Raw genomic sequence first — 72089 nt, forward strand, 5'->3', positions numbered from 1 at the left:
TTTTATTTTATTATTTTGTTAGTGATGTAATCAAAAATAACACTTGGAACAACAAAAAAACGATAATATACGATTGGTAAACACTCTGATTAACCAAAACACTTAAAAGAAAACTGGATGAATTATCTTTATCGTTGCTATTGTAGATAACTGTGGCAATTCTAGAGTTAATACATGTAAAAAAAATTATTCATTGATAACCCAAAAAAAACATTATCTACTTGAGGAGAGAATGTGTATATCTGTGTTTTAACTTTGTGTACACACTTACCGCCAATAATGGTAGTAGGTATGCGTTACTCATAAATTGTTTCTGCTTGGGGAGAAGTCTTGGTTTTGGGGAGAGTAATACTTAGGGTTTCCAACCTGCTCTACTTCTAGAAACAAAACAGTGAACAAAATGTGTATTTTAGCAGCTTTAGGGGCTACAGGCGTGTAGTTCACGAGTTTGATAAGAATCTATTATTTGGGAAACAGAAAATACTCTGTTACACTATAACCACTTGTAGGGCTGGGCGATATGGCCAAAAATGATATTGCGATAACGATATCGATAACAATATCGATGCTCGCAGCATCCGGCGCAGCCATGAGCAGTCGCATTTCTGAGAGCTCTCGCCATAGAACCAAAACAACAAGGTTTTGTGCACATTTTCTCCTCCTGCTAATATGGATTACGGACTCATACCTCAATTAATCAATGAATCAACAACAATCAGAAGTGGAGAGAAGTAAAAACGGAATAAACAAGACCCACAGTGACTTTACCTTCTCAATGGCTCGGAAAATAAACACCTAGCCATTGGAACTGTGTCTATACACGCATTACTAACAGAAAGCCCGGTACGTAAAAACTTACCCCCGTCTGGCAGATTGGACCGAAGGACCATGATCATCCTGGTCCTGCTACTTTCGGGAGACATTCAATTAAATTCAGGCCCGGTTTTGACCCGAACTCAAGCTAGAATACTTGGTCTGGCTACACAAGAAGCGATGGAGGTGTCCGTCGTGAACAACAACAACAACAACAACAACACACCCCAAGGCTACATCCACAGCGTGGACGGCGACTTTCCCCCAATGACGCCTCAGCAGACAAACACACGTGAGGCAGAGACAAGAGGAAGGGAACCGAGGGTCGCAATCACGGCGCTATAAAATTAGAACGTATTGATGATTTTTTTTTCTTTACGCCATTTTGAAGGGACGGTTTATGGTCTCAATTGACAATGAGAATGGACAGATAGCAATACTATAAAGTATAGATTTAGCTCTACAAACAGCCCCACGATATTTGCATATCGTATATGTCACAAATGTAACATATACCGTACCTGTATGTCATGTATGTCCCTATGTCATAAATGTCACTATCAGTGGCGGCCGGCCGATAGAGGGCGCTGGGGCGCCGCCCCCCCCTGGTGAAGAGAGAAGGAGACGAAGAAAATGTTTTTTTTATTTTATTTTAGACCCCTAAAAATAAACTAAACATGTTTAAAATGAATAATAATTACTAATTTTAAGTATAAAAGTACATTTTAAATGCACAATAACGTTAATATATCAAATATAAATCATTGTTTTGTGCGTGATTCACATGACGTCACTCTCTCTCCTGATAAAGAGTATACCTCCGAACCTGGGCACATAGACTTAACGCGCACACTGTATCGTCGCAGCCAATGTCAAGCAAATAACTTTCGCCTATCAGGGTCTTCAAATATGATGTCTCTGGGCGCGTTTTCTAGCGCTCGAAGCAAGCTCTGCGCCACTGTACTTGTCACGTCGTCAGACAGGTTAGCCAGGTTAATTTGCACCACCAAGCACTGCTTAAAAGCTAGCAGTGGGTCCAAAATATATCAGATTTCAAAGGTACCCAGCGTTCCATTAGGGTTTCACACACACATGCGGCGGGGGTTTGAAAGCTCGGCATTGCTAATAAACATTTTAAATATTTTTTTATAAACTGGTCTACACTGCTCAAAACGGCTGTATTTCCATATTTGGCTGCCTGGTGCGCATCATGCACCCAACGCCGGAAATAATGTGTAATGTGTAAAATGCAGTTGATAAAAATGATTTAAAATGTTTATTAGCAACGCCGAGCTTTCAAACCCCGCCCTGTGTGTGTGTGAAACCCTAATTTATTTTTTATTTATCCTTTATTTATCCAGGAATGTCCCATTGAGATACAAGATCTCTTCTTCCAGGGAGTCCTGACCAACACGGCACACAACAAGTTTCAACATAAAACAGGGCATTAAACAAAAAACATACAATTCAAATATAAATACAGAAGGTAATTTGTGCAGTGGAAAGGAGCATAATCACATCAACAATAGCATCAGGTAAAACAGTTACATGTTTCATGAAGGGCTAATCGTAGCATACCTTTAAAAGCATTTACAGTAGGAAGTGCCTCTAGACCAGGGGTCTCAAACTCGCGGCCCGTGGGCCAATTGCGGCCCGCGGGATGATATTTTGCGGCCCCCTACTTGACGTCAAAGTTCAGTGTTAGTGCGGCCCGCACACAACTTGTTGCTGAGTCGTTGCGCGAGTTAGAAGTTTTATTTATTTTATCACTTGTAGGCTATCATAGTGCAGGCTCATGACAGCAACGTTACGTTAGTGACTTGGTTGAAACGTGATTCCGGAGTGATATCAAGTAAAGTAGAAGGCAAATGCATCCTCGCTATCTTATTCTCCTCTGCGAGCAGTGCTCTGCATGTGCCACTGTCTGTCTGTGTACGGGTCTGGTCCAATCACATTCTGTTATGGTTTGTAAACAACCCCAACAGCACGGCACAGACAGGTAGTTCAGAGTTAGCCAAAAACCAGGGCGTATTTATTTCCAAAACAGAGAAGAGCAAAAACAACAAAAAGCATAAGGGGAGAATGTCCTTGGGCAGAGTAGGCTCTGCGGCTCTGCAGCTCGGCTCAGAGCAGAGACGGCACTGTGGCGTTGCGCCTCTGACTCTGCGGCTCTGCAGCTACTTGGACATCCACTCGGGAAGGAACAGATCCACTCGGGGAGGAACAGAGAGAGAGAGAATGTCAACAAACAAGCGTATGGAATACGAGGCAGTCCAGTATTATTAGCTGAGTCCAGTACTAACACAAGCGACACATCTTCAGTGTTTACCAAAACACACAAAAACAAAAAGGTCCCGAGTCCAGGAAAACGTTAACACGCACAATTGAGCCAAAAGTCACTCAATTAATGACAGATTTCATTGATAAATTGAGGGAAAACTTTGCAAGTCGATTTGATGAATTTGACATGTCCAGAGAATTGATGCATTTTGTGAGCAACCCATTTGCCAATGTAGCTGCTATTTCCACAAAAGGACAAGAGTTCCTTGCATCACTTCACATTGATGAAAGTCTCCTGCAACTTGAAATAATTGACATGCAAGCATCATCTGCTCTGAAGCAGGCACTTGAGAATGAATCCACCACAACATTTTGGATAAAGTGTATTCATGTCAAGACATTCCCCAAAATAAAAACGCTGGCAATATCTGTGCTAACAATGTTTGGCTCAACATACACCTGTGAATCCAGTTTCTCTCACATGAATGCCATTAAAACAAGCAACGTGCCTCCTTGACAAATGAGCATTTGCATCACAGCCCTCACTTCCTATGAACCCTCTTTCTCTGCCATTGCCCAGTCAAAGAAGTGCAATCACTCTCATTAGATGTGTGTATGTAGGCTAGGCCTGTCTGCCCCCCACCCCCCTGATGTTTGAGAGTTAAGAGTAGACAATAAGTGCTAATAAGATGCTGTGATTTGCTGTTGTTGCACAGACATGAAGCACTTTTTCATAAGCTCAGCTGCACTATAAATGTGTTTTTTTGTTCAAGTGTTGATGTTAGAATGTTCAGATGCACATCATGCACTTGTTTGTTTTTTATTTTATTTTTATATTGAAATGTTGAAGAGGAGATGTTGCAGTTGTTGCACAGTCATAAATGAAGCACTTTCTGCAGGAGATGTTGCAGATGTGGCACATAAATGAAGCACTTTTTTTGAAAAGTATACTACTTTTGCAATGTAGTTAAATAAAAGTTGTGAAAATGTGGTTGCGTGTTGTGTCAAGTGTACATATATTCATAGCACGGGGAGGCGCCGTGGCAGTCCGGCCCCTGGCCCCTTGGGTTTCTGACAATGTGGCCCCCTGAACAATTTAGTTGAATAGCCCTGCTATAGATATATCAGGATCTATCAGATCCTGAGACACACCTGTCGCTTCTGTCACATCGGCTCTAGGGATACTTCTCCTCCTATGTAAGTCAGGGAAGTCATCATTGGTCTGGTCTACAAGATACACTACACGACCAAGGTACCCATGTACATGTCAAAATACTTCCCAAAGGTCAGTGAATACCACGATCACAACACCAGAGGGAGCTCCACAAATCATGTAAAACCCAGATTCGGCTCAAACAAGGGACTAAACACGTTTCGCAATTATGCCACAACAATGTGGAACGCCCTACCCAAAGCTGTAAAGGAATGTAAATCACTACCCACCTTCAAAAGCACTCTCAAAGAACACCTACGGGAGACTGCAATTCAAAACTGGCCCCTACAAATGTCCTAACCCAGTTGTACAATAAAGACCAAGCATGGCTTTGTCAGTATTCCAATGTACAGCCCCACCCAACCCCACCCCACCTACCCAACCTCCTCCAATGTACAGTTTCCATGTCAAATGTATGTCAGTATTCCAATGTACAGTGTCCCCCCCCCACCTCCAATGTACAGCCCCACCCCACCTACCCAACCTCCCCCAATGCACAGTTTCTATGTCAAATGTATATACTCTTCTTCTGGATTTTTTTAGTATCACAAACAGTACTGTATTTGAAAATCTGGTATGTCATAAATGTATAGATGTAGCAGTACTGTCTATCTGTATGTCATGTGTGTCATATGATGAATTGAAAATGGGGGACCCTGATGGAAACAAGACGAAAGTCTTTCTCAGGTCTGCATCCTCTTAACAATTGTATGTATCGAGCTGTACTGTACTGTACCCATTCTGCAATCTGTTAATAAACTTTTCAATCAATCAATCAATCAATCATCAATCACAAGTGGATCCGTCTGTGTCTCTTGTGTCTGTGTCTCTTTTTGTGTCTCAGGCTTTGTGGCAAACCTCACTAGCCTATGTTTCATGACCTTCCTAGTGTCTGGGTAGTACACTAAATATGCAACTTGCAATGGGCCTGGTCTACAAGATACACTATACGACTAAGGTACCCATGTAAATGTCAAAATACTTTCCAAAGGTCAGTGAATACCACAACCACTACACCAGAGGAAGCTCAACAAATCATGTTAAACCCAGATTCGGCTCAAACAAGGGACTAAACACATTTCAATCAATCATCATCACATGCGTTGAATGTGCATTTCCTGTCAAATTAGCAGTCAATGTGTATATTTTCAGCATTTTCACGCGTTTACCAACGATTTTGTTATAGTGTACTATAAGATGAAGATATTTGAGTGCTTTTTCAATCTGTCACCATGGTGCAGTGGTACGATTCCCGTTTCGCAAACACTCACACTTTGCAAAAAGCTGGTTCGAATCTCCTTTCCCCTCCCCCCTTTTTTTTTTTTTTTTTTTTTTAATATTTTATAACGTGTTTTGGCTAAATACATTATTGTACATATACTGTATGTCGTTTTATTAATCTATTCCTCCCATGCTGTCCATCTGCGGACCACAAATTACATCACAAATCAGACAAAAGTATCGTTTTATTTTTCAAACGTATTCAAATTATACATCATAACCATGTCACAACAGCAGTTATAATGTATATTATCATCAATACGTTAGTTTACCAATAGGTCAAAGTGTTATTAGATAGATAGTTATTCCTTTTTCGAGAAATTCTCTCCGTGAAATTGCTGTTTGCTTTTAATTTGAAAAAAATTGCCACTTCCGCCTCTACCTCACTTTCGGTCACGCTGCTACTGTATGAATGCGAACATATTTTAATTCCTTATTAACGTTATGTTTTCAAAGAAAACAGATGGACTGCATGTGTCTTGTAATTAGCCATTTAGAACTCTTATTTCATTTTATAAATACTAAAAAAAAGAAAATAGACTGACGGGCATCAAACCCGCCCGCGTAAGAGGAAGGAGAACAAACCACTACACCACGGTGGTAGAGAATGCATTATATATCCATTATGGATAATATTTGGATTATGGACAAGAGAGCTGTACAGTACGTCGGCCGTCTAATGAAGTTAGATTTATACACTTTGACTGCTGAATTGACACGTTTAACTTATTCATTCTTTAATTCAGCAACATTAATTCATACAGTCTGTAGACATACAGTACTGTAGGACGTTGTAGCATCCTATGAATGAAGTCACCAACTGTAATCGAACTGAATGCGGGAGCTCCTCCAATGAATGAACAAAAAGCCGGCGCGTTGGGCCGTTGTATATCTATGGTTGTCACCAGCTGTATGAGAGCGCCCCCGCTGGTCATTGTTACCGTTAACGATGGCAGGCAAACCGTACCCAAACAGTGGTTCCAGGACTTTTTCTGGCTTCATATGCTATTGGAGGCATGGCCAAACAGCGTTCGAGACAGGGGAGGGTATAATTGGACGATACGAAATTGGGATGGGAGAAAAATTGAAAATGGGAGAAAAAGTAGATACAAAAAAAAAAATCTCGTACTGATTGATGCAGGGAGCTGGGCTCGAACCCAGCATCTCGTGCATTTGTGGTGATCGCCTTGCCCACTGCTCCACCTAGGGGCCCAAGTTATCTTGTTTTCATAATGGTATTTTGTTTACATTTTCAATCAGTATGAGATCAAGTGGGGGTGTTGAGTGTTTGATCTCATCGACACTCATCTGCATATTCACGTTCACGTCGTGTGACGTCATACGTCTCACGTTGTATATATTGAAGGAGCGCCAATAAACTTTTCTTGCCAGTGAGTGAACTGAAGTGAGCAGTCATGCGTCTTATTGATTACCGAAGACATTCATTCTATCTAGGCATGGCCAAACAGCGTTCGAGACAGGGGAGGGTATAATTGGACGATACGAAATTGGGATGGGAGAAAAATAGAAAATGGGAGAAAAAGTAGATACAAAAAAAAAACGTTCGTTGTTTGATGCAGGGAGCTGGGCTCGAACCCAGCATCTCCTGCATTTGTGGTGATAGCCTTGCCCACTGCTCCACCTAGGGGCCCTAGTTATCTTGTCTTCATAATGGTATTTTGTTTACATTTTCAATCAAATATACGACGTGTTTGCTGGCCATGCTAATTTGGTCTGCCAGACCTCCAACTAGGAACCTATAGCACCTTATGTGAATAGTAATACTGTATACTTTATCAGATTGATTGATTGATTGAAAACTTTATTAACAGATTGCAGAATGGGTACAATACAGTACAGCTCAATACACACAATTGTTAAGGGGATGCAGACCAGAGAAAGACTTTCGTCTTGTTTACATCAGGGTCCCCCATTTTCAATTCATCAGGACATATATGACATACATGACATACAGATAGTCAGTACGGCTACATAGATACATTTATGACATACCAGATTTGCAAATACAGTACTGTTTGTGATACAGAAGTCTTGTTGATATATCTTAAACAATATCTTAAACATATGTTTTTCATTGCACCTTTTGAACTGTATAAGCATGTAAATATTTGCATGTAATTGGCTTTGCAGCTGAATGTATTTGTAGATGATAACATGTCGGTACACCTGTTGGAGTTCGGAGTGAACTATAGGGTGACGTCACCCAGCTGTCAAAAGATATAGGCGATTCGCGCTACGGCAGCAGTTTTCGAGGAGGTAGTAGAATTCGGCAGAACACCGGCGCGTTGGGCCGTTGTATATCTATGGTTGTCACCAGCTGTATGAGAGCGCCCCCGCTGGTCATGGTTACCGTTAACGATGGCCAAACCGTACCCAAACAGTGGTTCCAGGACTTTTTCTGGCTTCATATGCTATTGGAGGCATGGCCAAACAGCGTTCGAGACAGGGGAGGGTATAATTGGACGATACGAAATTGGGATGGGAGAAAAATTGAAAATGGGAGAAAAAGTAGATACAAAAAAAACATCGCGTCAACTTTTATGCAGAGAGCTGGGCTCGAACCCAGCATCTCATGCATTTGTGGTGCTCGCCTTGCCCACTGGACCATCTAGGGGCCCTAGGTAAGTTATTTTCATAATGGTGTTTTGTTTACATTTTCAATTAAATATACGACGTGTTTGCTGGCCATGCTAATTTGGCCAGACCGCTTATTGCTTAATAACAGCGGAGCAGTGCTGCCGTTGCTTCCGCGTTTTCCCTGATTGGCTGCGACACGCGCATTATGTAACCGCCCTAATCCGCCATGATTTTCATTCGGCCCTCAGCTCACCTGGCAACGCAGCGGTCCTGCGGTCCGTTGTTGACAAGTTCGAATCCCATCCAAAAAAAAATTTTAACGTGATTTTTTTTTTTAACGTGTATTCTTTCGCCGGTTAAGGTTAGGCATGGTTAAGGTTATGGTTAAGGTTAGGCATTGTTTCGGAGTTGGTTAAGGTTAGAACGGTTAAGTTTAGGCGCTGTTAAGGAGCTGGTTAAGGTTAGAGTTTGTCTTAGAGAATGGCAATATTCTTTCTATGGTTAAGGTTAAGGTTAGGCATGGTTAAGGTTAAGGTTAGGCATTGTTTCGGAGTTGGTTAAGGTTAGAACGGTTAAGTTTAGGCGCTGTTAAGGAGCTGGTTAAGGTTAGAGTTTGTCTTAGAGAATGGCAATATTCTTTCTATGGTTAAGGTTAAGGTTAGGCATGGACCTCAGGCATGCGTTGTTCATGGGACGGGGTAGCACGGTGTGCCACCCCATGATAAGTACTCGCTATTTGCATATCAATAGCGCCGGTCGTCAGGTGTGTTATACGTTCTCAGACACATTCACACCTAACTTGTTGTGAAGACGTGTTACATTCCATTCGTAGAGGCAATTAGGCACTGTCTTTAGTCTGTGCCCTAGCGAGGGGACATTAAATGCGCATTCGCGGGAGCGCGCGCACGCGCCGGGAGCGCGCGCACGCGCCGGGAGCGCGCGTGCACGTGGTGCGTGTCACCCCAGATGATTTCAATAACGCACCACTGGGCATGGTTGGTTAAGGTTAAGGTTAGGCATTGTTTCGGAGTTGGTTAAGGTTAGAACGGTTAAGTTTAGGCGCTGTTAAGGAGCTTAGAGAATGGCAATAGACAGCCTATTTCCGCACTGCCGCTCTCCCGCGTTGCCGCGGTCACATGGTCAAATTGTCACATTCTTGCACTGCTCCGCTGTTAAAAAGTAACACGCGGCCAGACCTCCAACTAGGAACCTATAGCACCTTATGTGAATACTGTATACTTTATCAGATTGATTGATTGATTGATTGATTGATTGATTGATTGATTGATTGATTGATTGGAAACTTTATTAACAGATTGCAGAATGGGTACAATACAGTACAGCTCAATACACACAATTGTTAAGGGGATGCAGACCAGAGAAAGACTTTCGTCTTGTTTACATCAGGGTCCCCCATGGAATAGCTAAATAGCATTTAGCATTTATAGATGATATATTATATTATATTTGTTGGCGGTAGTGAAACCATACTTGGTATCTAGAATGAATGTCTTTGGTAATCAATAAGACGCATGACTGCTCACTTCAGTTCACTCACTGGCAAGAAAAGTTTATTGGCGCTCCTTCAATATATACAACGTGAGACGTATGACGTCACACGACGTGAACGTGAATATGCAGATGAGTGTCGATGAGATCAAACACTCAACACCCCCACTTGATCTCATACTGTATAACGCCGTAAAGAACAAGGTACTCAACATTAAACATCAACACAATATCGTAATGAACAAAAGGTACTTTGACGTGCATTTCTATTGATCACACACCCAACATGAATCGCATGAATCTCTCCATTTTGAACTTGGTCATTGGTTTGGTCATAACGTCAGCCACCATGTCTTCTGTAGGACAGTACTCAAATATGACTTTACCATCATTTATTACAGAACGAACAAAATGATATCTGATATCGATATGTTTGGACCTTTGTCGGCACACTGGATCTTTTGACAAAGCAATTGCACCTTGATTATCTCCAAATATTTTCACTGGTGCATATTGACCATTGTTTTCCATCCCATTCATTAATTGTATCAGGTATAAACTCTCTTGTGTGGTCGCGGCCAGCGCCATGTACTCTGCCTCGCAGGTTGACAAGGCTACTGTAGCTTGTTTCTTTGATCTCCAAGAAATCAGTGGGCCATCATCTGTTAGACTGAAGCAATAACCTGTCGTGCTTCGTCTGTCACTTAAGTCAGATGCCCAGTCCGAATCACTATATCCCACAAGTTTGAGATCTGTCTCACTCTTCCTGTAACATAGCTTGTGGTCTACTGTGGCCTTCAAATACCTCATCACATGTTTAGCAGTTACCCAGTGCTGTCCATCTGGTTCTGATAAATGCTGTGACAGCTTTCCCACAACCCAGCTCAAATCAGGCCTGGTACAGGTCATTAAATAAATTAGACTCCCCACAACCTCACGGTACCTTTTGGGATCCACTGGGTCAGCATCACTGTTGTTGTCTAATTTCTGTTCACATGGGGTGGATCTTGGTTTACAATCTGACATACCAAATCTTTCTAGTATCTTAGAAATGTATGTTTTCTGGCTCATCTTAACTGTTCCCGCATCATCCTGGTCAAAATCAATGCCTAGGAAATGTTTCAGTTTCCCAAGATCCTTCATTTTAAATTTCATAGCAAGTGTTTTCTTTACATCATTCAACAGATCATCATTGCTTGCTGCAATTATCAAATCATCAACCCATATGAGGATTATTGCCCTTTCTGTTCCTGTTTGTTTGCTGTATACACAGTGGTCTGCAGTATTTTGCACAAAATCATTTTCACACAAGTAATCACATAGCATCCTGTTCCAATTCCTGCCAGATTGTTTCAACCCATATAGTGATTTGTTTAGTTTGCAGACTAACTTTTCCCCTGTGTCTGATTTTAACTCAAACCCTTCTGGTTGTTCAATATATACCTCGTAATCGATAGGAGCATGTAGATACGCTGTCTTTACATCCATTTGGTGTAATTTAAGACCCTGTTGCGCTGCAATCTGCATAAGGGCACGTATTGACGTCAGATTTGCAGTGGGAGAAAATGTCTCCTTATAGTCTATCCCCTTCATTTGGTTATATCCTTTGGCTACATATCTAGCCTTGTAGGTGTCAGATTGATCTGCACTGGTTTTTACTGTGTAGACCCACCTGCCCCCCACTTCCCGTTTTCCTTCTGGTAGGGTGGTCAAAGTAAATGTGTCGTTCTCTTTAAGAGAATCCATTTCTTCATGCATGGCTTTAGTCCAGTTGTCTGCCTTGTCTGAGCTCATTGCTTCTCTGAAGGTTTGCGGTGTGTCACATACTCTGTAGCAACAATCTACATTGGTAACATAGTCAGAGAGGTACTGTGGGCCTCTCCTATCTCTCCTCGGGTAACGGGGCTCACCTCCCTCTATCTGAATATTGTCAGAATCATCAGAATCACCTCCCTCCATCTTAATATTGTCTGGTCTATCAGATACCAAATTGAACCCCCTTATGACACTTAATGAGTTGAACGGTGCGACAGTCAGGCCAGCTCACCGATCCGATCATTCTTGTGCACAGATCATGCCTTGAGATTCCTGAGCACAAGTAAATGTGATACTGTGTGCTTTGCTTTCGTCTATGTATCTATTCTAGATAGAAGCTATCTTAGTCGTCCCACATAGTGATCACAAATTAATTTCTTGAATTAGTCCCTGAACATTTTTACTTTTGACAAAATGCCATCTGAATCTGTTGTGCCAAGATTCCTACCAAACCTACTAAACTGAATTGCAGGCTACAGTACAACCCGCCTTTCTAAGTGGTGCACCAATATGAATGTCCATATGTGTTCCCACAGTCGATGGCGTTCCAAACCCCATTATGTGTTGTGGAAATGCTTAGAATTGATTAACAAGACATTTGAGCAGAACATTCTGAGTCCGAGACAAGATTTGAAATCCTTGTGGTTGACCCAAAAGTGTTCCACAAGGAGTTTCTGATCCAAAAGGTAATCTTACTTTATGACTATGTATTTTGTTATATTACATTATTAGCACACTATTAGCTATTCAGAGAAAACATTTCTTAATATCTAGTGTGGTAATAACATGCAACATGCAAACATAATGGCTCTAACAATATTCTCATTGTCTGTGGCCCACTTTAAAAGGGAATACCGTATGTCAGTTTGGTTGGTGACCAGTGATATGCTTCACAGGGCCACCTTTCACCTGTGACTTTTTCTTGGCAACTGTGACTAAATCCCTGCTTGTTGCTGATTTCCTAAGCTCTATTGGCCTTTTGGTGGACGTAAAAAAAAAACGTTTTGTCTCGTCTACGTGAAGGACTTTGACTCATTCCCCTGCACACTCTGCAGTTGTTCATAGAGGGCTCAAGGCCAACTGAAAGTTGACCCGTTTACTCAGAGTTCCCTGACCTGTAACCAAACCCACCTTTCCCACCAACAAAACCAAACATATCCACCACAGTAGGCCTGCCATGGATATTGATTGGTGTTTAAAGTAATCAATGAATGTGTAACAAATGAATGTGCTGAACAACTGAGCAACTGAATGTACAGTAACAACTGAATGTGCATTACGGTCAACCCATTAGATAGCAAGCTAACATTGAACATTTGTTCAATTTAGTTAACCCTTTCACAACCACACTACAGTTAAAGAGGCTGAGTGCTAGCTTAGTTACAAGGTGCTGTAAATGTCATTCTAGAAAGCATTTAATTGGAAGTAAAATTAGTATATGCCCCTGTGTGCAGGATGACTCATCAACATTATTTTGTTGTTTTCCAGGAAATTACTAACTCTAAGGGGGCTTTCTCACTCACCATTCGGGGTCGAATCAGAGCCTGATCGCACCCAAAAAGGGTGTGTCCGTCCTAGTGAGAACTAGGGGTGGGACAATACATCGATCCAGATCGATATATCGATCTATTATCAATAATCAAATAGGATCGACGCAACGTAAAAAGATCGATTCATATTGCGATACTCTTATTTTGAAAATCCCTGCGAGTCATATCCGCCGGCGCCCAGTATTGTGAAACTCCGTGTAGAAATTACAGCAGTGTTTGCGTCTGCTGTAAAGCACTACAGAGCGTCTATTTTGCGAGCCGATATAAGTCTGTGCAGTTTTTTCCCCGCAACGGGTCAAATGCATATAACAGGCGTTGCATCGTCGCCATTCCTTTATGCCAACGTCGCGTTAAATATCTAAATGAACGTCGCGTTGGCTGCTAAAAGCTAAGCAGCTAACCGTGAGAGAGAACAGGAGAGTGAAGAGGGGACTTGGAAGGAGGAGGGGTGGGGGCTGTGGGGGACTGTGTGTGTGTGTGTGTGTGTCTGTGTGTGTCTGTGTGTGTCTGTGTGTGTGTTAAAGCTCAATATATAAAAACAAAAGTGAACAGGAGGTCTATTTGTATTAAAAACAATAGATTGTTTTTCATTTAAATGTCTGGAAGAGCTCAAAAATAAATACATCAATTGATATTTCCGTAGCCTTTTTTTAGTTGATCTAAATGTGACTGATTGTGTTAAATGGGCACATAATATCGCCTCATATCGATCGCAGACACCTGAATTGAATCGTATCGTATCGTGGCAGACTTTGTGATATCGGCAAATATCGTATCGTTGTCCAAAGAATCGATATCGTATCGTGATGAAACTGATGATTCCCACCCCTAGTGAGAACGCTCCCCCCCATCACCGGGGACGCTGATTCGCTCCAAACCTGGACCGCTGAAATAGGTGGTTCCGGGTGCGCGCCAGTGGGAGCGGGGGGCGTGGTGTGCGAGCTTGTACCAAAACACGGGAGAGGCTTCTGTATCAACTTGCTGACACACACAACGTCATTACTGTAATGCGTTCATGCTTGCTTGAATTTTGGGCAGATAAAAACATACAGGTTTTAATTCCTTTGGGTACCAATCAGACATGGCAATAGAGAATATACAAGAATGTGCGACTTTGGACAAGTAGTGACTCTTGCTTGAGGTTCTCAGGAACTTCCGGGCGGGTGGTACGTCAGGAGACAGCGTCGGCCGAGAGTGACGGTCCTGGGCACAGGGCAAACAGAGGTTAGGACAAGGCAGGCAATACAGACAGAGCAGCAAGGTTGCAGTACGTCCTCGTACCTATATAGGATAACACTGAGACGATCAGGAGCAGGATCCGTAGGGTCAGTGGCAGCTCGTGAATTCTTCCCCGGGGGGGGGGGGGGGGGGGGGGGCGGAATTAATTAGTATCCCCCTCTATCTCTCCTTCTCTCTCTTTCTCTCTCTCTCTCTCACTCACACACAGCGCGACGTGGAATCGATTCGTTACACAATCAGACCTAGTAGTATGTGTAGTATATACCAAGAATAACTTCAGTATGAGTACAGGGCTGTACACATATTTTGCATATTGTTAAACGAGCCAAGGCTAGCTATTAAACTATCGATATGAATTGAAAATGGGGGACCCTGATGTAAATAAGACAAACGTCTTTCTCTGGTCTGCATCCCCTTAACAATTGTATGTATTGAGCCGTACTGTATTGTACCCATTCTGCAATCTGTTAAATAAAGTTTTCATTCATTCATTCATTCATTCATTCATTCATTCATTCATTCATTCATTCATTCATTCATTCAAACATAGACTGGGCAAGATATTGAACAAGCCATAATCCACTTCTTTTAAATCCAAAAGAAACTCCACTCTCTCTCTGATTAATCCAATAATAAACACATATGTATATCTTGTCATTTTAAACAAGTTACCATTCATTGTCTGGTTGATTATGATCCACCGGCGGCGAAATTAATTAGTTCGTTCAACAACAACACAGTATCCTAACAGAGAGAGCAAGAGAGAGAGAGAGCGAGAGAGAGAGAGAGAGAGAGAGAGAGAGAGAGAGAGAGAGAGAGAGAGAGAGAGAGAGAGACCGCAACTCACTTTGTTTAGTTGAAACGTGGTCCAGGAGGGCTTGATAAAGTGTATAATGTCCACTGTCCCAGACTGTTGATGTATATCCACTGTCCAGACTGCATCCAGCTAGCCATATAGCTTCTTGTTAGCCAAGTTAGGCACCACAAGTACTGTGACGACGAGCTGTGTCTTTGCCCATTTCCACGTCGAACAGCCTGCAAACTACCTGGCGTTCTATCGCCATGCTCTAAGACAAACTATAACCTTAACCAACTTCGAAAGAGTGCCTAAGCTTAACCGTCGAAAGAACTTGCCATCACGCTCTAAGACAAACTCTAACCTTAACCAACTTCGAAGAGTGCCTAAGCCTAACCAGTGTAGAAACTGACGTCGGCCAATCAGAGAGCGTCTCCGAGAAATGCGGCTACGGAAAGTATAGACGCTGCTTGCTTAGATGATCTAGATCACTTGAAAACGCGCCCGGCTTCCATCATATTACATCATATTTCAACGCACAGTGTGTTACGCACTGATAGGCGAAATGTATTTGGTTGACCTATTTCATTGGCTGCGAGGATACAGCGACAGTGCACGCCCTGCCGTGCGCGATATGTCTCGCCCCGGCCTGAGAGGTATAGTTACTAGTGACTTCCTGTGAATGAAAAACAATTATTTATATTTGACGTTATATTGTGCATTGGAAACACAAATATACTTAGTAAATATTATTCATTTTAAACATGTTTATTTTATTTCTAGGGCTCTAAAAAAAATAATAATAATAATATTTTCTTCTTCTCCTCTCTCTTTACCAGGGCGGTCGGCGCCCCAGCGCCCCTAGTGGAGAAACCGCCACTGCGTAGGGTTGATATCCGGGCTGGTGATGAGCTGACAACTCTCAGCTGGGCTGATTGTTGCCAGATGACAGCGTGGGGATGATGGCGTCGGAAGCTGCCCATATATATATCCGAATACGCTGGCGATGTGGGTGGCAGTGTCACTAGTGACCGCCTGGTGAGGTCTCGATGCTGTTGCGTCGTTGGCCTCTCCAGGCCCCCTTTTTCCGGGGGGGTCCAGTCCCTTCTGGGTCTGGGTCCTCCTTCGCGCTCCGCTGCTACGGCCTTGCCACAGGGTTGGACTTTTCTCTTGACCCCGTGATATTAGGGGTGGTAACAGGGGTTTGTTCCTTCCGTTCGTTCCCTAGTGGCATGCGGGTTGTGCGTTTGTGTAGTCGTGGGTACGCCCCACGGTCTGCTCACCCTGTGCGTTGAGTTGCTGAAGTCTCCTCTTCGCGCAGTCGGATCCGTCTCCCTCCCGTCCTCCGCTAGGGAGGTTCGGGGGGGCTCGGGTCCTCCCCGGTTCTGATGGTTGTGGGGGGCCTCAGCGGGTACATTTGTCGAGCTCAGCTCTGCTCAGCTCCTGAGTTGCCACTATGACGCTGAGCAGAGCTATACGAGATATAACGTACGGTTATGTATATAACCATAGTTATATGAGTATAGCGACGCTCAGCATCAGGACTCACTGAGGACCCCTTGATCTTGCCTGGTGGTGAAAGATTGGGAAGGAGATGAGGGTATGGCCACACCCCTGCTTATGTAGGATGGGGGTGTGGCCAGACAGATGACGGTATGTAAAGGTACATGTGGAAATTTATTCAGTGCAAGTACTGAAGTGAAGAGTATTGCCACTATGACGCTGAGCGTCACTATACTCATAATAACTATGGTTATATACATAACCGTACGTTCTTGTCAGAGACCAGCAGGGCTGAGTCGTCCGCAAACAGGAACAAGTTGCAGTCACAAGCTGACGACATGTCATTTGCATAAATTAGGAACAGTAGCGGTCCTAGTATGCTTCCTTGTGGAACACCACAGCTCACTGTGAGGGGGGGGGATAGGGTACCGTTTACCTCCACCATCTGTTCCCTCCCCTCAAGGTAGGATTGCATCCAGCTCACTGATAGACTAACAAAACCAATTGTTTTTAGCTTGTCAATCAGAATGGAGTGATTGACAGTGTCGAAGGCCTTTTGTAGGTCCAGCATGACCATGCCGCAGTATTTGCCCGTGTCCACCTCTTGTTTGATGTGGTCGTTCAAATAGAGAAGGCATGTGTCAGTGGAGTGGGATGTTCTGAAGCCAGATTGGAATTCGTAGATTAGATTTTTTTCTGCTAGGTACTTTTCGACCTGTTCGTAGACTATGGGATCAATCAACGCACCTGAGACTCGTCAGGTCATCACCAGCCCCGACAAGAGACCAGTTTCCCTGTCCGAGTGTTGCTACACCTAGGTATGAGGACGTAACCTACTTGCTACTCCGTCTGTCTCCCTGTGCCCAGAATCGCCTGCCGTTCGGTCTACGCTGTCTCCCAAGACACCACCCGCCTGGACGTTCCCGTGGATCACGAGGAGTGCTCCTGCTCGCACCTGTCGCACATTCCTGTTAATTCTAAAACCCTGTCTGCATGGTACCTTGGTATTAAACAACCTAAACCGCCTCATTCTCCTCTCCCTGTGTTCTGCTCTTGGGCTCAAGTTATTGCTACTCTAACACCTACAGAAACGGTTCGCCTTCAAAGGGATCTCTTTACCATCATGCCCCATATGGTCTAAGACTTAAGTAACCCCCTATTAATTGCTGGTGGCAGTACAATAATAAACACTTCATCTTCTTAGAAGGCTCTGGGCTCAACCCTCCGCTTTTGAAGTTTGCCAGGTTGTGTTTAACTGTTTGTGTGACCCTTTTCACCTGTTACATTTTTTTTTAATGTGTAACGGTCACATGTGGACACACACACACACACACACACACACACACACACACACACACACACTAACAGACGTTGTACATTTTTACTAAAATAGAGCCTTTAGCCCTGCATGAATGTAATAGAGGAAATAACCAAATTAATTCGAGTTGCATAATTAAACAAAATTGCTTTTCGATTATATGCACCCTTACAGTGTCGTCGTCCCCCCACCCACCTCCAATGTACAGCCCCCCCCCCCACACCTACCCAACCTCCTCAAATGTACAGTTTCTACGTCAAATGTATATACTCTCTTTTCTGGACTCTTTTTGTATCACAAACAGTACTGTATTTGCAAATCTGGTATGTCATAAATGTATAGATGTAGCAGTACTGTATCAGTATGTTGTGTGTGTCATATGTTATGATGAATTGAAAATGGGGGACTCTGATGTAAACAAGACGAAAGTCTTTCTCTTGTCTGCATCCCCCTTAGCTGTACTGTACTGTACCCATTCTGCAATCTGTTAATAAAGTTTTCAATCAATCAATCAATATTATATGGTCTAATAAATATAGACTGTCTGTAAGTAGCTATATATCTGCTCAGAAATTACAGTGCTATTTTGCTTTCGACTCCAAACCTATGGGTGGCAGTATGTCGCAGCCGAACGTTACTGGAGAGGGAAACTGCGGAGACGACCGGAAGCAGGTTTGTAAAAAATAGTTTGCAGCTTGTTAGCTTAGCTAGATAGCTAAAATATCGTTTGTTAGGAGATTGACAAGGAAACTATCGTATTGTCTACCTGAGTGATAGACGAAAGGCTAAGGAAGGGTTATTATTTTTATTTCTAGAAGATAACTGGTTACCCGCGTTAGTGGGGCCATCCTTCCATTAACTTGCTTGTTGACAAGTTGCGTTAACTTGGCTAAGAGCTCACGGCAGACATCGTCCCACTGCTGCTAACCGAACTACCTGCAGCAGCTAACGCGCTACGTGCTGCCGGTTTGTGGCGATTTTTGCTCGTTAATTTAGCTTCGCATTCTTTTCACGCGGTCGCCACTCTCGCGCACGTCACCTGTAATATTTGTCTCGCTTTTTTTTTGTACAGAGTACTTCTTCATGGTATCACACCTGTCTTCGTGTTCACATTATTACGCTGTGCTAGCTAGTAAGCCCACAAGCTAACTAACGTTAGCACGCCTGCCACCGAGACGGGTTCTACGGGAAATGGTAGGTTTCATGTTAGTCGTTGCTCAGTGCTTATTTGCAAGATATTGGTTGTAACGTTAATGTTCATTATGCTACAGTTTAAACATTGTCCTAAGGGGTTGGGTGAAAACTGTTGTTAACGTTAGTATGGCAACCTAGGCAGGCAGTCTGCTAATGACGGTCATCAAAATATGATGATAGCAGCCATTTCTTGTGACAAGAAAACAGGCACCGTTGCATTAGTGCGAGCTGACCTGCCGAGTACTTTCCTAAACACGACCTAACGTTAGCTATCCGCTGTGCCAGTCACCTCAGGTTCCTCCAGTTCGTTAAAGTTAACTGTATACTGGGCTTGAGACGTAACGTTCAGACAGGTTAATCGTTGACCAGGTTAACTTGGCCAGTTACAAACACATGAGTCAGAGTGGTGTAATAATGTCCCCTCATTCTAAATCATCTACCGTGCTGTGTCCATTTTGGCTTACCAAAAACTGATATAATTTGTTCTAAAGATAATTGATGTGGTCCTACTCTACTTCTGCCTTTGTAACCTCCCACACCTCCTCTTTGCCAGTGTAGACTGCTTTTTCCAGCATATCTCACAAGTAATACATTAGTCACGTATGTGCCTGATGGCATTATTACTTGGCTCCAGTACCCAAACACCAAAGTTGTCAATGTTTAGTAATACAATTGTGCATGCAAGTTTTTGTCATTGTATAGATTTCAGCCATCAGTCAAATCAGTTTGACAGTTTGACTGATCAGTTTTCGAACTCATTGGGTCAGGTAGAAATAATCCAGTTGTAGCCGGTGTGTAAAAGTTGTATCCGTCATAAGTGGTGTCCTCCGGTGTCTTTGCAGGTCATCGCTCTCATGTGCCCATGGAGAAGGCGGCCTTTGAGGGGTGGCTGGAGTCAGTCTCCGCCTCTTTCCTCACACTGAATGACCAGCAGCGCAATCATTCTTTGGACCAGCTCATCTCGCTGAGCGGCGCTGTCCAGCTTCGCCATTTATCCAATGGACTGGAGGCGCTGCTCAAGCGCGACTTCCTGCGCCTGCTGCCCCTGGAGTTGACCTTCTACCTGATACGCTGGCTGGACCCCCAGACCCTGCTCACATGCTGTCTGGTGTGCAAGCAGTGGAACAAGGTGAATGTCTCCTGTTGTCTCGTTACTGTACTGTCCTGCGAAAGGCCAGCTGAATGAGTAGTGATGCATCTCTTCTCCAGTCATATAATATTGTAATGCAGGGCTGTACGCTAAGCTTTTTCACTAGTAGGGGCACACTTGCCCCTAAATGAGAAATTTAGGGGCAAAAAATATTTTTTAGGGGCAAATTTTTAAATAACAATTTACCATTATTTATATCGATTGTTTTTTATTTTAAATATTTTATATTTTTTTTTAATAAAATATATATATTATATAATCATACTTGTAGTTGTATTATCTGCGAGACATCGCCACCACGCAACAAGTCAAAATGCTCGCTATATGCAACCAGCTCCACTGTCTGTGTGTACTCGAGTAGCCTCCAGCTACGGCCAGGATTCTCCGGAGCTGCAGCTGGACCCTATACTGTAGCCTCCAGCTACGGCCAGGATTCTCCGGCGCTGCAGCTGGACCCTATTGACTATATTCAGCGTGCCCTCAGCTCGAATACGCATCGACTCAGTGTTATAACTTATAAGACATACATTGATATCAGGAGCTATCTGAACTATTTAGTTTAATGGGACGTTTCGTTTTGAACAGTAAGCTAACGCGAGCTATCATGCACTACTAGACTTGCTGGAGGATTTGTTGATATCAGTAGCTAGCCGGCTGGCAGGCTCACCGAGGTCCCAGTGTCCCACTAGAGACTAGTGTTTACAACAGCCACGGGTGCGGGAGGGAGGAGGAGCAGACGCCGCAGCTCTCTCCGTGTGTCTGAGTTCAGTTCAGTTCGGCTCACTATAGGAGGTCGAACGCGTCGAAAATATGAAGCAATACTAACTTTACTTTTCTTCATAGCTAAATCAGACAGTCAGCCAGTCTATCAGAGTGAGTGCTCAGTCGATTGTTCCCGCTGATCATACCTGCTGAGTGCTCACTGCTCAGCTTGCGTGAGTGGCGTCATCACACGCCTTGGATAATTTAGGAGTGAAATGCGAATGCAAGGCTTGAAAGCACTGCTCGCAAGCCCGCCCCCAGATAATATTTACCAATCGCAACGGCCAATTAAAGGGGCAATTCGCGACCATCTCGTCGCACTGTACAGCCCTGTAATGGAGAGGGCTGTTACTCCCGCGTTCTTTAGCCAACACAATACGGTGGAGACCGTTTTATTTACACACAAAGTGAAAGCACAAATGTAAATACTGCCTGACTAATTTATACAAAACAATATACTCTTTACCCGGTTTTATATATATTCAGTTCTTATCCAAGTCGGCTTTCCCTGACACACTCACAGCCTCTCCCAGCTTTTTGTCAGTGTGTGTGTTCCTGAATTCAGGTCCAGAACACTACTATAAAGAGAGAGCATAATTAGTCAACAGGTAACACCTGTATCAATTAACTAACCCTGGCACTGCTCCTGTGAACCACTCCCACCCATCTCTCCCCTGGAGCAGAGCCCAAACCACAAACATGAGTTCTTCTGACAACGGTCCTCATTCTCGAACGGACATACGTGAAAGTTACCAGGGAATTCCTTCGTAACTCGATTTACGAATTTATTCTGCATTCTCGAATTTCCTATTGTAAATTCGTTGTAGGATTTACAAACTTGAAAAGGCAGTCGTAAGTCGGACAACCCGATCTGCGCCCGTGTTTTTAACGGCTTTCTTTGTGAGAAATCCTTGGGGGATTGCCGTCACTTTAATTAAATTATAATGATAATAATTATGACTATTTGTATCATATAAATTGCAACTGTCTGCACTTAGCCTAAACCTAAACATTTGTGACCACCATTTTTAAACGTTGTATGAAAACATTTTACTAGATTATGGACAAAAAGATTATAGTCTTCCTGTCCTGGCCCTACTCTTCTAGGTGATCAACTCCTGTCCAGAGGTGTGGCAGGGCGTGTGTCGGGAGCTAGGCTGGCGGATCGATGAGGCCATTCAGGATGCGTGCCACTGGAAGGCCGTCTACCTGAAGGCCAAGCTGCGCATGATGCAGCTGAACGACCAGGAGGCCTTTGAGACGTCCTCGCTCATCGGCCACAGTGCCCGTGTCTACGCCCTCTACTACAAGGATGGCCTTCTCTGTACAGGTAGAGGCTGATATTTTTAACTAAAATAATTATATTGATATTAGCAAACACTGCAACAGCAGGGTATTCAATTAATAATTCTCAATTTAAGGCCTTAAAAGGTATTAAAAAGTCTTACATTTCATATTTTCATTTCGATTTTTGGGGAGCTGTCAGGAGATATAATTATATTAAATATATGTTTTTGTATTCAAGTCATTGTTTTTTTTGTGGGGCTACCGGGAGCTTGGTGCGTCTGGCGAGAGCTTGTATGGAATGTGCACAAATTTAAATGGGCACACAAATGTAGCAGCCAGTTCAGTGTCACTATGTGTTTTGTTTTTTCCTAGTATGGTCGTTGTTGGAGCCAAAATGCCTTTCTGTTTATTTTGTTTTATTTTAACTCGCGGTGCAGAGGTGTGGCATTGTCAGTCACCATGGTGGTTATCCATTTATACTGATCAGTGGGTGACGAGCCCCAGGTGTACAAGGGGAATAGCCAAACAGTTTTTGACCGTGTTCGTGTTGATATGCTGTATAGGTCGGCATTCAGTGTTATTAGTTTAAAGAGTTTTTGTATATATTTTTGGTTTATAGTGGTCAATAAATGGATTGGCATATCCGAAATTATACGAGCACTCTGGACATTGAATTCTTCAAGCCCGCATCTAACTCAACTAGGGCTGCAACTAACGATTATTTTGGTAGTCGACTAATCTGTCGATTATTTTTTCGATTAGTCGAATAATCTTTTTTTTTAATCTACTTTTTCTCCCATTTTTCTATATTTTTCTCCCATCCCAATTTCGTATCATCCAATTCAACCCTCCCCTGTCACAAACGCTGTTTCTTGCCTCCCACAAGCCGGCTGCAATGTGGACTAAGTCATACATAGCACAAGTCCCCTCCGGTACTTGAGGTAACAGCAGTCTCATCTTTTCACCTGCGCAGCTCGATCTCTCAGTGGCGAGGAGTAACGCGTGGGAGGCTCACGCTGCCCCCGACACTTCCTGATTCTACTGCGCAGGCGCACCAACCGACCTGTAGGAGTCGCTGTCCACAACGCCCGATCCCCACCCATCAGTTTCCCACCCCCTAATACGGCCAATGTGTATTAGTATGAACGACCAGCTAAACTGAAAGCAAGATTAGTCGACTAATCGGTCACACCCTCCATCTCTGCTTCCTGTGGGCGCGGCTCCTTTTCCGGGCTCTTAGCAGACTTCTTAGCTTAACATAACAGACCGACAGTAAGTTTGGGGGAACTAATGGGATAACTGGGGTTGCAACAAAAGTGCAACTAGGGCTAAAAACACAATGAAATAAAATAATAATAATAATAATAATAATAATAATAATAATAATATATCCTTCTTAGCAGACTTCTTAGCTTAACATCCCAGGGAACTAATGGGATAACTTGGGATGTTGTTTGCTCCTGACAAGAGTCTCAAAGTCTGGGGTGATGGTAGACAAAGCAACTCTGAGGTCATGCTCAATGTCCAATCTGTTCCTCTGCTTTGTCTTCAGCTGGACCAGAGCTGAGAAGCCACTTTCACAAAGATAGGTAGTGCAAACATTTTCTAATTTTTTTTTATAAAGAAACTATTATTATTATTTTTTACGACACATCGACGCAAAAATTCTGCGTCGACGAGTTTTTATGATCGTCGTCGTCGACTAATCGTTGCAGCCCTCAACTCAACCCTTGCCCCTCGCAGTAGGCTTATAGGTAAAGGCTCTACAGTCATGAAATTTGTATAAAATGTTGCTTTAAGGCACGGTGGTGTAGGGCTGGGCGATATGACGATATTATATAAATATCGGGTACAGTTCATTAACGATACACTTTTTTAACGTATTGTGGATATCGTGATGTTTTGCCCAAGAGGATTGTGTCGCGTCAATCTGGTCCACACCCGTTCAAACTTTTGAACAACGCCGCCCCCACACACACTACTGCATCAAAGTTACTAATTATTATTAACAAAGGCATTCGTTTTGTGGCATTAACGTTATATAGTTACACGTTCAATAACATTAGCGTATTTACCCAAACATAGCAATGTCCGATGACGACATAGATAGCAAGCGTTACTGTTCATATCTCAGCCCGTGCGGAGTTGTGCATGCCCATTCTGCGGTCTGTTAATAAAGTTTTCAATCAGACAGATGTATGGAAAGGCTTTTATTATAACATTCGTTGCAATAAAATCATTATGGCTTGTTTAGTCATGCTGCGGTGCGCTGGTAATCACTCGTCTGCCGCAGGGAGCTGTTGTTGTCGTTGAGCTGAGCTCAGCTCTCGTCAAAATCAATTGCGGAAGTAAAAAACGCATAGAGCTTGCCGATTGGTGCTAAAAACAGCAGGGCGGGTTCAATCGTGTGACGTAATTGGCAGACTCGACTGTCAATCAAAATTATTCTGTTGCCGGCTGAATGATCGAATGAATGAAAACGTTATTAACGATTGCAGAATGGGTACAATACAGCAGTACAGCTCAATACAACAACAGTGGACTGGGGGATGAAGACCAGAAAAAGACTTTCGGCTTTTTTACATAAGGGTCCTCCATTTTCAATTCATCAAAACATTTAGAGACATACAAATATACAGTAGTTTCATAAAAATGCTAAAATGCTATTTATTGATTGATTGATTGATTTAAAACTTTATTAACATTGCAGAATGGGTACAGTACAGCTCAATACATACAATTGTTAAGGGGATGCAGACCAGAGAAAGTCTTTCGTCTTGTTTACATCAGGGCAGTGTCGGCGCCATGGGGGGGCATTCGCGGGCCATGCCCCCCCAGATGGAGCACTGTGCCCCTCCAACCGGCATGGTCAATTATTATAAAAAAATAAAATAATTAAACATACATTTTTTTTATTATAGTAAAAGTCAGATGTTTTCCTTTATAAATAGGCTATTTAGCCTATTATTAAACGAAATTAAACAAAAAAAGTCTTAAAGGAAGTGTATGTTTGATATCACGCGGCTTCACGCCACGGCTCACGCACGCGTTATTATTGGTTACGTTGAGTTGACGGGTAGGGCGTGACTGCATTTGAATTGATTTTGATATGGGTAGGGCGTGACTTGAGTGAGGTCAGTGAGCGCGAAAGTCAAAGATAGAGTCAGACTCAGGTAAAATATAATAATCACTTCTTGGAGACGGACATACAAATAAAATGGATATACGAAAATGGTTGGCTGGGGCAGGCGCACCTAAGGCTTCTTCACGGCAATACCGGCAAGGAGATTTCGACACTTGTCAACACAGACCAGCTACGAAGGAACAGGTACTACTTCTCGTCTTAGCTGAGCTAAAAGAATGCTGGTTTGGACTCGTCAAAGATTCTCAGCCAGGTGTATAATAATACGAAAACGAAATACGTGATCTTTCACTTTGTGTGTGTGCGCAAGACCCAGTGTGTTTGTGACGTGACGTGCAAGAGAGAAAGAGAGAGAGAGAGAGAGAGAGAGAGAGAGAGAGAGAGAGAGAGAGAGAGAGAGAGAGAGAGAGAGAGAGAGAGAGAGAGAGCAGCTGTCCATGGTGCTGAATATTTGCGACAGGGCTGTGTTAGTCTGGAGCCCATATGCTTCTTAATGTTAAATGAATGTGGCTAGCTAACAAACACCGTAATATTAGTTACATAATACATGTTAGTTTGTCTAATACTTACTCGCACATGTGCGGAACAGCAGCTTCAACTTGTCCATCTGAGCTGATTTCATTGAGACCAGGGATCTGACCGCAACACTCTCCTCTAACAGACCAGTCTTCGCCCGCTTGGTAGCTAGAGTATGTATGTGGCCGTTTGATATTTCATGATCCTTTACCATTTCAAATTTTAAATGGGTTGTGCCAATAACAAACGACAAGCTTTTGGACTTGTCAGTGCAGACGCAGGGTATGGGGTAGACCTCGCATACAGTCACGTCATCCCCCAATAACCAATAACCAATAGCCAATAACAGCTTGCATAATATAGTCAGTACCTGGCGCGAGCTGTTTATTGCAGCCAACTTGAGCGACCGGAAATAAACAGCTCGCGCCAGGTATATATAATGCGCTTGTGCCGGTTAGACTATAGGCTATGTTACATAACGTTACGTAACGTTACGTATGTAGTACTTGCGGTGCGTGCATTAGTGCATGTTTTGGGGATTAGTGAGAGGACAAAAACAATAATTATTATTAACACATGCGTTTTCTGAAGCGTATATTTTATGCCCTCCCAAAATTACCATATGCCCCCCTGATAAATTCGTTCTGACGCCGACACTGCATCAGGGTCCCCCATTTTCAATTAATCATATTTCATATCTAAATCATATAATATCTCATTGCTAAATATATGCAATATATAATCTAATAATCCAATAATCTAAATCTAATATATAATATAAAAATGCTAAATGCATGGGTATTTTATTTAGTCTTTAATGTTAGCTTGCAAACTCAAATACTGTCTTGGTAAGCCTCATAATGAATTGTTTGGGAAAAAAAAGAAAAACATCGTGATGTGTATCGTGTATCGCCGAAAGGTCAGAAAATATCGTGATATCATATTTAGGCCATATCGCCCAGCCCTACGGTGGTGTAGTGGTTAACACTGTGTCGCCTCACAGCAAGAAGGTCCAGGGTTCGATTCCCGCTTGGGCACCAGGTTTCCGCGATGCCAGGTACCCAGGTGGGGGATCTCCCAGGCCTTTCTGTGTGGAGTTTGCATGTTCTCCCCCGTGCTCGCAAGGGTTCTCCCCCCAATAAGAGAAACCCAATGGAAAAACATGCACAACAGATCGCTGTCGCGTCCCTGACGAAGACGGGCAGGAGCACTTGGATTGGTCCCCGCAGCCCTCACCGACGCCCTGTCTGCTCCCGGCAGCCCTTGGGGGGGGGGGGGGGGGGGGGGGGGGGGGGAAGGACGACGGGATGGGTTAAGAGCAGAGCTCAATCGCATCGGCGACCCTGAGAGACAATTGCATGGGTGTGTGACGTGTATTCCTCTGTGTGTGTGTGCCGCCCATTGCATGTCGTTGTGTCGTTGCATGCCGAATAAAGACCTCTCTAAAGAGGTCCTGCATTATTATTATTATATTAACTTGTTGAAACCTGCAGTAGGCTTGGGCGGTATCCTTATTTTCAAACCGGCAAACCTTTATGTTATAATACCCCGGTGCACGGTATTTGACGGTATGACTTTCATTTTCATCAGCGGGGGGGGGGGGGGGGGGTGTTACGTGTTACCAAGTAAACAAATCATCGCCAGCTCTCAGAATGATAGTCCCGTCCCGCACCGGTAGAAGCCCGCACCGTTTTAGCGTTAGCATCTAGCCTATAGCCATGGCAGACTATTTGATTCCTTAAGGGCTAGAAATTGCCTGGGTTTTGGTCATATGCTCCCGAAATGCTCCCGTTGTTTGGCTACTTCTATGTGCAGTAAAAACTACTCGAATGCTTTATAACCTAGCCATTGATTTAGTTCAGGGTAATCCAAGATTAGCCGCAGAGCTAACGCTACTAACGTGAGCTAACGCTATTTATTCAAGCTCAGTAGCTCACAGAGAGAGATAAACAGCTGACAGCGGATAGTACAGGACGGTACAAATACAATAAAAATGCGGGTGGGGGCTGTTGTGTAAACCTTGTACTCTTTAGTTCACATATAATAAGAGACTGATTGCTCCACAAGGACCACAACAACACTGCTCTCGTCACAACGCTTTACGGTATTTTCACAGCACTGTCGCAACATTACACCGTTGTGACCATAGATATCTATAGAACACTAGATAGCTTAAGGCGGAGTCACCAGCGTCACTGAACCGCCGCCATCTTGCTCCAGTTAGCCTTGAGTGAGAGTGAGTGAGCTGCACAGACAAAAATACTCATAACTCGCTGAAATATTGACGGATTTACAAACGGGTTGGTTTGCTATAAACATCAAAGATGTAGTTATGATACTGCATACTTATAAAAAAAAAATTTAAAAGATGTTTTTTTTTTACAAACCGCTTGAATCATAGCCACGTTAATAATGCTTGTAATAAACCAAACCGTTTGTAAATCCGTCAATATTTCAGCGAGTTATGAGTATTTTTGTCTGTGCAGCTCACTCACTCTCACTCAAGGCTAACTGGAGCAAGATGGCGGCGGTTCAGTGACGTCGCTCTCCATTGGCCGGCAGCGCGGGCAAGCTATCTAGTGTTCTATATATATCTATGGTTGTGACCCACTCGCTCCACTAGAGCGGTCTCGCCCTCTGCTGGCGAGTGTGTGCACTACACTCAGTGTGTGCACTACACTCAAAACTCCGTTTCACTGTTATAGAAACTGAAGCGCATCTGTGATTTTGACGGTGACGGACGGTATTGAAAATCAATACCGTAGGTATTTCTAAATACCCTGGTATACCTTAATACCGTCATACCGCCCAAGCCTAACCTGCAGATACATACCCTGAACAGGAAAGAAACTATCCACTAAAACTGTCTATAGAAGGGAATTAAAGACATTTTAATGTGTAAATTCTACGGCATTCTTTGTAATTTAAATGAATGAGGGTTTATTTATTTAGTTTATGAATATAATGCTGTGACTTGGTTGTATGACTTATTATATAGTCTTGGTGGTTTGGTTCTTCTCTTAGGGGTGCTCCCTGCTGCAAGAGAAGTTAACGCATAATGACTTACACAGGAGATGAAGCATAATGGCAAACTGAACAGCAGGGAGCACTGTGAACGAATCCCCCATAGGGGATGTAACTTAGAGTACAACACTTGAGTAGTTGCATACAGTACAGAGTAGAACCAAAGTAGGTGGAGGCTGTGGTGGTGGAGGACGAGGCTGGGGTGGTGGTGATGGTAGTAGTGGTGGTGGAGGACGAGGCTGGGGTGATTGTAATAGTAGTGGTGGTGATGGTAGTAGTAGTGGTGGTGGAGGCTGTGGTGGTGGAGGACGCTGGAGTGGTGGTGGTGGAGCCTGGGGTGGTGGTGATGGTAGTAGTGGTGGTGGTGGTGGAGGAGGCTGGGGTGGTGATGGTAGTGGTGGTGGTGGTGGTGGAGGAGGAGGTGGCTGGGGTGGTGGAGGAGGAGGAGGCTGGGGTGGTGGTGATGGTAATAGTGGTGGTGGTGGTGGTGGTGGAGGAGGAGGAGGAGGAGGCTGGCGTGGTGGTGATTGTAGTAATGGTGGTGGTGGTGGAGGAGGAGTCTGGGGTGGTGGTGATGGTAGTAATGGTGGAGGAGGAGGCTGCTGTGATGGTGGTGGTGGAGGCTGGGGTGGTGGTGAAAACCTTACTTACAGGTACAACAGCAGCACTTGGTGAACAGAGTGTGTGTTAATGTGGAGGTCTTTAAATAGACCACCAAATCAGTGTAGCTCCACGCATGACTTAGTGTCCTGCCAGAACTCTCTTCACCCAATAATTGTCTGACTGAATCATTTGTCGATTTAAGATTTTTACGATCTTGCCCAAAGAATTGATTGAATTGATTTATTTGATCTGATTTGGACCAAACCTAATGGATAGGTAGTCGAAGGATACGGACCCACACTTTAAGTCGTTGCGGTCGTCGTTATCCAGCCTTCATCGCCTCCATGTTATCGAACCTCTGCGTTGTGTTTGTTTCATGGAGGCAATGGAATTTCGTACTCTCACGGCTTGGACACCTATCTCTTCTCCCTTTGTGCACTCGGAGCAAACATATGTTGAATCGTCCATTCATATCAAAAAGGATATTATTTACATAAACAAAGGTAACTTCTCATACAGAATTTAATCAGAAGTGAATTGAAAGAAAGTCTTTTAAAAGGTTTAAGAAAATAAACTAGATTAATAAACTAAACTAGATTAATAAACTAGATTAATAAATTCTATCTCTCTTGGTTGTGTGGACTAGCTCGCTCTCTCCTCGTGGCTCCCCTCCTCCAACCCTCCCACAGGAGGGCTGCCTTTTCCTCCCTGATGTTCTCTGTCTCACTGTCTAGACTCAACTGACTCTATCGGAAAAGCGCAAGCTTACAAGTCGCTCCCCGCCTCTCTCTCTCTCCCCCCCCCTGTCTGTTTGTCTGTCCAACCCCCCCCCCTCTGGCAACTGGCCCAATGAGTGATCTACAACTCTCCTTTCTTTGTGGTGTTATCTTAAGGAATGCTCCTTGAGCTCTGTGCAACTCGCTTCGTCTATCTCCGTGTCTGTCCCCTTTCAGTCGCGAGAAAACAATTGCCCGAAATGAGCAACCCAGAACTCCTTTTCTGTAATTTGTTATCTACCCGTCTCGTTGCCTAGGCGACTGCTGGAGCTCGTCACCCCTGACCCCAAAGGAACTACCTCTCTCTCCCCTTTCTGTCTACTGAGCGTGGTTTTATCTCTTTAAGGAATGTAGACACAACTAAGACCAGCCATATCTTTCAGTTGACGCAACATTATAATTACTCTCCTGAATCTACTGTTATTTTCCAGTATATTTCTGTCTTGAGGGCTTGTGTTTAGTGTTTTACCTATGCTCTCTGGCCTGACAGAATGCCACACAGTGAGGTTCCGTTCTACTTATTAAAATTCCCTGATTTCTTTTCCAGGGTCTGATGACCTTTCTGCCAAATTGTGGGATGTCCGCACCGGGCAGTGCATCTATGGCATTCAGACGCACACCTGCGCCACAGTGAAATTCGACGAGCAGAAGCTGGTGACTGGGTCCTTTGACAACACCATTGCATGCTGGGAGTGGAGCACGGGAGCTAAAATCCAACAGTTCCGTGGCCACACTGGTGCAGGTGGGTGCAGGCATTACACAGGGATTTATACTCGGACCGGGCTAATTTAAGACTGAAAGGTCACTTCTGGTTTTAGGGACATTTGGATTGTTTGATGCACAACGCTAGAGCTGGACCAATGTTTACCGTTCTCAAAACTCTCATGGCAGCTATTTTAATGGTAATTTGTGTTTTGTTCATGCTCTGTTGAAACGATACGCTTGGTGGTTAGTTGCTACTATAATCAGTTATTTTGGCAACTGATAGATCTAAAGACAAGCAAGTCTCGTAAGACACGTCAAGGTTCACTAATGAAAATGTAATGCGTTTTCAATTGTACACATCACTAGCCCCCCCCCCCTTTTTTTTAGCACACATTGCTACATTGCCATGCAATGGCAATGGCCGACACACATAGGAACACGCATGCATTTATTTTGGTCATCGATTCAATTCCTCTCTGCCCTTGACACATCGGCGTCATTCATGTTTGTAGTCCTATGAAAGAGGAGACCAGGGGCGTTTGATGGGCTTTCGGATTTCATAAAACTACACTCCCCAGCCCCTGTCAAACTTGCAGCCTGAACGTTATTGCCATAAAATAGAACGTAGTTTGTTTCTTTACCTTTCTGTGAACGTCTAGAAAAAAAACCTTCAGAACAAAAATGAACTGTACTTGCAGTAGATTTCATTCACAGTCTTTGCTGCCCTGTTATGAGCGCCTGGTGGTACTAAATCCAGATTGAACTCTGCCATTTGAAAGAGGAGATGTGGCCCAATCTATAGATGTATGACTTGACCATAATAAGGTCATTTATAGGCCTGATATTCTATATTCATATTTCAAATTGCATGTGTCCGGATGGCAAAATTCAGTACTCCATCTACAAAAAACCCTGTAAATCATCTGCCCTTTATTCATTTGCTTAGAGTTTTTGTACACTTGAGCTCAAGAAGGTGCTGAATGAGCTCAGTGGCAATTTCTCATGTCTGGTCAATGTTTTGCATTTAAAAGATGACATTTCTTTTTATATTCGCCTTTGGTTCATTACAATTTACTCAAGCATAGTAACGGACACAATATTTCGGACACTGGTGGGAATACATTCCCTGATGTCCCTAGATACCAAGAACATGCAAATGGACCTTGTAGAAGTGGAGCAATCTTCCATTTATTTGGGTATGTACTTTTAGGCAATTCTTCTGAAAATAGGGCTCGGGCTCAAGAGGTTAAAGGAACACGCCAACTTTTTAGGAAATTAGCTTATTTGCCATCTACCCTGGAGTTGGACAAGCAGATACATAGCCTTTTCTTCTCTGTGCTTGCATTCGGCTTAGGGAACATCCGCACCGTTAGCCTAGCTTAGCGTCATTCACTGGAAGTAGGTGTGCCAGTGTGGCCTAGTTCCCAACAGTCACGAAATACACTCCAAATACAACTCAAACGTTCCTGTAAACATGTTGTGACCCGTGTATTTACCACGTAAAAAAATTAAAAAAAACTAAAAAAAATTGTTTTCTAAGCAGATATATACTCTAAACTATTTGTTTTCGAACCACTGCTGCCTGAGCGCAGTGATTCCATCACTGCAAAAACCTTTTAACCCTTTCACTGCCGCACTACCAAACGGTTAACCATTTCACTGCGACAATACACAGAAGGTTAACCCGTTTACTGCCACACAACAGCAGGTTAACCCAACCGTCAGTAGTGTGATAGTAAAGGGTTAACCTTTTGTAGTGTGGCAGTGAAAGCGTTAATTGAATGAAAAAATTTAAAGCCAAATGAGAACATGGAAGTCTAGCTAATATGGAGTGTTAATGTGTCTCATGTTTGCAGTCTTCAGCGTGGACTATAACGATGACCTAGACGTGCTGGTGAGTGGCTCGGCAGACTTCTCTGTGAAGATATGGGCCCTGTCAGCCGGCGCCTGTCTGAACACGCTGACCGGACACACCGAGTGGGTCACCAAGGTAGGCGTCATCTCCTTTAGTGACTCTCTAAAGTTTAAACAATCGAGTGTCTTGATTATTGCAAACTGGGGCTTTATTATTCATATGTATTTGAATCATTGATTCGATTCTCAAGCCTAAAGGTGAGGATATAACCATGACGAAACAGAACTATAGACGTTTTGAAACTTTTGACGTTTCTTAAACAAGAGACCAACAGGGCATGGTGTCTTTAAGTTGTTTAGTTGTGATGTGTTCAGGCCTCCAGTGCAAACTCACCTCAACATCTAGCAGTTTGCGACGGCTCCAAGGTCCCTGTGTCTGCAATCTGTACAAATATCACGTGGCTCTGGTTAGGTCACGGTTGATCAGCTGGGAACTACGTTCAATCTGAAAATGGTGCGCACCCTTTTGCGAAGTTTTCCGCGTTGAACGGCGCGTTTCCTCAAATGGTGCTCAGTGGGCTTTGAGGTAAATTTTCTCTGGTTTGGTGGGCGTGTCAGAGGTGTTAACCAGTCGGCAGTGACCTGTATACAAACTAGGGCTGACCTTGAATAGTCGACTAATCGATCAAAAGACTGCCAACCTCTTAGTCGAATGAGAATTTTCTTTTTGTATCATTCTTTCCAAAATCAAAGAGGCATAACGCTAATGGTGCACATACCAGCGAGGCTAACTACCTAAGAAAACAGGCACAGAGGCACTGAAAGAGGATTTCACCCGTCTAATGAACACACTAGACAAATATCAAGATGTATCCATCAGTGGACCAATTGCATGCTTTCGCGGAGGACAAGAAGCCCAAAGTCGATTTTACAAATCCTTAGTCGGGGACAGGCCTAATACAAACCCTGCCGTATTAAAAAGGCAGTGCGCAACATTGGATCCAACTAAAGTCATTTACAAATGCGTCCGCTGCAGCTTGTTGTATGCAATAATGAGACTTGATGTCTATGTTTGTCGTATTTTATAGTAATGTCTTTTTAATAGAAAAGGTTGCAAAGAATGGCCATCTCGGCTGCCATAGTTGCAACACTTGCATAACAACAGGGTGTTTAGCGATCCACCGTGGCATTGGGGTGGATTCCTTGCATCTAACATTACCAAAAGGGCCACACAGCATTTCAAAGTATACCTTTTACCATCTAAATAGATGAGACGAGCGTACAATAAAACATATTTTATTGAACTTATTGCTAAATAATTAGAAGAATCCTTTCTCTGTTTTGGTCAAATAGCGCTCCACATATATCAGAAGAGCGTCTGGCTCTCTTAACACTATAGGGACCAGCCACGAGTTAACTCGGGCTTCGGTGCCATGCGTTGTGGACCAGAGCCACGAGTTAACTCGTGGCAAGTTGTTATTGTTTTATTCCATATTAATAACCGTATTAACGTCCCCGATCGACTCTGCAGATTTACCCGCATATTTGATTTCCGCAACATGCAATACCGGCCAGATCCGCTTAGGGGCGCCATCGCTCCACTGCAGTATCATTGAGGGCGAATGGGGGAAAAATGTTTTACTGTCTTTGGGCGTTTCATATGAGCCTGGGTCCCAGGCGAACATCCTGCACCGTGGATCACGGTTCGAAGCGCAGATTTCAGCCTGGAATAATGGGATTTATGATCAGCCAATGGACATATCGATCTACCAGATGCCGATGAATAATGGGGAAATGCTGCCGGCGATCACATGGGCTGACGGTAGGATACTATTCACCCAAATTACAGCCGGATTGGACATTGTTTTAAAACGCAAGTGATCGATCAGTGAATGTGGCTACTTGAACGCACACTGTATTGCTAATCAATAATACTAATCGGCGTCCCCCGCCGCCCCCATTTCATCCATAGATGCTCTGTAATAGTCCGGATGCTAAGCAGTTTGTTTTATTTCATTCGTATATATACAACAGAAAGGCCTTCGATATAACGTGACTAGCCTTTAGCCCTATAAATAGCTTTCCAGAAAAAAGACGAGACGAAAACTGCGATAAAGCTTATATTCACGACGCTATAAAATGACAACCAACCGATGGATTTTTATTTTCTTTAAGCCATTATGAAGGCACGGTTTATGCACTCAAGTGACAATGAGAATGGACAGATGGCAATACTATAAAGTATATATATAGCTATCCAAAAGTACATCGGTTTGTTGACAAACCCTGGTCGTCTAGAACCATATTACACTGCAAACCGTGGTCGTCAAAGTGTTAACACATTAATTGCCAATAACGAGTATACTTGAGTTGAGTGCCAACAACGAGTAAACTCGTTTTTATGATCGTTATTTCTTTTATTTGCTATTGGCATTCATAATTCATCCAGGAAGCCTGCGGGAGCCAGCTGGACCCTGTCTGATATTGCAATGCCTCAATACCGCCACCTGGTGGATTTCGGGCGAGTTACACTCTACTCTAAACCGGAAGTGGCGCTCGGTGCATCAGGGAAAAAGCTCTGCCAGATATAGCTTGTAACGTGGATCAATATACACACCTCGAGTGCATTGGATCGCTTTCGAGACGCAATAATCAATATGCTTTCGGCGTTTATTGCGTCATACAAATGGAAAATGGATCTAGCAGATCAACGTCATATGATTGGAATTTTTTCTTTTCTCCAGACGCATCAGCCAGAGGTAAGAGGAATCTAACGTTATTTCCAGCTCGATTGTCCATTTTTTTCATTGCAATCTGTCCGATCAACGTATGGTGTCTTACTAAAGAAAGCCGTTAGTGACAATCAAGGATCATAAACGATCATCAATATAGCGATCATATGCATTTGAATTTTTTTATATAGCGTGTATAGGAACGAAACGCCAATCGATAATGTATAATACGCGTTGGGGCATATAGCGCGTGTTCTAAGAATTACTGCTCTACACTCTAAAAATAATACTTATATTCTCGACGGTACTAACACGACAATGTATGAATGGAAAAATATAACGTTCCCACATCCGGAACGATGGATACCAGATGTTTAATGGGCCATAGTAATGTCGATATAGCTATAACATTTAAAAAGTTATAGCCCTGCAAAGAAGGTGAGCCACTCCATAGGGTTACAGCACTGGCAGAGAGTGGTAAAGATGGGCATACTGCATGGCACCCAATGTGTTAATAGTTGCCTTGTAATCATGCTGTGCCTGCAGCGTTGTGGAGTGACACAAAATGAAGCTCCTTGGTTCTTCTTGAGTATATTACAACATGGTGTTCTGGGCCTGTTCTGGACCTTAGCCAGAGGTTATTTTTCTCAAGTCTCATATTAAGTGAATTTGGTTTGTGACAAATTAGATGGGCATCTTAAAAATGGCTGGACTTGCCCTTCATAAATATAATTTTATATATACAAGTAAGATATTGTGTGGTGAACCACTGTTAAATAGACAATTAGCCGTTTACGATTCTGAAAACTAACCGTGAACTTGAACCATGAATGCAGTCTCTCAAACATGGATCTTGTCTACATATTTCTCCCATCATAGGTGATACTACAGAAGAGCGAAGTAGAGTCTATGGTGCATAGTCCTGGTGATTATATCCTGTTAAGTGCTGATAAATATGAAATCAAGGTAATGGTAACGCCTCATGCTTTTGTTTCTTCTACATAGTTTCCATGTATGGACTGTTGTACCTGAAAAGTCCACAAGGTGGAGTAAGTGCTTTTCCTCCTGCTACCTCCAGGTCTGGCCTTTAGGCAGAGAGATCAACTGCAAGTGTTTGAAGACACTGTCGGTGTCAGAAGACCGTAGCGTCAGCCTCCAGCCGCGCCTGCAGTTTGACGGACGCTACATCGTCTGCAGCTCTGACCTGGGTGTCTACCAGTGGGACTTTGCCAGCTTTGAGGTCCTCAGGTAAAACTGAGAACAAGACATGTAAACATTAAAAACACTGTTGGTGGCCTATCTATTTTATTTAGGATTTATTTTGGTGACCCCACACTTAATGTATCGTGTAATTTCAACGTGGAAATAAGGAATATCTGAGCTTCTACTCAGGCGAGATCTGTATTTATATTTTATTAAGGTATGTTGATGTGAAGGGGACAAGCTTTCTCAGCGCAGCATTACACAACACTGGGTACTCGTTCCGGACTGATATCCAGAACTTTGCCAGGGCCTGAACTTGACTGATCATTGAGCGCCTACTTGCTCAGACAGTGGACAGTGTGTCATGCGTAATGAACGGATCTTTGATCCTGTGGTCCAAATTGTCTGAGCTCTCTCCGAAATTATTCAATGAGCCCTTCTAGTAGCTACAGATGATGGGCTTAAATCTTTTTTTGCAACATTCTGTTCCTACATAAAGCCATCAAGCAGAGTAAATACCCCAAAATCTCCGCTGATTATCCTGGAGTGCCACAAATGGAGTTTCTTAATCCAGCTCTCCATTTTATTCGCAAGTCCAAACAGGTCTGTGTCCCGACCTTGTAGTCCCAGATTCAATGCATTGAGGCGGTCAAAGATGTCTGCTAGATATGCCAGCTGTGCCAGCCATTCATTATCCGCACATTTCTCTGCCAATGGGTTGTTTTTGTCTGCAAGGAAAATCTGCGCTTCTCAGAGTTCAAAAAGGCGATTTAATACTCTGCCTCGAGATAGCCACCTCACTTCAGTGTGGTATAGCAGCTGGTTATGCACAGAGCCCATTTCATCGCGGCCAACCAGCAACGCTTCTGACAACTAACCTATCCATTGCGAGTCCAGGTTACACACAAAAGACTAGACGTGGCCCCCTAGATGTCGCCCCACTGTCACCGACCCACGACCCCACTTTGGGTCGCGACCCGTAGTTTGATAACCCCTGCTTTAGAACAATGTCCTGAGCAAACTCAACATCTCTAGAACACTGTGTTGAGGGTTGTGTTGGTCACTGTGTTGAGGGTTGTACTGAGGGTTGTGTTGGTCACTGTGTTGGTCACTGTGTTGAGAGTTGTACTGAGGGTTGTGTTGGTCACTGTGTTGAGGGTTGTGTTGATCACTGTGTTGAGGGTTGTACTGAGGGTTGTGTTCAGAGTTGTTCCGATACCGATACCAGTATCGGAAATGCCGTCGATACTGCCTAAAATGCTGGTATCGGTATCGGCGAGTACCCTCTAATACCCTCCGATACCACGTAATTTATCAACAACACTGCGGTCTGTTGAGTGAGCATTATAAAACAAACGTGTGTTTAACCGACGTGAATTAAAGTGTCAATGCTGTTTGTCATTTTAACAGCAGATACTTTCTTAAAGGATAACTCCACTATTTTGGGAAATTAGCTTATTTAACATCTTCCCTGGAGTTAGACAAGAAGATGCATACCTTTTTTGTCTCTGTGCGTGCATTTTAGCTTTGGGAATAGATGCTCCGTTAGCATAGCTTAGCTTCATCACTGGAAGTGAGGCAGGACAGTAGCCTTACAGTGCCTTACAGTGTATTGCAAGGTCTGACATTGACCAAACTTGATATGCATGACCTTGGTGGGCTCTAGGTCAACTCCTGAAAAGGGGGTCAATGTCAGACCTTGCAATCAAAAGTTAGGGGCGCACTGAAATTATGGCAAGGGTTATTAGCCCCCTAACTTTTGATTGCAAAGTCTGACATTGACCCCCTTTTCAGGAGTTGACCTAGAGCCCACCAAGGTCATGCATATCAAGTTTGGTCAATGTCAGACCTTGCAATACACTGTAAGGCTACTGTCCTGCCTCACTTCCAGTGATGAAGCTAAGCTATGCTAACGGAGCATCTATTCCCAAAGCTAAAATGCACGCACAGAGACAAAAAAGGTATGCATCTTCTTGTCTAACTCCAGGGAAGATGTTAAATAAGCTAATTTCCCAAAATAGTGGAGTTATCCTTTAAATGCCATCCTCCCGACAGAGAGGTGTTGACGGGGAGCTCACTCAGATGGGTTCGCTTGGTGGTGTTATTAGCATTGAACAGCTAACCGAAAGCTAGCGTTAACTAACGTTAAAGGTTTAGCCATAACGTTACCTTGGCTGAAGTTGGGGCTATTCATAATCCAGCAATAATGGCTGCAGACCTGCAAGTACAGCAAGTTGGCAAAGGAGTATTCCAACATAAATCACATTTTCACCAGTAACGTTAGTCTTTCCATCTGCCGGTAGCTCATGCTAGCTAACCTAGCTCACGTTAGCGTCGTCACTGAACCACCTCGCGTACACAATTAATGACATGTTGCGGACAGCCATATCGGTGACAATGTTTAGCTTTTAGTGCCAAATGATAAGAGTCTGAGGCGGAGTCTCAAAAGAGAATGTTGAATATTTATTGTGCAAAAATCACAACAGAGCCTCTACTACTAACTGAACCGGAGCCTTCTGGTAGCAAGTGCAGCAACTACTCATTGATTAATGATACTAATACAAATCTATACAATCACCTGTTGTTGAATAAATACCATTACTTTCTAGTTATTACTAAAAAACAGTATATATAAAACAGTAGCTGTATATAATAATTTATATATATATTTTTTAAATTTTAATCTTTTTTAATGTATGCACTGGTATCGGATCAGTATCGGTATCGGCCGATACCCAAAGCTTAGGTATCGGAATCGGATCGGAAAGGAAAAAATGGTACTATCGGATAGGGCTGGGCGATATGACGATATTATATAAATATCGGGTACAGTTCATTAACAATACACTTTTTAAACGTATCGCGGATATCGTGATGTTTTGCCCTCGCGTTAGAGGCCGCCGCGGCTGAGATGAGACTTACAAGCGCAGTGCTAAATGCTTTCCTCTCTCTCGCCTCTCCCTCTTGCAGAAAAAAAAAGTCAGTCACACACACACTTGCCAAAATTACGTCATCTACACGCACATACACGCACGCAAGCGCACACACCTAGCCAGAGAGGCGGTGGTGGCTCGGTGCTAGGGATGCCCCCTGAAACCCAGGAGTAAACTCCGGCGTTAACGGTACTGCTATCTGTAAGTTAGTTTATGAGCGGATTAGCTACGGAGCTAACAGAGTGTACCATGCATCTGCGACGCAACAGTGGCAGCAACAGTGGACACGGAGTAATGTTAACGTTATGTGGAGTTCATACTACACTACACGTATGAACTCGACATAACGTTAACGTTACTCCGTTTCCATGAAGTGTTTAATTAGCAGCAATCTGTTGTTGAAAATGTAACGTTAACCGGAAAACCGGAAATGGAATGAGAGGACAGGAAGCCGTCATGAAGTGGGCTTCTGGCCCTTGTAGTCATATATATTGTAGTCTTTTAGTCTTATTAACTAAAATTTTAACAAAATAAAAAGCAGCAGCACTATTGGATAACTGAGTCATGTTTGCTATGTATTTCTTTCTTTAGGGGAGTAGGACATTTGTTTCACAGTTTTAGCATGATGTTTTATAGATGGCTAGGTTAAACACAGGTTTTTGTTTTTAAGGGGGGGGGTTTGATTTGATTGAAGTTTATTTCAAGTATGCAACACAACAAACAAACATCAAGTACAGATATAGCCTTAAGCCGTTCAAATAATAAATGTATACATACATGTAAATAAATAAATAGTTACAATATGTAATCTAATCATCTAAATCTAATCTAATATATAATATAAAAAAACGAAAGGCTAAAATGCTAAATATATAATCTAAGAATCCAATAATCTAAATCTAATATATAATATAAAAATGCTAAATGCATGAGTCTTTTGTCTTTAATGTTCGCTTGCAAACTCAAATACTGTCTTGGTAAGCCTCATAATGAATTGTTTGGGTAAAAAAGGAAAAACATTGTGATGTGTATCGTGTATCGCCGAAAGGTCAGAAAATATCGTGATATCATATTTAGGCCATATCGCCCAGCCCTACTATCGGAACATCTCTAGTTGTGTTGATCACTGTGTTGAGGGTTGTGTTGATCACTGTGTTGAGGGTTAGGGTTGTGTTGGTCACTGTGTTGAGGGTTGTACTGAGGGTTGTGTTGATCACTGTACTGAGGGTTGTGTTGATCACTGTGTTGAGGGTTGTACTGTGCTGAGGGTTGTAGGGGTGGACGGTAGGGCTGGGCGATATGGCCAAAAACGTTATCGCGATACAATTATAAAATTATTTTCATATCACTATCGATAATTATCGTCGATATAATTTCTAGGGATGCACGATAATTATCGGGCCGATATCAGCAATTATGACGTCATCCCGATAAACCCGATAACGTTATTGATAGCTCCGATAATATATAATAAATTTTTTTGGTTAAAAGAAATCCGGTGTGGGTGGATTTGGATGAAGGGCGCTTGTTTTTATTATAGCCTCCTCCCGTTTTGCCAGTACTGTGGTACGACTGACAGTGTGTGGTTTAGGAACAGGGAGTTTTTCACAAATCCAGCGCTCCCTTTCTTGGCTGTGACGTAGTCACGTTACATTCGGAGGCAGACAGTCGATCTGCCAATTACGTCCCACCGCTTGCACCCACCTCTTCTTCTTACCACCAATCGGAAGCTCTCGTTCGTTTATTTACCTCCGGATTGTCGGCCATTATTCTACTCGGAGCTCAGGCTAATAACGTTAGCTCCCCGCCAGCCACATTGACAAGTACCAGCGCTTATACATTACTGGCAAATGTCTTGTTGCACTTGTGGCAACGAGCGTTGTCAGCATCGACTTTAGTAAAATAGACCCAGACTTTTGAACGTTTCGTTCTGTCCGCCATGATGAGAGCAGAGCTGTCTGTACTCTGCAGCACCCGCGTGTGTGTGTGTGTGTGTGTGTGTGTGTGAGACAAGAGTGCACAGCCCGCTCCTCGCGCAGGCAGAGACACTGAGGCAGGAGAGATATAGAAAACGGCCAACAAGATTAGTTTGCGACGTTTGAATTCCTCAAAAAAAACTCCATAATTTCTCTAGTACCGATAGCAGTACCGATACAAAATACAATAAATACAATAAATACAAAAAAAAAAAAAAAGGAAAATTGATAAAAAAAATAAATATATATATATATATATATATACATTTAAAAAAAAATATATAATACAATAAATATCGGCTTGAGGAGCATAAAGTTATCGGTGTCAAAAAATCTATATCGTGCATCCCTAATAATTTCTGTCAAGTTTAATTAACTTCTTATGCCCGGCGCCGACGGACGGGCTATTAATAGACTCACTTGTTTTGCTGCTCCGAATGTCTCGAGTTGATGTCGTCATCAGTCCGCGCACGTTCTTCTACGCACCAGTGCATAGATTATTATATTCCACCAGGGGGCAACCTACCGCCACTGGATCATATGCATTATAAGAATGGAACTAACAGTTAGCCAGAGCAAGCGGTGTATCCCACGACAATGTACTAACTATCACCATAAAATACTCCGTTCCGCCCCAATACATTGCAACGACGTCCACCGCATACCCCACACTACTCTAACGGTGGCCTCAGAATTCACGCCACACACCCACTCCGCACGTAAACTATAAAATAGCGGCGTGCAAGCTAATGATCCTAGCCAGCCTTGTTTCCAATGTACTAACTATCACCCTAAAATACTCCGTTCCGCCCCAATACATTGCAACAATGTCCACCGCATACCCCACACTACTCTAACGGTGGCCTCAGAATTCACGCCACACACCCACTCCGCACGTAAACTATAAAATAGCGCCGTGCAAGCTAATGATCCTAGCCAGCCTTGTTTACTACCCAGACTCCCAGAGGTGCACCGCGGGTCTCCTTCGCTGTCGCCATCTCCTTCACTGATTGGTTGTTAGTGAGTGTGCTCATATCCAAGCTTGGAAAATCGATATCGAAACTTTGCGACCACGTTTCATGTTTATTTCGGGGAAATAATTTATTGCGATAGTTATCGTTATCGTTTTATTGCCCAGCCCTAGTGGACGGTATAAACGGTATACGGTATAAACTGTATGAATTTGCGCTACGGTATAGATTTTGACTATTACCTTGTGACCGGTAGAGCAACTCTAAAGTAGCAATGACGTAACCACAGTGTGGAGGGAGGGGGCTGCTAAGTGGAGCTAACGTTAGCTTGCTGAGGCAGGGCTCTACAGTGTGATTATTTCATTCGCAAAATAGATATGTGCGAACTGGACAAATTATTTAGGAGCAGAGGCTTTGCGTAGTGGGCGTGTCAACGCGCAATTGTCATTTCATAATAGACACGAACAGAGCAGACCTTCAATTCTAGAAGCGAACTAGCTCTTCAGCCCTGCGTTGCACACAGCTGTGTGACAACTTCTCTTGCGAGTCGCACAGTTTCTATGTGTAATGTAAACTCTGCGACGGGTCCAATCGTCTAACATGCTTTGCATCCTCGCTATTCTGGAATGCCCACATCGCGCTAAAACCTTATGTAATGTTAACTGTTGATGTAGCCTTCAGAAAACTAACGTTAGCTAGCTCCTAGCAGCCTGTTGATGTAGATTCAGCAAGCCAATGTTAGCTCCACTCTAGCAGCAGCCCCCTCCCTCTTTCTCACTCTCTCTCTCACTCTGTCTCCCCCATCCCCCTCTCTCTCTCTGCTAACAATCCTGATTCGATTCTTAAACCTATTTCATTAAAAAGGAAGATATTGATTGCCATTAGCTATAGTATAGCTCAGCAGCTGTAACAGAATAATTTTATTTTTGATTATTTACGTTTTAAGTTAAACGACAAAAAAAGCCAGCGGTGGACCGACATAACAAACGCTGTCACTGTTTACTTGTGTAATGACATGGTTCCTTTTCAAACTGTCGATAGAAAGGGCTTTAAAGACATGGTCAAAGCACTGGATCCAAGATACGCGTTACGTTACCTGCCTGCAGACACTTGAGAAAAGGTTTTGCATTTTTCTATTGCAGTTTTGCACAATAAATGTTCTTAAAATACCTCTGTACTATGTGAAATATGTCCTAGTAATACAAGAGTACAGTAATAGCTGCCATACCAGTGTTTTACCCCTTCAGAAGCATTTATATAGACATTTTAAGATAAGTTAATATACCGTGATATATACCGTTACCGTCTATGCTTCAAATTATACCGTGATATAAATTTTAGACCATACCGTCCAGCCCTAGGTTGTACTGAGGGTTGTGTTGATCACTGTGTTGAGGGTTGTACTGTGCTGAGGGTTGTGCTGAACTTTCCAGAGATCAGGTCATTACTGCAGTGATATGAACCTAACAATATGTGACTTGCAGCCAATCACATGTTATCAGTTCAGTTGGGAGCTGAACGTTTTGACTCGGACTATAATAACCCTGCAGCACTAAGACTTGAAAATGTTTAGACGCATTGAGATGCTCACAGTCAATAAACCACATGTCTCTTCAGAGTCAGAGATTGTATTTGCCATGTATGGATGAATCCACATTGGAATACAGGTACAGAGCAATACTGTGTGTCTACAACTAAAACCAATACAGGAACAGTGCAGAAACGGTACAAAAAAACATGAACAGTATGAAAAAACACAGTATATAAAAGGATAAATGCTAAGGTTAAGATCAACATCCCCTAAAGTGCATATCATAGTAAAGTGCATAATGCATAGAGGCACATGGACAGTAAAAGTGCATATAATCAAAGTGCGTAATGCACAGACACACAAAACGGCACTTCCACAACCTGACTAGTAACGCACCAAATAAAAAAAATGAAATAACATGCAAATCTAGCCTTTGGTCTGAGTTATTCAGGCTGCGCACAGCACTGGGGAAGAAACTCTTCGTAAACCGGGAGGATAGAGCGGTAGCGTCTGCCCGAGGGGAGGGGGACAAAAAGGCCTGCGGCTGGGTGACCAGAGGGGTCGTTGATAATGCCAGAGGCACGGGAAAGCAGCCTGGCACCATAGTTCTCTTCTAGAGCTGGCAGGCTAACCCTGTTTGTCTTGAGTGCGAGATGCTCAAGACAGATTTCTTCTCCTGATCTGTAATGTTACCAAACCATACAGGAGGAAGTGAGAGCGCTCTCAATCACACAGCGATAGAAGTTGTGTAGAATCCCCCTGTTATTAGTGAACTCTTTCAGTTCCCTAAGAAAGAAAAGACATTGCTGGGACTTTTTAACAGTGGTGCTGGTATTGGAGTGCCAGCTCAGGTAATTTGAAATAGTGACCCCAAGAAATGTAAAACTGCTCAAATCTCCACCTCTGAGCCATTTATGGTAATGGGGAGATGGGATACCTTAAGCATATTAAAAGCAGAGCTATAATCGATAAAAAGCATTCTAACATAGGAGTTTCTCTTATCTAGGTGTTCATACACAGAATTAAGAGCTAAGGAAATAGCATCATCCATCATCTACTGATCTATTTTTCCTGTAGGCAAACTTGCCAGGGATCAAGACGGGTAGTAATCTGACTTTTTATATAATTCAGCACTAGCCGCTCTAAACATTTCATTAAAACGTAGGTTAGAGCAATAGGTCTGTAGTCATTAAGACAAGTCACAGGTAATTTCTTAGGAACCGGAATGATAGTATATTCCTTGAAGCTCCTTGGAACAAGGCGGCGCTCCAGTGACATATTGAAAAGGTCTGTGAGCACAGGAGCAAGCTGCTCAGAGCAGAGTGACGGCCCTGGGAGGAATTCCATCCGGGCCAGTGGCTTTCCTAGCCTTGGCACTGGACAGGACCTTGCGCACCTCATGTTCTGTGACAGTCAGCCCAGACAAGTCACTGGAGTTGGAAGGAATAAAAACAGGACGCTCTGTGTTACTAGTAAAAGTTATTCAGTCTACTGGGGAGTGATACAGTAGGTCTATTAGCAGCTGACAAGGAGAGATTTGTGTTCAATCACAAAGCACTTAATAGAGCAATTGGTGGTTCATTCATTTTCTGCTTGTTAGGAATGTGTAAGCTATTAGACCTGCAGCTATTTATCCAGCAGACTAGACTTAAATCGCATGCAAACACTGTGATGGATTGGCTGAAATAATCAGCGGACTAGAGTCCACTAGTGTACAATACAGGTGTAGCTCAATAAATTAGAATATCGTGGAAAAGTTATTTTATTTCAGTAATTCAATTCAAAAAGAGAAACTCTCATAGATTATAGATTGATTACACACAAAGTGAAATATTTCAAGCCTTTATTTGTTTTAATTTAGATGATTATGGCTTACAGCTCATGAAAGCCCAAAATTCAGTATCTCAGAAAGTTTGAATATTACATAAGACTATATATATATAATATTTCTAAATGTCAGCCTTCTGAATAGTATGTTCATATATGTTCACTCAGTACTTGGTTGGGGCTCCTTTTGCACAAATTACTGCATCAATGCAGTGAAATATATTGACATTTCCACGATATTCAAATGTATTGAGCTGCACCTGTATATATTATTTTACATGCTTCATATCGTTCATATCTTTTATAAATCACTGTCATCTCTTGGCTTTTCCAGGGTAATCAAAATGCAGGACCCAGCAAACCTCTCCCTGCTTAGTTTCGGCGAGGTGTTCGCCCTCCTTTTCGACAACCACTTCCTCTACGTGATGGACCTGAGGACAGAGGCTATATCGGGTCGCTGGCCTCTGCCCGCCTACAGGAAGTCCAAACGTGGCTCCAGCTTCCTGGCCGGCGTAACCTGCTGGCTCAACGGTCTGGACGGGGGGAATGACTCTGGACTCGTATTTGCCACGAGCATGCCCGACCATAGCATTCACTTAGTTCTGTGGAAGGAGAATGGATAAAACAGAGATATGAGCTACGCCGCAAACCTACACCGCTAGGTTATGAACAGCCATTTCCACAGGTGCTCTGGAATATATGAAAACCCACAGCCAAGTTAGGTAATGCATGGACCAAAGTGTTTCTGTTTGTTTGCCCCGCCCTTCCCCCCCACAACCATGTCTTTCTAGGTTCATCCTCCTCCACACACAGCCATGTTATTTGCTATGAGCAAGGAGTTGAAATGGAAGGCATGGCCAACGGAACTACTGTTGTACATCTACACTGGGGATGAAGCTCTACCTGGTGCCCAGAGTAGCACTTGTTTCTGATTGCTTGCAGGAAACCTGGAAACTTCTTGTTGGTCTTCTAAAGCTCGGTTTTTACTTCTGTGGAAATGGTGTTGCACAGAGGCGGTCTGTAGAGAGGGCTCGCAGAGATGGTCCACAGACACGCCACAAGCCTCCCTGAGAAATGCAAACGATGCGCCACGCGACGCAAAGCACGGTTGGGCCTCGCAGCACTGAAGGAGTTACGGTGACTTGCACGCTGCTGAATGAAGACTGGAGCCCAAACGGTCGTCCACAACAATGAGAACTTGTCACAAGAAAGGGTACACGTGTAGAAATCCCCAAGTAATGCAATCAGTAGTTGTTTTCTTTTTTTTTATTGAAAGAGAAAAAAAAAAAGGCTAAGAAGGTTAAGGTTGCCTTAAAACACAATACTTCCTATGGCACTGTGGCTTCAGACCATCCCCATGGAAGCCATATGTTGAAATGCTAAGTGGTTTGGTGCACTGTTTGTACCATGTGACACATTGGACACATTGTAAGGAGATTTCACGTGACTCCATTGTTTTGGTAAATGCTTTTCTTAGAGGGGTTGTTTGTTTTAAACGTCAACTTGAGAAATGTAGTGATGTGCCTTTTCATTTGATTTGACGATTCAAACCTAGAATCCTTGGATGACCACGGCACATTGCAAGATGAAGATAACTGCGTTGTGTGTTTTTATTTGATTTTCTTATTTGATTTTTTTTTAATCCTTCACTTACCATTGTGGTAGTTTTCACAGACATGGTCTGTTGACCAGTGGGTGATGCCTGGTCCAGGGGGGAATTTCGTGGAAGTATGACTAGAAAATTACCCAGATAACTTTGAAAAAAGATATTTAATTATATCTTGTTGTATTGGACTTATATCTGTGAAACTAAAAGTTAATAGTTTTGGTATGTGATTTCAATCATACAGTGGGGAATTTCACCCCCTGCTGATTATGTGAGTTTGCCCCCTTACAAAGAAATGAACGGTCTACAATTGTCATGGTAGGTTCATCTTAACAGTGAGAAACAGAATATTAAAAGAAATCCCAGAAAATCACATTATATGAATTCTAAACATTTATTTGTGTTTTATTGAGTAAAATAAGTATTTCACCCCCTACCAACCAGCAAGAATTCTGGCTCCCACAGACCAGTTATGTGACCAGGAGGCACACAGATTAGTCCTCTTACTTAATTAGTACTCCTAATTAAGTACTTGTTACCTGGAGAAAAAGAAAAACACCTGTACCCAGAATCAATCAGATTCCAACCTCTCCACCATGGGCAAGACCAAAGAATTGTCTAAGGACATCAGGGACAAAATCGTAGACCTGCACAAGACTGGAATGGACTACAAGACCACTGCCAAGCAGCTTGATGAGAAGGAGTCAACTGTTGGTGCCATAATTTGAAAATGGAAGAAACACAAAATGACAATTAATCTCCCTTGGTCTGGGGCTCCACACAAGATCTCACCTTGTGGGGTGAACTTGATCATGAGAGGTGAGGGAAGAACAACCCAGAACTACACGGGGGGAGCTCGTTAATGACATCAAGGCAGCTGGGACCACAGTCACCAAGATGACCATTGGTGACACACTACGCCGTAATGGATTGAAATCCTGTAGTGTAGTGCCTGCAAGGTCCCCCTGCTCAAGAAGGTATGTGTACAGGCCCGTCTGAAGTTTGCCAATGACCACCTGGATGATTCAGAGGAGGCTTGGGAGAAGGTGATGTGGTCAGATGAGACCAAATCGAGCTATTTGGCATCAACTCGACTCGCCATGTTTGGAGGAAGAATAATGCTGACTGACCCCAAGAACACCACGCCGCCCACCGCGTGAATACTTTCGGCAGCCAACATGCCCTTCCACGTTGCTCTGATTGGCCGAGCGCGCGCATGTGCATGAGCCGCAACAAGCTCCTCAGCCGCTTAATGCAATTTATACAAATTGAAGTATTGATTACGCTGTAACGAATCATTAAAAAAATATACCGTTAACTGGAATATGTTGTTTCTTTAGACATATGTTGGATTATGTAATTGGTTTGTCATGACAAACGAATAAAAAATCGCGAATTAACCGGTGGCTACAACAACAGCCCCACCGTTCATTGTAAACAATGATGCATGTAGTTACTGTGTTGTTGTAGCCACCGGTTAATTCGTGATTTTTTATTAGTTTGTCATGACAAACCAATTACATAATCCAACATATGTGTAAAGAAACAACATATTCCAGTTAACGGTATATTTTTTTAATGATTCGTTATGGCGTAATCAATACTTCCATTTGTATAAATTGCGTTAAGCGGCTGAGGAGCTTGTCGCGGCTCATGCGCATGCGTGCGCTCGGCCAATCAGAGCAACGCGGAAGGGCATGTTGGCTGCCGAAAGTATTCACGCATCCCCACCGTCAAGCATGGTGGTGGAAACATTATGCTCTGGGGGTGTTTCTCTGCTAAGGGGACAGGATGACTTCACCGCATTGAGGGGAGGATGAACGGGACCATGTACTGGGAAATCTTGGGTGAGAACCTCCTCTCAGCCAGGACACAGAAAATGGGTCATGGATGGGTCTTCCAGCATGACAATGACCCAAAACATACAGCTAAGGCAGGGGTGGCCAACCAAAGAGCCACACCATATACCAGCGTTTCTCAACCTTTTTTTTCAGTCACGGCACCCTTCATGTGGTTTATAGGTCTCTCACCCTCTGGCCTCTGAAGTTGCTAATGTCTTTTTTATTTGGGCCTCACAGGGTTAAAAGTACCCTGTGAGACCCACGGTTGCAAAATTACAAAATCACTTTTAGCCATTTAAAAAAAAAAGTTTATAAAGCTGTAGACCGTTTTCGCCTAAAGGTACATGCCTAAGTAAATGGAAGATTGCTCCACTTCTGCAAGGTTAATTAGCATGTTCTTGGTATCTAGCAACATCTAGGGACCTGGTGGTATGTATTTCCAGTGTCAGAAATATTGTGTCTGTTACTAGGCTTGAGTAAATTGTAATGAAGAAAAGGAGAATATAAATTATGATTTTTGCATCTTTGATAAAAAATGTATACGGGTAGGAGAAAATGCTCACTGAGCTCATTCACCACCTTATTGAGATCATGTGTACAAAAAATCTAAGCAAATGAACCGCGGGAAGATTATTAAACAGAAGGATTTGTAGATACAGTAATTAATGATAATCGACTTTAATTATAAATTCATATTTGACCTTGAACTTGACCTTATTATGGCCAAATCATACATCTATGGATAGGGAAAATGCTCCTCTTTCCAATGGCAGGGTTGAATCTGGATTTAGTAATTTCTTGCGGTTTTTACAATAATTAGCATTTTCCGATAAATCGTGTAAAAATGAAAATATACACTTTGACTACTCTTGGCTACAAAAAAAATATTTAAAAACATTGACCTCTTAACATCCAAGGGCCCACATGTGGACGATTCTTTGCCGACCTCTAGTGGCTCGGGTGTGCATTTCTTTTAATACAATATATAGATAGAATTAAAGCCCTATTTGTTGCCTGTCGATTGCCCTTTCAGGTGACAAAATCCGTTCAGCGGTTCTTGAGTTACATGCCGATATGTGAGGCATGCCCCAAAGTACGCAAAAGTACACATTACCACCCCCGACTCCCGGGGCTCTAGCTCCGTCAATCATTTGGCGATCTCGAAAATCTTTGCACAGGGTTGTAGCCAATGAGTGTGGCTTTCCAATGATACCCCATGAGCATGATATGATAATTTGGGATCTAATACGGTCTCTATTGATCAATTTATGATAAAGAAAAGAAAAGTCCCCTATAGGGGGACCTTAAGGCTTAACAGGTTAAAAAAAATTAAGCACATGTATAGTCAATTGGGCCTGTTGTTCAGCCTCACAATGCTATTTGATAGCAAATGTGTTTATATGTCCCACCCTCTGGCCTCTGAAGTTGCTAATGTATTTTTAATTTGGGCCTCACAGGGTTAACCTCTTAAGCCAGAGATATACAGTAAAAGTGTATATTTTCAGCATTACGTTTGTTTACCAATGATTTTAACTGTTATTAGTGAAATATAAGATTATAGAAATCTCAGGGCATTGAGTCGTAAACCGGCGCATATTGACAGGAGGAAGTGGCACAGCCAACAGTGAGTGTAGTCTTTTGAAAGAAGAGACTCAGGGCTTTCAAATTTTGAAAAACGACCATACCCAGCTCACGCCAGCCCCTGTCAATCATCTGACTTCTGGATTTACTTTTTTATTTCTCTTATTTTTAGGATTATCTCCCACAAACCTGAACGTTATTGCCATAAAACAGAACGCAGTTAGTTTCTCTACCTTTCTGTGAACGTCTTGCAAAAAACGGTGTTGCAATACGATGACAAATTTGGAGAAATTTACATTATAAAAAAGATGGCAGAATTCTTCCCTTTATTCATTTGCTTAGATTTTTCAGGTCTGGTCAATTTTAGCACGGTGTTATTCAGTCAAAGATAATTTTTTTTAATGGAATTGATATTCTCCTTTGGTTCATTACAATTTACTCAAGCCTAACATACACACTATTTCTGACACTGATCCATAGATGTCCCTAGATTCAGATACCAAGAACATGCAAATGGACCATTTAAAAGATAATTGTAAATGTTTATTCTACGTCCTTCTGGAATGAGTGACATGATTTTTTTTTTTTATATATATATATTTTATGGATGGAAGAGCCACACGGGCAAAGAGCCACATGCGGCTCGCGAGCCGCCGGTTGGCCACCCCTGAGCTAAGGCAACAAAGGAATGGCTCAAGAAGAAGCACATTAAGGTCCTGGAGTGGCCTAGCCAGTCTCCAAACCTTAATCCCATCGAAAATCTCTGGAGGGAGCTGAAGCTTCGAATTGCCAAGCGACAACCTTCAAACCTAGGGATTTGGAGAGGATCTGCAAAGAGGAGTGGGCCAAAATCCCTCCTGGGATCTGCCAAATTTGGTGACCAACTACAAGAAACGTCCGACAGCTGTGCTTGCCAACAAGGTGACTTCGGGTTCTTGAGAAGCGATATACAAATAAAATTAATTATTATTAAGGGTTTCTCCAAGTACTGAGTCATGTTTTGCTAGGGGGTGAAATACTTATTTTACTCAATAAAACACATAAAAAATTCATGTGATTTTCTGGGATTTCCCCCTGATGTTCCGTCTCTCACTGTTAACACTTTGGCTGCCAGGAAACGCTTAAACAAGTCATTCCCGGCCATGCTCAAGTTGCCGAAGACGCTTTACAGCGTCTTTGATATCAATATTTCAAAAATCTGGGACCGGATTCATATTTCCCCTCCGCTGGCCTGAGATCCACCAGGAGGACCCACTGAGCTCTCTGGCGGTTCAGGAGCGCCATCTGGTGGCCGATCGGCGCAATCGCTTAACAGGAAGTGGCATAGAGGTTGTGCTAGACGTCCGTAGTACTTCCGGGCACTCGCTATAGGTCCCGGCATTCTAGCTCGTCACACTACACATCGATCGATTGCCAATAACTCAATAAACAACATGATTTTGGACGTATATACCATTATACAAGCTGGAGATGGACCGGGTAAATCTACATCCCATAATGATAAAATGTCTACTCTACGATGATCGCCCAACGGCGCGCGGAGACTGGGGTGAGTTTTAGCGTGTAAAGTTACCATCTTTGATACTAACTGCTATTATCAACATTTGACCCACATTAGATGATTGGTATAACGCTGCCCACGGAATTATAAACGCCCCCTAGCCCATCCGGTCAACATCAGATGACGTGTAGTAACTTCTAGAAGTACGTCTAGTTGGAATTTTTTATATCGCGCTGATTGCCATAAAACTATTGCATCATCAATATAATGTATTTGGGGCTATAGATCACGTTCTGGAGAAAGCTGCAGAAAGAGATGAAAACATACTTATACATTAGACCATACTTTACTATGAATATGTGAATGAAAAAGTTTAACGTTGCTACACAATGAACAATACATATAGGACTTTGAATGGGCCCCAATAATGGCAATGTAGCAATAGAATTTAAAAAGTTATAGCCCTGCAAAGAAGGGGACTTTCTCTATAGACAAATAGAGCCGGCAACCTACGGTTGATAATGAATTTAACCCATGGCAGCCAAAGTGTTAAGATGACCATACCATGAAAATTATAGACCATTAATTTCTTTGTAAGGGGGCAAACTCACAAAATCAGCAGGGGGTGAAATGCTTATTTTCACCACTGTATATATATATTGATAATTGTTAATGATAAAGAATACCAGAAGGTATTCAATATTTTTGTAAGGTTATCTGGCTAACTGTGTTAAGTGTTAACTAGCCCCTTCCGTGACTGCGATGTGCCAGGGGCTTTTGAATACGCAGTCACTCGCAGCTCCATAGTAGCCGGGCTAATTTGGACCACCAAACACTGCTTAAAAGCTCGGGGTGGGTCCGAAATATATCAGATATAAATTTCAAAGGTACCCAGCGTTCAATTAGGGTTTCACACACACATACGGCGGGGTTTGAAAGCTCGGAGTTGCTAGTAAACATTTTAAATAATTTTTATAAAACGAGTGGTACTCACAGAGAGCACAGTGATTGCTGGACGCACCAGGTGCAGTAGAAGAAGAAGAAGCGTTTTGCCAAGGCTCGCTCTGTGAGTACCACTCGTTTTATAAAAATGATTTAAAATGTTTATTAGCAACTCCGAGCTTTCAAACCCCACCGTATGTGTGTGTGAAACCCTAATTGAACGCTGGGTACCTTTGAAATTTATATCTGATATATTTCGGACCCACCCCGAGCTTTTAAGCAGTGTTTGGTGGTCCAAATTAGCCTGGCTCCTATGGAGCTGCGAGTAACTGCGTATTCAAAAGCCCCTGGCTTGCACATCGCAGTCACGGAAGGGGCTATGTGTTAACCTGCTTCATGAAATCCCCCAGGACCGAGGATACAGATCTCCATTGAAAGTGAGTTTTTAGTCTGACTAGGCTTAATCCGGATCAGTCTGAGATGTCGGTCTTGTTTTATGGCTAATTAATTACCCAAGCTGACTCGCTCCGCTAATTGCTTTATTGAAGTGTAGACCATATAACCTACATGTTTATTTGTCTACAGGCTTCAGTGGTTTGCACAATAAGTAATTGACTAAGTGAGCAACTGGCTAGCTGCTCAATCAGAACATATCCTATTATAGACATGGCAGGCGATGCTTGAATTGCTGGTTTTCTTGAAGAGGCAAGAAAAACGAATTACTTTCACCTCAAATTGTACTGCATTCAGTTAATCACTCCTCCATACGCGCTTTCCTCACAACAAGTCTTATTGCACCAGGAACTCTTGAGTTCTTCTATTAACCTGAGACATTGTTTTCAGATGTATCTTAATGGCCTGCAACCACCAAAAACAACAGTGATTTACTGCTTTCCTAAAAAAAAACTTAAAAAATGTGTCTTCCATTCCTGTGTTGCAGGTAACACGTCACTCAACAATTTTTTTATTTTATTTTTTACACCAAACCTCAGTCATCACTGAACACCGTGACATTCTGTACTGGCAAATATTTATTATAATTTAAATTGTGAAGATGCTTTGTTTTGTACCTAACATATTCACACACTGTTGTGGGTACTATGCTCAGTCCTAAAATGAAATGCTAAATACAGTATTTACTATTGTTCTCTGCTCAACACCGGTTATTTGAACGTAGTCTCGAGGCGGATACATGCCATTGGGTTTGAGATCGCGTCTCATTTTAAAAGGGATAGTTGTACCTATAAGGATCACTTGGTGGTCGGTGTGAATATGAAAAGGAACGTACGTGATATATGTCTAACTATCCCATTAATTTGGACAGCGGATATTTCCTGGGCACTATTTAAGCAGTGCACAACACACCGTCTCACTAAACGTTATATATTGCACTGTAACAGCGGTTCAAAAAGTCACCTGCATTCATCTACAATCGGCTTCCTTCAGACCTGTTGGTTGTGTATAATATCGCAGTCTTTAAAATAAATGAAAGTAGCTAATCTTTTTGGTAATGTTTATATTTCCTGTTGTGAACGTTTGGGTGATCTGAATTGAAGGCATGACGTCCAGACAAACTGGCTAGTACGAAGGTAGAAAATGTGTATAGATCTGATTATCCTTAATACTTTTTTTTGCCAGTACGGCCCTGAAATGGGTATTAAATTATATTCAGAGTGGTTTAAAAAGGTCTTAAGTTTAATTTGTTGAAACCTCTAGGAACCCTGCAAGTGTATTGGCTGCTATACGAATACTATCATGAAGCACATCAGTTGACAGTTTATTTGGGTGTTGATATACTGTGTAGGGCATTATGAGTGATTTATGATGACCACACTGGTGATGTCTAAACAGTTCACGAACGATGAAGGTGAGTGGGCACAAGACTTCAAACTCGCCACCATCAAGATCACTCGGACAAAAAGAAGCTGACTCACATGAATCTATAGCCAAGGTGTGAAACCTTTTTAACTTTGACTGAATCTCATGATCACAGAATGCACAACACTGACTTTACAAGCCTGGTTATATTTCAGGGTAGCGCCTACATCACATCCTGAACCACGTGGTCTGCTTCTAACCTCACTGTTGATCATTTAAAGCACCACTTCACCCAATTTTGTATAATGTGTATATTGACCCAATTTTGTATAATGTTATTGATTACCGTACTCATCCCATGATGCTTTGAATTCATTACGATTATTTTCCTTGCATGCCTCCACAGTGAACGTAGAACAGTAGGCAGTAGCCATACTTGAATTGAAGTTAATGGAGATTAAGATTAACAACGGTAAAACTATATCAAAACATGCTCACAAACTCTCACAACTTGTGTAGTATAATCTAAGACTCGTTTATCCAGACATGCGCTCAGTACTTCACAAACAAGCATCTTTGCTAAACCTTACGAACAAAAACAATACCAGTTTGCTGGCTTCAAATGGAACTTGTGTTTAACACAAGTGGAAAATCCTCACCCTAAGTGGCTTCAAGAAGCGTTGCCCAGTTGCCTAGCAACAGTGTCCTCACAACTTCAAATCAGTTGTCAAGTGTCTCTACTTCCCATGTTGAGAGTGGAGACCACAAACTCAAGTGCCTCTACTTCCCATGTTGAGAGTGGAGACCACAAACTCAAGTGTCTCTACTTCCCATGTTGAGAGTGGAGACCACAAACTCAAGTTCCATTTGAAAGCAGCATTTAACCGATGTTAGGTTAAACAAATTTGTGAGCAAGGTTTTAGTGAAGTTAAACGTAGTCAATTCAACAAGTACGGTTACCTTTAAAATAAATAAATATATATATAATTCCATGAATTTAAGGCAATTGACAAATTCAAATTTTTGGGTGAAGTGTTCCTTTAAGATATGATTGAGTGGGCCCCCTCTGAGGCTCACATTCCAGACAAGAAATGTAGTGCATAATAAAAAAAACTGACAAGATGCTCATTAATCCAAAAACATTGGGAATTAAGATGTGATATCCTGGACTAGAGCTTGTTCTTTTGTTCTCTTGACATAAACAGCGGTTGCCACGACTGTTTGGGCATCAGGTCCCAGACGGCCCACTGAACAGTGGCAGCAGCTGCCATCAAGAAAACCTTTTTCTCTACATAACGTTTTTATTCATGATTCGGTGTCGATGTTTAAAGCTGAAAAATACAGCAACATACAACAATGCCAAGGTAAGAAATAACTTAGCAAAATATTCACAGAGAAATACAAGTGAGTGGTTGTCATTTTCACAGTCACTACAGACACCAGAAACGTTGTACACAAAATACATGCAATGTCCCGTAGTACATAATTATGTTTTCTCCTCTTTTGCAGTTGAACAGAAAATACGGCTTGAACTGACAGATACACAAGTATCAAAACAATTGAAAGGAGAGCAAACGATAATCCTCGCTATTAAAAGTAAAGCAATACTTGCATCAATACTTCAGAAAATAAACTGGAAACAGACCAATACATTGATGCCAAATGACAGTATTTGGCCAAACTTATCAGTTGATCATATCCACGCAGTGGCCATTTTGCTCATATGACATGCTCAGGTTGGGATTCCTTTCCACCCTGTGGAAGAAATCCCAACCTGAGCATGATGCAAGAGCAAAACAGCTGCCATGTGAATATGGTCAATGAAAGCAACAACAGCTGCAATACTTGGAAAGGTGAAAAGACACATTTGAGATTTTAGTTTGAGTTGATTCTAAACGAATATGGCTGCTTCAGGATTACTCGCTGGCACATGCAAAGATGGTGGTATGTTTTTATTCATTAAGGGTACAAATGGTAGAAAAATGTAATATGGCATTTTGCCATGATAGGGCTGTGCAGCACTTCACTGGTAGCTGTAGCCCACTTAAATAACTTCAAAGGTAGACTAGTGAGTTCACACTGAGACTCTCTATCCTTGCACTCCTCAAAGATCCCTCAAATTGCTTGTAGCCGAGTACTAATAAAATATATGTGCAACTCTAAGACATACACATTGTTTGTTAAAACAATAGCATTTACTGCTATCTCTCATTAAACAGACTATTGGGAGGGTAAAAGTGTTTAGTGATCTACGTTTAAAATATTGCAAGTCTTGGGAAGTCTGTAGGTAGGCACACAGACTTTCACATTTTATGGACATTTCAAAATGCACACAAAAACTGAAACTCGACCGCTATGCAGTGACCGCAGATACAAATCATATGAAAGTAAAATAGCAATATTCACTCAGGTTCAAAAAGGTGCTGATGTGATTCAAAGTGGAGCCATGGATCAAGACAGAAAACGAAACGAAAACATCATATTAACACCGATTTCTACTTTGTTCAAATTGCAGTCCTTCATTTAAAACACTACATTAACTCACTAAGTAACACACATTGGCTCAGCAATCATTTCAGGGGGAGAAAAACATTCTTCAAATAAAAAACATAGTTAATAAATCCCATCATTTTTGAGAGACGACTCTTTTAGACTTTGCTTGGCGTCAATGTTTCTGCCACTGTTATGATTGTCACATCATACGTGAATGGCATTTATTATGATTCGCAACGTGGAGGATGCGTTAAAGCTATGGCTTCAATTAGATTGTGTTGAATACAAAATTCCTTTTGAAATTGGCAGATTTCAGCGGCCGGGTAGCGCAGCGGACTAAGCGCCTGTCTACCACCGCAGAGACACTGGTATCGAATCCGGCTATCAGCGGTGCCTCCGGCTTGGCCGGTCGTCATACTGACACAATTGGCAGAGTTAGCGGGAGGGAAGCCGGTGGGTGGTATCCTGGTCATTGTAAACAGCGACTCCTACAGGTCGGTCAGGGCGCCTGCACAGCAAGGGAAGGAACTGGTGAAGGTAGTGTAATCCTCCCACGCGTTACACTTCACCAATGAGAGTCTGCGCTGTCAGGTGAAAAGAGGCTGCTGGCTGTCTCCTGTGTATCATAGGAAGCATGCGATAGATTTCAGGGCTCCCTAGACCGGCAAGTAGGGGGCAAATGCGTGCAACAACCAGGAAGGGGAGGGGGGAATTGGCATAACGACTAAATTGGGATGGTAGAAAAATAGGAGAAAAGGTAGATAAAAAAAAAAAAATTGGCAGATTTCTATTATATTTATTTTGTTTTAATTTAGACAAATTCTACGGAATCTGCCGTACAACATTCGATTTTAATTCTGCTTTGGAAGCAAATCATTGGGCCACGTGATGGCGTCTGTCCCCTTCCCCTGTGTTCCTCAGAGTTATCAAATGAAACAAACTTTACCCATCATGCATCCCTCCCTCTGACCAGCTGCATCCTCCGAGAGGTGCTGAATCAAAGATATTATTCAACGTCATACCATTTCTCATTGACTGCCAATATTGTTTACAATAAATCCGTACCAAAAAAATATATATAAATCATATATTCAAGTAACTCATTGGAACTTAGGTGTACATTTGTTTTTAAACGAACATGACATGCTGCACAACTGTAGTCTCTGCATACTGGTGTAGAGAGAATGATGGCCTTGTCTTTTAGACTTGATGGTAAATGTCCCCTGGTTTGAGACTAAGGAATTGAATAAAAAAAATATATACAAATGTTTACAACATATGTGCAAATCAAAATGTTTCCCCAGTGTTTGACAAATTGCTGTAATTTGTACGGTAGAAAAACTAAATAATTCATCGTTTATCAACCTAGCAGAGGAAAAGTTGTCTTTTAATCGTGTGTTTACATCACCAGTTTGTAATATGACTACCCGTTGACGTAGTAAGGGTTGGTTTAGTAGATGTGAGTAGATTCCGGGGCTGTGCCTCTGTTTTCATAAATAATCCAATGGCGGCTCGTTAAAGCCAGTTCCGTACTCCCTTTTACCTTTACCTCTGGTAAATTCCTGTCATCTTGTCAGGGACTCAAGTCTCCTTTGTGGCACAGAGTCCAAGTTGGTGAAGAGCATTCATTTAGAGTGCCCTCCCACATCCAGCTATGGGGCTATTCCAGGTGCTGACCACCAGGTGGTGTGATATCAACTGCAGTCACCCAACACTGTCGCCCCAAACTTGTGCACGTATGCGTTTTCTTTTCTCCACACAAGCAGAGAAACCCAACATGGGCTAAAAAACAATGTGTTTGCACACACGTTTATAGCAGCGGAACAAACGACAATGAACGAGAAAGCTTTGACAATAAAACAAGGGCCCCTCTCCTCTTGACGACTACATTTACATCACACTTAGTCTTGGCTAAGAAGCGGGAGGGTGCGTGAGCAGGTGCTGGCACGTGTCCAGCACCAAAGAGCTTCTGACTCGGCGTGGAGTCTCAGACGCTGGGCACTTCTTCATGCTCTCTTTCCAGAGGGTTCCATAATTTTTGTCAAGAGTTCATTGGACTCCCATACAAATGTGTTTTGGCACAATAACTTCCCACTGGGTAAGATTTTCTCTCTTATTCAAACGACATGAGGTTTGCTGGTATCTGTTGAGAGACAAGGGCAAAGCCGTTAGCACTGATGTAAAGAAAAGAACAATGAAATTACTAAAGACTGGCGAGGTGAGCTTTAAGACTTGCTTAGGCTTACAGGTCTTCTCTCAAATGCAGACCCATCACACAGGGATGTACAAAGCAAAAAATAATAAACTCCCAGGACATATTCAAAGATTGTTCAACGTGCAAGATTTTAAGGGGAACATTTAATTTTTAAAAGATACAGTTTTCGAACGACCATGAAAAGTCTTTGTATCTCAATTTGTGGAGTAAAATTATGAAACGGTCTGATTGTGGAGTTAAAGCAATGTCAAAACATAAAACAGTTTAAAATAAAATACAGTCAAATGGTTTTCCAGAGGTACAGAGATGAAGTAAAAAGGGGTGGGATTAAATAAGTGTATGCTTCTTCCCACTCCTTTTCAAATTATGTAAATGACAAAAGAAAAAATTTGAGTTTGACTTTGTTTTTTTTGTTTGTTCTTTATTATTATTATTATTTTTATATATATATACATTTATTATTTGAACAGCCTCTTAACATGCGGGCATAAAAGTGGCCATTTTTGTTTTCGTTTTTGAGGACTGCATACCTTTTCTGCAAACCAAAATACTATACTTTATACTTATAGCACATGCATAAGCCTGGTCTCTTTTGAAAGATAACATTCTGAGGTTTATGATGCAATAAAGAAAGATAACTTTTAGTGCTAATGAAATAGAATAACATAGGTCTGAACTTGAGTTGTAGAAAAACTTGTTACTCAAGTTTGTCTGTAGTAGTCCAGAAGTAGTATTTCCCCAGAAATTCGTATGGCTTAAAAAACTCCAGAGATCCATAGCCTGAAGCCTTACAGTATGTAGTACATGTCCAAATCTCATAAAGATCCATTCAGAAATTAGTGATTAGGAGTGATTTTGGTAAACTGTGTACAAAAGAAAAGCTCAGTTTTCTCATAGACTTCAATTCATTCGGCGGTTTTTCTCTTCCTGTTTTCGCTTGTGAGTTTCTCACCTATATCTCTTATTCGTACATCCCGACCTGGGGTATCATTGGAAAGCCCCACTCATTGGCTACAACCCTGTCCAATAATTTTCGAGATCGACAAATGATTGACGGAACTAGAGCCCCAAGAGTCGGGAGTAGTATTTGCGCAATATCGTGTACTTTGCGCAAGCCTCAAATATCGGCATGTAACTCGAGAACCGCTGAACGGATTTCATCACCTAAAAGGGCTATCGACAGGGAACAAATGGGGCTTTAATTTGATATGAATATTCTATTAAAAAATATGCACACCCGAGCCACTAGATGTCGCCAAAGTGCCGGTGGGCAAATCATCCTCAAAAGGGCCCACAATATTCAACACAACAAACAAACATCCAGTACACCTTGCAGCTGTACTTGATGTTTGTTTGTTGTGTTGAATATTTGAAATAAACTTCAATCAAATAAAGGAAATCTAATCAAACTCATACCTGAGGTCTGTTGCTCCTACAAGCCTCCTCCAGGTGTTTGTGCCAGAGGATCGCTGAGAACCGGGACCCGGTCTGGAACTTGTAAACATTGCCTGGGAAGAGGTTGCAGAACGGCTCTCACAAAATTGCAACCAAATCTGAATTGATATTGCATAATGCTGTATATACCATACATCTGTCTGTACATGTGCATATAATCCTTTTTACATATCTGTAGATACTAACGTCACGGTGACCAAGTGCGTCCACATTTTTATAGGATTCTATCACATTTTCATAACAATAGCGAATATTACTTACCCTGCGCCGTTTTCATTGGGGTTTCTTACAAATTAACGATGTTTTATTTGTCCTTTACATGCGGATAACATTCAAATCTTAAATTGTACCATTATGTTTCCCTTTAGACAACAAACGTAATGCTAATGATGCACTTTTGTTAAGATAATTAGTTTACCATTCGCGGTCACTGTACTGAGGTCCCGTTAATAGTTTAACGCTGTTCAGATCGCGTCAAAGAATAGACACATCCCAGTGACCTGTGACCTGTGCTAACGCTATGGGAAATGTATTCATGTCGTTTTCAACATTTTCACCTTTTAATTTAAAACCAATGCTGCCATCTACTGACAACAGAAAGTGTTGTCTAATCGTCACCTTGAGAGCCACATACAGCGTCGCCCGAAACCCATTCTAGAGATTCCCACTTCTTACTGGGAATGGGGCGTGGCCGTATTTGGTCCCAGACAATAAGAGTGGCTGCGATTGGTCTACGTTCCGTTATATCTATATCTTTATAAAAATTTTTATCCACTTTTTCCTCATTATTTTTCTATTTTCCCCCCATCCCAATTTCGTGTTTCCAATTCTCCCCTCTCCTGTCTTGAACGTTGCTCGCATATGCCCCCCACTGGTCGGTTGTAGGGAGGATAGAAGCCTTGCAAGCCTGTCACATCTTTTCACCTGCCAGCGCGGACTCTCATTGGCGAGGTGTAACGTGTGGGAGGCTCACACTACCCCCGCTATTTCCTGTCTCTGCTGTGCAGGCGTCCCCCAACCGACCTGTAGGAGTCGCTGTCCACAACGTCCAGATTACCACCCGCTGACTCTGCCAATTGAGCCAGTATGACGGCCGGCCCAAGCCGGAGGCAATGCTGACACCCGGATACGAGACCGGAGTCTCTTGCATTGGTGACAAGCGCAATCTCCGCTGCGCCACCCAGCCGCCCTACTATATCTATATCTGTAGATATCCCTTACCTAATCTCACTAGTTACGCTGCTGGCCAGTATGACTTACTGCCATAGTGTCTTTATACCTGTATCACTGTACATACATCTGATTAGCACTATTACTCAGTAGTACTAATTTATATATTTTATACCCAGTTTAATGACCTGTACATTGTATATTACTATTGCACTTTACGGTTACATTTGCACTCTGGTTGGATGCTAAACTTATTTCCGTTGTACTGTACTTGTGCTGTATGATGACAGTACATTTTAATCTAATCTAAATCATAAAACTGGCTCTGTGTAGTTCTAACAAAACGTGTCCCGAGGCTCACCTTTGTCCGGGTCATTGAGATGGAAGATGTTGGGTCTGGCCGGGTCGTCTGGCAGAACCACCATCCAGCCCGTCACACACACCTTCTTACAAGGGTTTGATTTGTACTGTGGGACACAGGAACACAGGACACCAGACTCACATCAACACAGACTTCCATTTAACCTCAACTATTATGTTACATATTTAACTTTTAGTTTGACCAAACTCTACTACAGGAAGATGCCGCATCGATGGGATGAAAACACTTCATGTCTCCTAAGTGCGCGGGACTTTTACACAGGCGCTATCGTTAACACTGTGATTGCAGGACAAACTTGTAATGCGCTGGATCTACAGGTCAGGAATAATGAAATGTACTGTCTGAATGTTCAGAACACCTTCCACCTGTAAGCGACGGTCCAATACTTGTCTTTTGATTTCAATTTGAAAAAAAATTGCCACATTTGTTCAAAACCTCTAAATCCATCATTGGGGTGAATGGAGTCTATGCCCACTGTAGTCTCCTAGGGTGGGGGTGCAGTAAGCCAGCCAATGCCGTGCCTCGAGTAGCTCACATGACACATTGCAGGAAGTGAGAGTGACTTGGTTAGTCTCCCTTTGAAAAGTCTCTAGTTTGACTAAGCACCAGACTAAGCTCTGGTTTGACTAAATCACCAGTACTACATGACTTGAAGTTTCCTTCGTCTCTGTCTTTCTGAAGTAACACACTTACATGCTTCCTCTCGGAGGCCCTCAGCGCTTTGGCTCCGTAGAATGTAAGTGTTGAGCCAGAGAGAGCGATCCAGAATCTAGTCCACGATGACAACTGGAACACAATCACACAAATACCAAACAATGTCAAAAGTTTAAAAAAAATTACCCCGTTTCATTGCTCACCAAGAGATGATGCCACTGCAATGTGATTTCAAACCTTTATTTATACTCATGAGGCACTGAGGTTTCCCTCGTTTACAGTGGTAAATAACAGCATTTCAAATCACAACATGTCAAGAAGGAACAAGGACAAACAAAGAAATCAACTAACGCAGGTACAACTTGATGGACAGTGGCTAGAGATAAAGGTCCTCAACTCTGCAACAGAGGGGATAATCTCAATCTTTAGAGCGTTGGAGGTCATTCCATGAGCTATAGGGGCATCGAAGGAAAATGCAGATTTGCCAAGTTCCGATCAAACTTGGGGGACCTTAAGAACTAGCCAGTCACTAGAACGGGTCACATACTGTAGGTATCTTAAAGTGAAACATACTGGCAGAAAAAGAGTTTGAACAATTGTACAAACAGAGGGCGGCCGGGTAGCGCAGCGGACTAAGCGTCTGTCTACCACCACAGAGACAGTGGGATCGAATCCAGCTGTGGTGCTTCCGGGTTGGCCGACCGTCCATACTGACACAATTGGCTGTGTTAGCAGGTGGGAAACCCGGCGAGGGTGGGTCCTGGTCATCGTAAACAGCGACTCCTACAGGTCGGTCAGGGCGCCTGCACAGCGAGGGAGGGAAATGGTGAAGGTAGTGTGACCTCCCACGCGTTACACTTCACCAATGAGAGTCCTCGCTGCCGGGTGAAAAGAGGCTGCTGGCTGTCTCCTATGTATCGGAGGAAGCATCTGATAGACTTCAGGGCTCCCTAGACCGACCAGTGGGGGGCACATGCACGCAACGACCAGGAAGGGGAGGGGGGAATTGGCATAACGACAAAAATTGGGATGGGAGGAAAATACAGAAAAATAGGAGAAAAAGTGGATTAAAAAAAATAATTGTACAAACAGAAGTGTTTGAACAATGAAACAAACAGAAGTGTTTGAACAATGATAAAGACAGAAGTGTTTGAACAATGATAAAGACAGAAGCGTTTGAACAATGATACAAACAAAAGTGTTTGAACAATGATACAAACAGAAGTGTTTGAATAATGGCAAAAAACGCCTCACCTTGGGTTTGCGACCCTCTTTCAGCAGGGTCTTCCTTCGGAGGGGCCCTTCGATGATGACACTACCCACCTCGCTGCATCCATAGCAGGAGTTGGCACCTGACGGGCTGGGAGATGTAGGAAAGACATGCGAGGTGGGAGTGCAAACAAAAGTGGGATCAAACTATTGAAACAGACCCTTGTTCAGCCCCCCATGCCATTGTGTCTTTTGGAAGATCCTCTCTCCTCGTGACCAAGTAGTGCAACACTGTACATTCAAATACAACGTTCCTGAAGCGAAGTGAAGCTTGCATGCAGTTGCCGACCTTCTCTTGATCATCACATCTGCTGAATGTGGTAAACTAATAGTCTTTGGTAGTGGTCAAAACAGATCTTGATATTGATATGGTTGAAGATTTCCTAAGATATTGTTGAAGATCAGCCGGCCGACAAACCTTGGCAGCCACAGGGGTATAAGAAAGTAAAGTTGCCTGGATGTCTCTACTTGACAAAGGAAAAGCACAACTGAAAGTAGAGAGCATAGAGTAGCGAGGAAGAGGGAGTCTTGGGAAACGTTCATAACTGCTGGAGGTTCTTGGATTGTGTCAGATGATGAGCACCACAGGGATGGCGACAAACCAGGAGAAATAGCATGTGCTCCCACTACTCAAGCATTGTATAATACTGTATACCAATATAATAAAGTGTAGTATAAATAGCATGATAGTAGTTAGTTATAGTATAATAAAATAGAAATAATACAATTATATAGTATAATAGTATATAGAAGTATAATATATAATAATAATACATTATATAATAGAACAGTGTACAATAAATATAGAGATAAATGTGTGTGTGTGTATAAATGAATGAACCTCAGTAAATATGCAATTTAACTGATAGATAAACTAAATGTATTTATTTATGTTAATTTAATTGTGTTGATGTTTTAATTTCTGCTAAATAAGTATGTACATTTGGTTTGGTTTGATAAACGTTGCACTATGAACAGTCTATCACTGTATGTGTGTAGGGGCAGGTACAATAAGAGTTTTCTTCTTCCTGTTCCTTTCAGCCATGGAATTTAGTTGATCATATCAAGTGAACCATATGTACTGAAGACACTGTTGGATTGTAACAATTCCACGTACGAATAAATAAAATTATGATGAAGTCCCTTCGTCTTTTGGAGAAACGTCACGACTATGGATGTGCACACACGTGCAGCATGTGCACCCCGGGCTCGTACATTACACTATGTTCATGAATCTGTGAATGGCGTGGTGACAGATTACTTTGTGTTATGAAAACAACAAGATGAGCACACAATACTGAAATATACAGAGCTCCTATTGACGGTTTCAGTGGAATTGCGTTGCTAGGGAACAGCTTGGGAGTGCAGATGATTTCCTGTTGCAGTGCTAGAAGAATAAGAAGAGGATTGGTCACAGCCCCTGGCGTTCTCTCGCACAGGTTATATCACAACTGGGAGACGGCGCTACGTCTAATGCCATTCGTCTCCCAGTAGTAACGGGGGAAAGACATTTTCCAACGCTTCTACGATGACACTGATCCGTCCTCTTCTTATAATTGTAGTCACGTCAACAACGGACAGGAAATCAAACATGGTCCATGTAGAATGTTTACGTTGTCAAGTTGAAACGGTCTACATACAGAATTCCTAAATGTTATAGGAATTCTCACTTTCTAGCACCTTTTCTAAAAGGGGAAACCTAACGTAAGAAAAAAATAAAGAAAGTGTAATCGGGAGAGGACCCCTCCCTCCCCCATAGCCACAGAAGACAGACAGGTGGGCACCAGCCAAGCTTGAGCCACACACCCCTCCAGAGAGGGGCAGGGGTGTCAGAGGCTGTGGCGGTGAGACAGACACAAGAAGAAGGCCTTACAGCTGGAAGCTGACAGTGTGCTGAGCTCAGGTCAGATCTCTTAAAGCCTAAGCTGAAGCGCTGTACCATTCCTTATGAATGTCCCTGCTGCTGAAAGAATACTGCAATCCAAGCTTTGGGGACAATATTTAACACTCTAAAAGTTAAAGTAGCAGATATGACTATTGGCATATCATTATATACTGATGATATAATTGTATTAGCTGTACAAATCGGCGGAATATGTTGAATCCTGTATGTTTCTGTAAGTGTTCCTTCACCATTCCCACTCTTATGTCATTGGTTTCTGAAACTAATTACACACAGAACCTTTTTCTCGTCCTCTTGTTAATGTCTACAGCTACCTTGACTGAAGAATCCACAAAAGATGTTGGGACTGATGCGGTAATGAAGAAAGAAAAAGAGAGGATGGAGTCTGATCAATGTGAGTGGAGTTTGATCAATGTGAGTGATTGTAATAATAATAATAATAATAATAATAATAATAATAATAATAATAATATACTAATAATAATAATAATAATAATAATAATAATAATAATAATAATAATAATAATAATAATAATAATAATAATAATAATAATAATAATAATAATAATATACTATTGAACTTGGTGTTTGCTTGGTGCAGGAAAGCTTGGATAACAGTTTCTTATTGACTACAAAGCCTTGAGATTTAAAAAAAACGTCAACAAATAAAAAAAAATCTATAATACAATAAAGCCTACACGTGGATGAAAATAACTGCCAGCTTCCACCAGCATGGGGCAAGGAGACAGGTGAGACAGTGCATGCAGTGCGTTCCACCCCACTTTCCCACCACCAGGGATGAATGACCTTTGACTTTAGAGTGTGACAAAGCATCCCTCCCACCTTCCCTACTGAACTGTACCTGTAAACATAGCTGCGGCTCCGAGGGGAATTGCGAAGTGGGACCCTCCAGTTGGGGCCCAATGTGGCGTACATGCGCCCCCTGTTTGTCACACATTGTCACAGTCAGTTCGAGCTGTAAGGCGGGTCACTGCTTTTTGGTTACTCAAAATCCCCCGTAACCCCCTTTTCATCCAGAGATATCCCGGGACAACAGAAACAACGGATGCCCTTTACTTAAAATGTGTTTCATTCTGGGGCCACGCTTCAGTGAGGGTTACTCAATGGTTTTAGGGACTAAGTGGGATTTCCTGCCACCTTGCTGGTGGTTAAAAACACAGACGCACGATAAGCTTTTCAAAACACTTGGCGTTAGGATGTTAGAGACATTCATAAACACTGATATCATTCCACAGTGAGGGCTAGTAAGCTGCAAGGCACAGCTCACATGACAGAACCACTACATACATTAATCAGCAAAAACTGAACAAACATAGCTAATCTGCCACACAGGCTGTGTTAGGCCTGTAATCACTTTGATATGCTGAACCTGAACTCTTAAAGGAAAACGCCAACATTTTGGGAAATTTGCTTATTTGCCATCTACCCTGGAGTTAGACAAGAAGATACATACCCTTTTCTTCTCTGTGCATGCAGTAGGAGTAGGAAGACGTTGGGAACTAGGCTAATGGAGGAACCTACTTCCAGTGACTGATGCTAAGCTAGGCTAACGGTGCGTGTCTTCCTACTCCTACTGCATGCACAGAGAAGAAAAAAGGTATGTATCTTCTTGTCTAATTCCAGGGTAGATGCCAAATAAGCTAATTTCCCAAAATGTTGGAGTTTTACTTTAAGATATTGATACAATAACATGTGATGCATTAAATAATTGGTAACTACAACTTATTTTGTAATATTTCTGTACCATGTGAATAATAATAACATGTGATGCATTAAATAATTGGTAACTTCAACTTATTTTGTAATATTTCTGAGGTTATAGCGCAACAATCAGGTGTATAATCGATTCTTTACAAGAACACATAAAGCCACCAATAGACTTTAATAACATTCACTAATGGTGTGTTCATATGATTATGATCCATTTCAAAGTGATTCAAGAACCTTAAGGGTTGAATGTCGGGTTTGGTTGGTTGCTGGATTCAATCTAATCTAATCTCACCTCTCCATCCCAGCTGATAGCTCCTCCCCAAACGAGCTTTCACTGCTGCCTGTTGGGAAAACAGGGGGAAATTATATGAAAGACAGAAATGGGAATTTGTGAGGCCCAGGACTGGGAGGCCAGACTTTGTGTAGTTTGAATTGAGGAGGTTGGTGTCTGCTGGATGAAAGCACCATGTGTGCAAGAAGGATGAATGCCCCCCTGTTCTTTCCCCACAAGTGCTCTTTTTGTTTGTATGTTTGTCTTTAAAAAGAAAAAAGACAGAAATGGTCCGAGATGTGTCGGATACTGTTTTTGCGTTTACAAGGTACAATAGAACCTGCCAATGAATACAATAAAGAAATAAAATAGATGATAATTCATGAATAATTTTATAAATACAGAGAGTGGCCCGTTCAGCCAAACGCACAATTGGAGGCTTCCCACTCTCCAGGACATTTATAACAAGCGTTGCAGGGCCAAGGCTAAGAGAATAATCAAAGACTCTAGTCACCCAAACAACTACCTCTTTGAACTGCTGCGGTCAGGCAAGGGATACCGGAGTCTCATGGCCAGCACAGAGAGACTCAGAAGGAGCTTCTATCCCCAGGCCATCAGGATGCTCAATGACAATGACACTATGTAACAACCCATCATCTACACTCACCACATGTACACACTCACTTTAAACAAACACTCACCTTACCACTCACTTTGGATTGATCTATTATTAAAGAGATTTGCACTACATTCATACCTCATTTGCTCCTCAGTTTTGTACCTTATCTAATTTCTGCATTGTACCTCACTGTTACTAATTTTACTCTGTATTGTATATAATGTATATTGACTGAACATTCCTTTGCTTACTTTTCACTTACTTCTTAATAAAAACATTTTTTTTTACTGTATGTAGCACACTCTCAGGGGCTCACACAGAAACAAGCATTTCATCATAAAGTATTCTGTATTTTGTTGTGACAAATAATAAACAAACTTGAAACTTGAAATACATTAAAGGTGTGGTATGTAGTTTTGGGGGAAATGTTTTCCAACTCAAAGTTGTAGAAAATCTCTATGGTATATGAAAATAATAATATACATTACACTAAACTATGCTCAGGGAAAAACTGGGTCCCTGAGACAATGAAAAGTTACCATTTTACTGTTGTGACAGTTGCAAGGCCAGACATCTTTAATATATATATATATATATATATATATATATATATATATATATATATATATATATATATATATATATATATATATATATATATTTACTATTCAAATAAGCATCTGCTAGGCTTTACAGTGCTTCAAAAAGATTATTCTTAGAATTTATGATAACATGAGATAGACTCTACTTACTTACTCTACATCATAGTAGCAGGCTCTGCAAATGTAACAATTCTCTCTCTCAAAATGTCATTGTGCACCTTTAAGTGGTAGATTGAGTAGACCTTTAATATCATATGGACCATGACCAGAAAGAATAGGAGAATGTTAAGGTGGCTCAGTGTGATTGTTATATTTTTGGTTCAACTTGTGGGATGTGGGTTCGATTTCCACTTGTAACCTGTTGTATGCCCCCTGCTTTCCCTTCAAATGCATCTTTAAAATGAAATAGGAGGCTGTTGTACCTAAAGATAAGCCGTTGGACACAGAGGTACTGTGGGGATCGTTCCTGGCCGGACTCTGAGACTCCAGGAAGCTGTCGTCCAGCAGGTGGCGTGGTTTCTCTATGGGAAACGTAGCACTCTTGCTTTCAGACATGCCGTACTGACACATCATGCTGTCGAGAGAGATGAGCGATTAGAAGGCAAATGTGAGAAAAGTGGGTTCAAAGGTGTTAGGAAGCAACTTCCGTTTGCCTTGTGAAGTCGATCAGGGTCTGAGATTCAAGTCAAGTGTTTCTTTATTAACCCTTTCACTACCACACTACAGAAGGTTAACCCTTTCACTACCACACTACAGACGGTTACCTTCTGTAGTGTGGTAGTGAAAGGGTTAACCGTCTGTAGTGTGGTAGTGAAAGGTTAACCGTCTGTGGTGTGGTAGTGAAAGGGTTAACCCCCTTGGGAGAATTCAGGTGTCATACCAGCATATGGGGGGGGGGGGTACAGGTAGGATAGTAGTAATAATAGAACATAGAACAAAGTGCAAAGTAATAATGACAATAGTGATGACAGTAAACACTTTTTAACATTACACCGTATTTTATCCATTTATTCTTACACATTTGCACTACCTCTTCTACCAAATTTGAGCATTTAGCATTTTTGTACACTTTTAGTTTTGTCGTGTTTGGTCTTTTACTCTCTTTACTGTATGAAACACAATCCCAGGAGGGTCATACAGAAACAAACATTTCACTATAACGTACATGTACCTTATATGTGACAAATACAACAAAACGTGAGTAGTAGTAGTGAACAGTAGTGAGTGGCCGGATTCAATCAGTAGTAATAGTGTAGAGTAGACAGTAGTAATAGTGTCAGATAGTCCTAACAGTTCTCAAGTTCACCAGCCGTTAGTTCTCCGGCAATTGGCAGCAGTCCGTGCCCACATGCCCACTCTTCTATTCTGTACATCGTACGTCCCCCTCCTCTCAAACAATGACGTGGACTATAAGATAAGAGATAACTTGATAAGATAATCCTTTATTGATCCCCTTGGGGAAATTCAGATTCAGACATTAGATAGAGTCCTAAACATTCCACACGCCAGGGTAACACTATGACCAAGAGATGCGCTACTCACTTGTTTCCCAGACTATGGCTCTTCCTGTGGCGAGAAGGAGGGGGAGTGGGGATGTAGACCCCCACGGAGGTGTCGGGGCAGGTGGGCCGCCGGTTGTACCTCACAGAGGCAGACACCTCAGACGGACCTGAGACCAAACACACAGGAAGGTAAGTGGAGGTGGACCTCTGCACTCTCCCACCTGGACATTGTTCATCGGCGACCGTCGGTTGTGTGATAGTAAAGGGTTAACCTTCTGTCGTGTGGCAGTGAAAGGGTTAAAAGGACTCTGCGGTACTAGGCACTTGAAAGAACATCAAACTTGAAGTAAAAGTAATGAACACAGAGTCTCCTATAGTCCTATAGAGAACAGAAAACGTTAGGTTATGACTATAACCAAGTTCTGTTAGTTAG

General features: G+C 42.4%; 2 protein-coding genes across 2 annotated transcripts in view; one reads left to right on the top strand and one right to left on the bottom strand.

Moving 5' to 3' along the window:
* The first annotated feature begins 18599 nt into the window (after positions 1 to 18599).
* On the top strand, positions 18600 to 48066 carry fbxw2 (F-box and WD repeat domain containing 2). Its single transcript, XM_084324549.1, has 9 exons — positions 18600 to 18881; positions 18988 to 19109; positions 19952 to 20238; positions 22129 to 22351; positions 30917 to 31111; positions 32931 to 33064; positions 36540 to 36626; positions 36739 to 36908; positions 46436 to 48066. The coding sequence occupies exons 3-9, from the start codon at positions 19972 to 19974 to the stop codon at positions 46722 to 46724; spliced, it is 1365 nt and encodes a 454-aa protein (XP_084180675.1). The 5' UTR covers positions 18600 to 18881; positions 18988 to 19109; positions 19952 to 19971; the 3' UTR covers positions 46725 to 48066.
* An 8498-nt stretch (positions 48067 to 56564) lies between these two features.
* LOC311236352 (ras-specific guanine nucleotide-releasing factor RalGPS1) overlaps positions 56565 to 72089 on the bottom strand; it is a gene marked incomplete at its 5' end in the record, with an annotated part of 298894 nt that continues 283369 nt past the window's right edge. Inside the window, 9 exon segments of the mRNA XM_084324001.1 lie at positions 56565 to 60026; positions 61515 to 61606; positions 63085 to 63190; positions 63799 to 63891; positions 65014 to 65119; positions 67794 to 67874; positions 68955 to 69003; positions 70577 to 70728; positions 71697 to 71823. Coding sequence (XP_084180127.1) covers positions 59997 to 60026; positions 61515 to 61606; positions 63085 to 63190; positions 63799 to 63891; positions 65014 to 65119; positions 67794 to 67874; positions 68955 to 69003; positions 70577 to 70728; positions 71697 to 71823 — 836 coding nt within the window. The 3' untranslated portion in view covers positions 56565 to 59996.

Source organism: Notolepis coatsorum (genome assembly GCF_963971535.1).
Source record: "Notolepis coatsorum genome assembly, chromosome: 11".
NCBI classification, from domain to species: Eukaryota; Metazoa; Chordata; class Actinopteri; order Aulopiformes; family Paralepididae; genus Notolepis; species Notolepis coatsorum.

Coding starts and splice junctions, on each gene's coding strand:
- fbxw2 (XM_084324549.1), top strand. CDS start 19,972: ATGGAGAAGGCGGCCTTTGAGGGGTGGCTGGAGTCAGTCTCCGCCTCT. Junction 20,239..22,128: donor TGTGCAAGCAGTGGAACAAG/GTGAATGTCTCC, acceptor CTACTCTTCTAG/GTGATCAACTCCTGTCCAGA. Junction 31,112..32,930: donor CCGTGGCCACACTGGTGCAG/GTGGGTGCAGGC, acceptor TCATGTTTGCAG/TCTTCAGCGTGGACTATAAC.